The sequence below is a fragment of the Manihot esculenta genome, chromosome 10 (genome assembly GCF_001659605.2).
Source record: "Manihot esculenta cultivar AM560-2 chromosome 10, M.esculenta_v8, whole genome shotgun sequence".
NCBI classification, from domain to species: Eukaryota; Viridiplantae; Streptophyta; class Magnoliopsida; order Malpighiales; family Euphorbiaceae; genus Manihot; species Manihot esculenta.
Genome location: NC_035170.2, coordinates 8757998 through 8818945, shown reverse-complemented (window position 1 = coordinate 8818945; position 60948 = coordinate 8757998). Strand labels below are relative to the sequence as shown.

General features: G+C 35.0%; 4 protein-coding genes across 6 annotated transcripts; 1 reads left to right on the top strand and 3 right to left on the bottom strand.

Annotated features, from left to right (window-relative positions):
• Positions 1-6683: 6683 nt before the first annotated feature.
• On the bottom strand, positions 6684-19234 carry LOC110623906 (multiple myeloma tumor-associated protein 2 homolog). Its single transcript, XM_021768928.2, has 4 exons — positions 19087-19234; positions 18413-18502; positions 11138-11405; positions 6684-7098 (listed from the first exon to the last, which is right to left on the bottom strand). The coding sequence occupies exons 1-4, from the start codon at positions 19127-19129 to the stop codon at positions 6828-6830; spliced, it is 672 nt and encodes a 223-aa protein (XP_021624620.1). The 5' UTR covers positions 19130-19234; the 3' UTR covers positions 6684-6827.
• An 8215-nt stretch (positions 19235-27449) lies between these two features.
• On the top strand, positions 27450-30579 carry LOC110624133 (mitotic-spindle organizing protein 1B-like). Of its 2 annotated transcripts, none has more exons than XR_002489394.2 (2): positions 27450-27863; positions 28193-28504. XR_002489394.2 is itself a non-coding variant. In XM_043960608.1 (2 exons), exon 1 carries the CDS (start codon positions 27640-27642, stop codon positions 27856-27858), a length of 219 nt encoding a protein of 72 aa, XP_043816543.1. In that variant the 5' UTR covers positions 27450-27639; the 3' UTR covers positions 27859-27863; positions 28542-30579. The 2 variants fall into 2 exon arrangements, 1 of the variants encoding a protein (XP_043816543.1); XM_043960608.1 differs by lacking the exon at positions 28193-28504 and adding an exon at positions 28542-30579.
• A 6759-nt stretch (positions 30580-37338) lies between these two features.
• On the bottom strand, positions 37339-43555 carry LOC110624402. 2 transcript variants are annotated; one of them, XM_021769520.2, is made up of 3 exons: positions 43304-43553; positions 42620-42703; positions 37339-37525 (listed from the first exon to the last, which is right to left on the bottom strand). In XM_021769520.2, exons 1-3 carry the CDS (start codon positions 43448-43450, stop codon positions 37505-37507), a joined length of 252 nt encoding a protein of 83 aa, XP_021625212.1. In that variant the 5' UTR covers positions 43451-43553; the 3' UTR covers positions 37339-37504. The 2 variants fall into 2 exon arrangements, with proteins under 2 accessions (XP_021625212.1, XP_021625211.1); XM_021769519.2 differs by lacking the exon at positions 37339-37525 and adding an exon at positions 41644-42026 and having other exon boundaries at positions 43304-43555.
• Positions 43556-57447: 13892 nt separating this feature from the next.
• LOC122724809 lies at positions 57448-58170 on the bottom strand. Its single transcript, XM_043960664.1, has one exon. It carries the CDS (start codon positions 58168-58170, stop codon positions 57448-57450), a length of 723 nt encoding a protein of 240 aa, XP_043816599.1.
• Between the last annotated feature and the right edge of the window lie 2778 nt (positions 58171-60948).

Genomic DNA, 60948 nt, shown 5'->3' with positions numbered 1-60948 from the left:
ACTAACCTTAATACTCGTTTTAATTGAGACATTGAATGCTTTTAGCATATTTCATGCACCATGATTATGCAATAGGGTGATTGCATTAGAATTCACAAAGATGTTGCATTGCATACTTACTTGTTAATGTTGGTGAATGTTGAATGATCCAATAGTTCCAGACAGGAAGTCCAGGACCCCATTCTACGGCCTGGCAAGTATAGTAAAGTCCAGGACCTCATTCTACGGCCTGGAAGGTATAGTAAAGACCAGGTGCCCAGTCTACGCCCTGGCAAATGGTAAGTACAGGTGTTATATACACGTATACAAATACAGTACAGGAAGACCAGGACCCCAGTCTACGGCCTGGCACGGAACAGTTACTGGGACTATGTGGTGACAGATTTACCCTTGATGTGAATTGTCTGTGTTATGATGCATTCCATAAGATCATGTGTTAATGACTTGTTTTACTGTTCTACTCACTGGGCTATAGAGCTTATCCCACTCCCTTAACCCCAGTCTTGCAGGTTCAGTGTACAGTGTACAAGAGAAGTCCAGCAGAGTATAGGAAGAGAGAAGAGTTGTGTAATAGAATATTGTGGACATGTAAACTTAAAGAGATGTACCAGTTGTGTATAAAGTTAGCATTGTACTTGACTTAGTTCTTTTTGTGTTGTAAATCTTTTGTATACATGGTCTGTTTATATAACTATTTTACAGAGTATGTGAAAAATCAGGCTTAACAGGTATGAATTAACCCATCTAGAGCAAACTCTAGTCAAGGGTACAGAGTACAGAGATAGTGCATGCACAGGTTAAGTCTTGGTCCAGAGAAAAGTTTTTATTTGTACAGAAAATGTATGACCATGTATGAGATTTTCTAGGTACTCAGAGAGTATAGCAGGCTTACTACGGGTTCTGGCGGCCTTAAGCCGATCTGAATCCTAGCGCCGGTGACGGTCCATTTTGGGGTCGTTATATCAGTCTGCCCATTAGTTTGAGGATGAGCCACTGATGCAAACTTATAATGTATGCCCAGGCCCTTTGTTAACCCTTTGAAATCTCTATAGTTGAATTGGGTACCATTGTCCGATATTAGCACGTGAGGTGCTCCAAACCTATATATAATATTGTCTCACAAAATTCGATCATCTATTTGGCAGTTATATTCTTGATGGTTTCAGCTTCGAGCCATTTTGAAAAATACTCTACTATCACAACAACATACTTTCTTTGCCTAGTGTTCTGGAGAAAAGTTCTAAGGATGTTTATGCTCCGTTGTGAGAAAGGCCACAGAGTATAGATTCTGGTCTGGGGAACCACTAGAGCGTTGATAGCTCACCCAAACCTCTGACATACATCATACTTCTTCACAAAATTCTCAATATTAACCTTCAGGGTGGGCCAGTAATATCCTAGCTTGAATATTTTATTGGCCAAGTTTGTTGCCCCTTCGAGAGTGGCATAGATACCCTGATGTACCTCTTGTATAATATATGCATCTTTCTCTAGTCCCACACATTGTAACTATAAAGTTAACTTATCCCTCCTAAAAAGCACTCCATCTTCATATTGGTGCTATCTTCTTAGCTTCGCTTCTGTCTTTTAGGAGTTTCTTTTGGTTGATGTATTTGATGATCGTATTCATCCAATAGGGCTTTATTTATAGCCGCATGATTAGAGCATGTATTTTGAAACTCGGTTGTGAGATGGTTTCAATTAACACTTCTTGGGGTAGTTGTTTTAACTCTTTCATGGTTAACCTGCTCATCATGTTCACCTCTTCATTCTGTGTGCGAGGAAGAGGTCAACCCATGGTTGAATCCCTTTCTGCTTGAATTGTCTTGAATAATTGTGAACAGAGCGAGTTATCACTTCATGGTCTCATTTCGAGCTTCATAAATTTCTCTAACATGATTAACCATCAATTGTGAATTACTTAGCACCTTAAGGTTGTCTACTCTAGTCTACAATAGTAGCCTCATTCTGTTTATGAGGGCCTCATTCTGTTTATGAGGGCCTCATACTTTGCCATATTGTTAGAGATCGGAAAGTTGAATCTAAGAGCGTATAATATCACTAGACCGTCATGTCTTTTTAATATTGCCCCTGCCCCGCTTTGACTTGTGCCTACTACTCCATACATATATTAACTCCATCTATACTCGTGATCAATGTGATTTTCTTCTCCCTAGTGTTTTCTTGCCCTATCGCTTTCCTCATGTATAGCTCTTGACCTTTCTTCCTTGTTGAATGAGCACTTAGCTAATTTGCCAAGGCCTGCACTTTGATTGCTATCTAAGGTTTATATTATAAGCAATAAGATCCCATCTTGACCGATCATGCCAACAGTCGATGGACATATGAGCCTTTATAAGATCTGTCTCAAAGGCTGATCTTGAATTTTTGGACGACCAGGAGTAAGGGTAGAGCTACCTTTTCTATGTTTAGATATCTTAGCTCTGCTCCTTTCAATACTTTTCTCACATACAAGATCGATTTTTGAGTTCCTTCTTCTTCTCACATTAACACTGCACTGACCACTTGGTCAGAAACAACAAGGTAAAGGAATAGGTCCTCACCTGGTATCTTTCTGCTAAGGATCTTGGGCAAGCTGAGGTACTCCTTTAATTCTTCAAATGCCTTCAGGCATTCTTCAATCCATTCAAAATTTGGAGACTTTCTCAATTTCCTGAAGAATGCCAGAAATTTTTCGCTGACTTTGACATGAACCAGTTCAGAGTTATCACCCTTCCTGTCAACCTTTATACGTCCTAGATGCAAGCCTCTTAGGACATAGTAAGAATCGCTTGCACTTTCTATGGGTTGGATTTTATCCCTTTGCTACTCACCACATATCCTAGGAATTTTCCTCCCCTGATGAAGAAAGCACATTTAGTCGGGTTGAGTTTCATCTGGTATTGATCGAGCATGGTAAAAAATTCTACTAAGTCTCTCATATGCTCCTCGAAAGACTTGCTCTTCACTATCATGTTATCCATATACACCTTTCCTGCCTTTTTGGTCTTTGAAAATTTTATTCATCAATCTTTGATACTTTGCCCTAGCGTTTTTCAGCTTGAAAGGCATGCTTGATAATAATATGTCCCGTTTTCAATTATGAAGGAGATTTTATCTTCGTCATCTTTATCCATTTGGATTTGATGATGACCTGACAATGCATTCAAGGAAGAAAAATACTCAAACTCAATAGTGGCATTGACCAATATTAATATTTAGGAGGGGATAACAATCTTTGGGACAGACCTGGTTGAGGTCAATAAAATCAATATACATATGGTATTTATCGTTATATTTTTTTACAAGGATTGGGGTTTGTTAACCACTCGGCATATGCTATCTCCCTGACAAACATAGTCTCTACTAGTTTTTTCACCTCTAACCTCATAGCGTCCCACTTCTCAGCTCTGAACAGCCTATTCTTTTGTTCGACCGACCTAGCCTCTAGAAATACAATTTTTTATGGATCATCACTTCAGGGCTAATTTTGAGAATGTTTGTTGGCTTCCATGCGAAACTACTTAAGTGGTTGTGAATTAGTGTCATGATTGCTTTCTTCTGTTTAGAGTCCAAGTCAGCATTCATACTAAAGACCTGATTAGGATGCTCGTCGTCCAAAGGAAAATTCTCGAGCTCCCCAATGGGTTCCATTCTCTGCTTCTTACCTTCATCTCCCACTTCCATCACCTCTAGATGCACATCTTCTTTATCCTTTCCTTTCGCCACTACCGCCATATATACTACTTTAGACTCATCATGTCTACCCCTCACAGTGGCCACTCCTCCTTCGATTGCGAAATTTTGACCACTTCAAAATTGTATAGGACTGATTGTCCTAAGATGGTGTTGTACATCAAGGGTAGTTAGACTACCAAGAATTAAGCGTACGGAGTTCAATCAGTGGGTAGAGCTCCCAAGATAAGTATTAGCTTGATTTTCCTTTCAACGGGCATTGGTGCCCCTCCAATTCCCTTCACTAGTGCTTGGTCCCGGACCAGGCATTCCTCTAGTATCTTTATAGCTTAGAACACCCGATGAAAGAGAAGATTCACTTTACTTTCATCATTCACTAAATCTTCTACACCTATTTCATATGTAAATGCTCTAAGTATCATGTGTTCGACTTACTTATTTCATATGTTTCGTTCTAGATATTATATATCATATGTCATGAAACCTACCATCCTATTTTTATTAGTATCTCATACTAAACAAAGGTAAAAGTAAATTACTTCCAATATGGTATCTTGGATTGTAAATAGATGGACACAACAATTTTATTATTTATTTTCTTTAACTCTTGCACTTTTTCTATGTGAAATTTAAACTATTAAATTAAAAGAAATATTAAAATCCTATTATGTTACTGTTGTGTTACTGTTATATTAATGACAAAATACAACAATATAGTATTTTGCTTTAGGACATACAACTAATAAGATCGAGGGAAGTAGAGGATAAAAGTTATTAGTTGATAGAAAGAAGATGGGTTCGATGATCAGAGCAAGAATACCTTCCCTATGGATGGTGGTAGGAACTTTAGTTGGTATTATGATTTATCGCAAAATTCAACCCCTCTAAACTGATCGTGGTACCATAAGAGTTTTGATCTGTCGCAAGAGGACTTTAATAGGGCACAATAAAATAATTAATTATCGTTTTGGCTCTTTCTTTTTAGTTTTTGTTTACATCCTCACATGATTTAACGAAACTCACTGCCATCTTTTACTTTCAAAACACACCAACTAGAAACTTTTTAAGAAATTAAATAGTTATTTTTAAAAAAACAAATAATTACTTTTATGCTCTATAATATAACTTAACTAATTAAATTGTTATTATATTTTATAAATTTTATTAAAAATACCCTATAATTTATTTCATTTAACTATGGGAACTGTTCAATTTAGCCATTAGTTAATGCATTAAAATTTTTTAATTTCAAAATTACCCCCACTTCCTTACTCTCCTCCTTCCTCCAGGATCTCCCCATCTCTCTCTTCACCAACATATCTAATAGAGAAGACCAAAGGGATAATTACTCCAAAATCAGGTGTCGTAGTTGATTATTAGATACTGGACTCCGTCATATCTTGGCCTCGATCACAGTTTGCTTCCGCTTTGCTTTACACCTTGTTTCCAGACATAATACCTATTCAGACCCATCGTTTTGTTTTTATCGCATATGAAAATCAAACCCATGCCAGTATTTCTCTAGCTAAGTTGATGATAGGTTGATGAAGTTGGGTTCCTTAGCAACCAAAAGAGGCAAGGAAGAAGAGAATGGTACATTACATGAATTGCAATCATCACAACAGCCAACCAAATCAGAGTGCAAGATCACCATACAAGGCTTAATTGGAATGATAATGTCGCACCAACAACTCAACCTACTTCAGGGAATTGCCTGCTACCATTGTTGTTTGGATCTTTTATGTAAGCTCATCAGAGTCATCAACAACAAATGTCGTCAAATAGATGACATGTGGATTATTTCACTGCAAGGCTTAATTGGAATGATAACCTAGGAATTGGGTCTACTGGCCTGCTGCCATTACTATTTCGACCCTCTATGCAAGCTCATCAGTCATCAGTAATAAGTGTCATCAAATAGGTCAATGTGGATTATTTAGATGCGGTGATCGTCTTTTTTGAAATTACTACTCTTTGAGATATTTAATTACGGATTTATGATTAATAGATGAATTTGTTGTTTTGATCTTAATATATAATAGACATTATCTAAGTATGTTAATCTCATATATATCTTATCTATGTAGAGAACTCTATCACTAATTAGGATGATAGACAATATTATCTAACCATGTTAACTTCATCGGTAGCTTATCTATGTATAGCTCTATCTATATCTTATGATTTTCCTAGGCATTAATCGTTATCCTTGTTAGTGATATAGTTCTGTACACTTGTAACAACACACTGTATATAAATCCAATTACCATCAGTACAATTGTCAAGCTTCCCATGCAACATCCCTTTTACTGCATGTCTTTATGTATACATGTTTTTTTTTATGTTTATCCAGAATCATGTATACATGTTTTTTTTATGTTTATCCAGGGTAAGAATATAAGATTTCTTCTCCAGAAAATGTTAAAGCGGAGGTAGGACCGTGGCGAAGTCCCAAGAAAGATGATTTGCTTATTGATTGTTGGTTTGCCAATGGCACTTTACCACCACAGTATAATCCTCCACTGGGGTTGTTCACTTCACGGCTAATTGTAAGAGGCTTAAGAGAGGAAGAGTAGAGTAATTTTGGAATTAAAAAAATTTAATATATTGATTAACCGCTAAATTAAATAGTTATCTTTTATGATTAATAAAAATAAATTATACGAATATTTTATTTTAATTTATAAACTATAAAAACAATTTAATTAGTTAAATCATATCTCTATTATCCCTTTAAAAATTATAAAATTAAAAAATTAAAAAACTATAGACTAATATATTTTTAAATAAATGAACTAAGCTAATCCATTAAGCCACAAAACTAAATAGAATTTCCCTAACATCAATTTCAATTGCCCTCCAAATTGTGCATGACACAGAATTACCATTTCAATTGAGGATCCCAAAATGGCGCCCTTCTCATTCTGAGTTTTGTGACCATAAATTTTTCCTTTTTCCTGCTCCCATTAGGCAAAAGCACGAGGAACTTCTTCACAGGCCAAGCAAATATATAATCTCAAACTGTTGAACAACAATACAATTTAAGCATAAGTGTATTATTACAAATCAGAGATAGCACAGGCAACTTGTGATGTATCACGAAACAGAAGGAATCAACAACTTTCCAATGTTTATTCAGAGTCAGAGTCATGCCTCCTCCTCTTGTCTTTCTTGTGCTTTTTTCTGTCATCTGAATCATATGAACGTCGTTTCTCACGCCTTTCACGTTTCTCATGTTTCTTTTCCTCGTGCCTCCTCTTCTTTCTGCTGCTTTCATCCTCCTTTTCGCCTTCTCCAGAGTTACTGGGTAATGAATCACGCACATCCTCCTTCACTGGCTCAGGCGACGCTTCCCTGTGGTTATAAGGAAGAGTACTTGGGTCTTCCCAAGGGCGGGGTGCTCTGCAGTAACAATTCAAGCCAGAAATATTTAAAAAGAGAACCAGGCTTAAAAACATGGAAGAGAGAGAGAGAGAGGGGACAATGTAAATTAAGTTTGATATTGTAAAAGATAGCCTTAGTGATCCCACAGCCCAGCTGATATCAATGGCTAGTTATAGTCACAAGCAACAGTACTAGTTACACCTGTATTAATCAATAACGGGGCAGACAAAGCACACCAGTAAAAGCATCTCATACTGGTCCCCAGAAGTTGCAACGTAAATTCTCCAAGCCACTCGTGCATATATCATACATCGTGTATCAGTTATTTGACCACCCCTCTAGAACAAAAGCATCAACCATGTGTCAAGACAAAGCAGCAAATTCCATGAACAGTGTCTCTAAAATTATCCAAGGGCTTAAAAAAAGGGGAAAAAAAAAGTTTCTGCATGTCCCTTCCCTGCCTAAAAGAATTGTGTGTGGGATGTGCTTGATCCAAGTTGACATAAAATGCCTATTTTATCATTATCAACTATAAGTACTAAATACTAAATACGTGTCTTGTAATTATCAGTTCTGGCAAATATGCAAATATGCAAATTAACAACCAACCATGCTTCGCAAAAACAGGGCACAAATCATAGTTTTAAATAATGACCATTGCATGATAAAAGGAAAATAAGCTTAGCATTACTGTTACCCCCATTATATAATGGATTTTTATAATTGCAGCCATAAAGGCCAATAAAGCTATATAAAAGTAATGGCTGTTATTTTCTTTTCTGGGTTAGAATCTTCAGATTTTCTTTACAATATTCATGTGAAGAACACAAGAAGGAATCCCTTTTACCCTCTCTTTTTTTTTTTTTTGTGGGGGGGGGGGGGGGGTGTTTATATATTTTTTTCTCTTTTTGGGTTGGGCGGGGTGCAGTAGGCTATTTTCACTTGCACATTCAGATCGGTATCTCTCTACGCATCCTGCCATTTCCCCCTTATCTCAAATTTCTCCACATTAAGAAAAAATCCTAATTCATTTCTCTACAAACTTTTGAACAAGCATAGATCATCAAATAGTCCATGTAATTTTCAAGTGAAGCAAGCGCAAGAAGTTTTTTTTGTTTTTGTTTTTTCTAATTTTTAGCTATGTTTTAATCAATTTTAGGTGAATAAGAGAATAAGTAGAAAATATATTAAAGAAAGTCTTAAGATTTAATAATATTTGCCAAGTATAAGTTTAGGCTTTGGCAAGATAAAATTGAAGAAAAAAGATGATGTGATTTTAAATAAAATAAAACAGTTATTCAATTAATTAATTAGGTTATATAGACAAATTAACTATTGAAATTAATTTTTATAATTAAATACTACCTCCATCCCACAATATCTGTGGTTTACGGTTTATATGCCAAAACCAATAAAACTAATTAATAGCCTTCATTTCAGAAAAATTTATAATAATTTGTATAAAATATCTTTTAGATGGTCATGTTTTTTCACATATTAGCATTAAATGACTTGAAAGCTAGTAAAGGTATACATGGAAATAAAAATTAATGTTACTTTGAAACAGATAATTAGATAATTTGAGATAAAAAATTCTCTAAAATGACAATTATTGTAGGACGAAGGTAGAAGTAAGTTTAAAATCTAATTTTAAATTTATCGCTTAGTTGCTTATCCTAATTATTATAGATAAGCATTAACAAGTCAATTTAATGGGCATAGGGTATACATTAATAAAAAAAATTGATGTAATTTTAAGAATAGAATAAATTTGTTCTGCAATTTCATTAATGAGGTCATAATATTTGTGAAATAAGTAATTATAATATTAACTTTTAAATTATTTTTCATAAATTTAAGAAAAAGCATTTAATCGGTTCGGTTCTAATCGTGGCTTGCTAGGTGTAGGCATTGACGTTTGAAGATCTCGCCTGCCCTTGTCACCTTGGTCGTCCTCGTCACTTCATCTGCCCCCATCACCTTCGGTCGCCTTTAAAGAAGAGATGCGATAAGGAAAGAGAAATCTAGAAAGTAACGATCGAGAGGATGAAGAATAGAATAACACTTAATAGGAGAAAGTCTAGCAATCGAGACTCAAGATGAAGAATAATGAAGAACCCAGACGTGCCAAAGGCGAGATGATCAACAGATCAAAAGATTTGGATTTGAGTCTCTAGCAGCAAACTTTGTGAATTGTAAAGTGTGAACATAAAAAGAGAGGAGCAGGGGTTTGAATGAAGCAATGATTGCTATAGATGAATAATAAATTGCTCGGTCGATTCAGTTAATTCGGTTACTTTAAGCGAATTAACCAAACCGAACTAAACTAACCTAAAAACCAAATTTATTAAAAATTAAAAGCCAAACCAAACAGTTTAAAACCAAAAAGAAGCAATCAAACTATTTCAGTTCGATTTTCTTAAACCGAAAACTGAATACCCCTGCATAAAATTAAAAATTAAGCAAGATTACAACCTAATTTTAAAATAAATGTTTAGTTGCTTAATGCTTACCTTAGTTTTATAGCTAAGGTATTAATTCATTACAATGGTATCAACATCATCAAGCTAATGTTGAAATGATCACAACTTCCAGTCCTAGGATCAAATTTAAGATAATAAAAGACTTCCTCAACATTCATTTTGTTGAGAAATAGGTTAGCTTTTTTACTATCTACTAAATTATTTTGATTTTGAGTTGATTAATGCTAATGACATCTGATAATGATGAATTTAATGTCTTTACTTAATATATTTATGCTTTACTACATAGCACTGTTGTTAGAATCTTAGGGTTTAACTCAATTTTCCAACAGATCGATTCAGATCTATGGGGTGTATCTTAAGTGTACCTAAACCCTACAATTCTCAATTTGATTTTATATTCTAGCGATTCAAATCTATAGGGCAAATTGCAAATGTATATGAATTGTGAAAAAATAAAAAAAATTGATCGTGAAATTTGTGAAGCAATATGAATTGACCGAATTTTTACCCAATTCAATTAATTATTTATAAAGAGTTTGTTAGATCTAATATTTTCAAAATTTAAGACCTTATTCATTTTTGCTCTAAAAAGTATATATAAAACCTTTTCTTAGCTAATTTCTTTCACCAACTTTTATGTTCTCTCCCCCTCTTTTTTCTTTTTAATTAATTTACTTAACTAATTATAATTGTCAACTTATGAAAACTTATATTAATAATATCCTAACCTGCTATCTTTTTTACTATTTAATCATTTGATCAAATTTAAATGGGAGTTTTCAGTATATCTAATTATGTATAATGATAACTATTGTCTACAATTCTAATACATAATTTATAACATTAAAACTATATAACATAATAAATACATATTATTCTATATGAAGAATATTTCTAATTAAATAAATGATAACTCTACACTTATCAAAATATATCATTATGATAATTTTTTACTTATTTCTAAAACACATTATTTTTAATTGATTTTTGGAATTTTTAGTAAATCTTATGATTCGATTTGATTCTTGATTCATGAAATGAAGAATTCGATTCTCGATTCGAATCTCAATTTGACAACTATGATATTAGTTTATTAGTTAGTTTTAATTATATTTCTAAATATAAAATTAATTTCATAAACTTAGTAATTTTTCAAAAATGCAGAGTGATAAACCATTTCAGGTGTATTTCCATTTTTGATGACCATGACTGCAATCTAAAACCACAGTACAAATCCAAAAATGATAAAATGAGTATACAAAACCTTGCCAAAGATTATATTGACTTGAGGATGTACCAAATGTCCCCAAAAACATGCACTTACATACAAGTTTGACCGTGGCTTTGGCCATAAGACATTATACGGTGTTGAACATAGAAGGCTATTCATTGCTAAGCCTCCTCTTTTTTTTTCTTTTGCCAAGAAAAGAGAACAGAAAAGGGGTTCAAGTGCAACCTTATTGTATCAATGATACAGCCCATAGTATATCATGCAAGTCGGTCAGTATTTAACTCATGCTTTTACGAAAATGAATAGTTCACCATGGGATGTAAAGAAGAAAAAAAAATACCTTGAGAAACCAAGACCATCAACACGTGCAGCTTCTGCATGCCCTGCTCCCAAATCTTCTGCTGTAGAGCCTCGCTTCACGAGTTCAGAGAACTCGTGTTTATCAAGCCGATTCCCTTGAGATCGGCTAGCACGCTTTGGAGCTAAACCAAGTGCCTCTCTCATGGCCTGCTCCTCCTCTTCCTTAATTCTTTTTATTTCATCTTGTAAGGCATCTTTACCTGAACTCTCAGAATTTTTGCCCCTGGCATACCAGTGCAGATCTTTCCCTGCAAATAATTGTTAAGTTTTTATTACAAGAAAAAGAAAAAGAAGGGAAGGGTAACAATAGAAGAGAAGGAAAATAACCTAAAAGGGCTACATCTTTATTCAATTTCCATCCCCTTACATGGTACATAGTGCATATTTACAATGAGAAATTACCAAAATGTAGATCCTTAAATTTAGGAAGATATATCCCTTAAATTAAGGAGATAATCCCTAAATTAAGGTGCAATTTTCTTCTTAATTTAAGGAAAATCTCATCAATTCTGACATTTTCCTTGATGAGATTCTTATTGAATCCAAAGACTAACCCCTTAAGTAACAAACAAGTAAAACCAGCAGAATAAAAGTGACCCAAAAATTATCCTTCGAGCATTGCAACAGGTTTAGCAACAAAGAAGGATTACCAACATCTTCAAGAGGCAGCAACAAACTTGGCCAGGCTCCCTTGTCTCATCGAAAGCTGAGTTAAAAGAACAGGTTTTTAGAATTAAGATTTAGGGAGAAGGAGAGTTTAGGGACTAAAACCCATAAGAAGGAGAATTGGTTTTGAGACTCAAACCCATAGCTTTAGCTTTAGAAAGAGAAAAAAAAATAGAGTGAGAACTTCAACCCTTGCTCCAACAAAGGATAAGAAATTAAGAAGAGAGTAGCTACTTCAACCCTTGGCTCTCAAATCATGGAGGAGAGAAGAATAGTTAGAAGAATCCTAGAATTTTTTAAGGGAGATAAGCAAGAGTAACCCCCATAATTTTCTCTAGGTTCTAATACCATATTAAGTTTTTTAGAAGGGAAGGAAAACAATAGAAGAGAAGGAAAATAACTAAAAGGGCTACATCTTTACTAATAAAGGAGAAAGATGAGACACTATTATTCCATGTCTATCTCATGTTCTTCTAGCAGTGTAAGAATTACTCTGAGACTCCAAAACCTAGTGAATTTAAGGCACAAAGTTACACAAAAATGGCTATGAAACTAATTTTCCAAAAGGCAGAAATCAAAAATTATTTCAGGTCAAGCAATAAGCTATTAGGCCCAAAAAACCAGAGAAATTAGTGTATACCAATTGATTAACATTTCTCAATGTTTCTAGGAGAGATCAAAGAATCATGTATGGTGTAGTCTAGAATACGAAAGAAGGTTCCAGAAGAGAATCAGTTAATTAACCAGACAAGCAACAACCTTTCGGAGAGTTTCTTGGCAAAGCACATGGCAGAGAGCAGCAAGAAAGGTTTGTGGTGGGAGGGAGCAAATGTTTTTCTTTTCCATCTAGTTTGTTAGCCTGGAGGCAGAAGGGGATTCCTGCTCGGGAGATTCTATCCTGGTACTTTAATTTGTTTTCAATTTTTTTTGTATTCAGTACAGGTTTCTAGGGTTCATCAATCAATATATCACAATTCTTTTACATCAAAACTTCCATTTTCATTTCTATAATTCATAATTACAGATTTATGATTGCTTTATCAAAAAGTCTTTGATGGATCCACTAACCATAAACCTCAAAGAAATGTATCAAAAAATAGAAAGAAGAATGACAATAATAATATTTTAAAACAAATTCACTTTCCGAATATTTTTTCAGAATATATTACAAAAATTACAGCCACCAAGAAAGTGGGACTGGTTTTTTCATTGTCAATTACAAGGTTTGTACAATAATTAAGAAATAGTTCTTAATTACAAATTACTTTGAGTTGGCCACATGAATCCTTTTTCATCATTTGGTTCTGTTATGCATAGGACAAATTAAAAAAAGAAAAAAAATTTACTATTTAGTTCATGTGATGTAGTAAAACTAACTAATTAGTCTATTTATTTTCCAAAAAAACTTAATTAGTCCTTGTATTTTCAAATTGTTAACTATTTAATCCTTATCTCTTCAAACCGTTAGCCATGAATAATGTGAAATGACTAAAATGTCATTTGGTCTAATTAGCATGTGCAATTGCAAAACATAATTATTCAATCTCTTCAGTTTCAAAACCATAACTGTTTAGCCCCTACAATTTCAAAATCACAACTATTTAGTCCCTACAATTTCAAATTCACAATTATTTAGCCCTTGCATTTATGGAAGGGACTAAATAGTTAATGATGTGAAAAGACAGGCAATAACTAATGTGTTTTTGAAAATAAAGGAACCAAGTGTTAAGTAATTTGTTTCACTAACTATAGGAACTAAATAATAATTTCGAAAAATTACTATTTAGTCCATGTATTATGGGAAAACTCACAAATTGGTCTTTCAATTTTGAAATATACATTAAAATGTTCCCGACGTTTTAAAAAATCTACTAATTAGTTTCTCCATTAACTTTAGTAATTAAATATTGTAAAAAAGTCTAAAACACCCTCAATACAGAAAGACTGATTAGTAGACTTCTTATAAAACTGGGGGATTAGCTAATAAATTTTTTCCAAACTATAGGGACTAAATAGTAAAAAATTTAACAACTAAAACTAACGGAAGGATTAACTAGTAGATTTTTTGAAACATTAGGGATGTTATAATGTACTTTTCAAAACCGAGGAACCAACTAGTGAGTTTTCTCATGACATATGAACTAAATAGTAAATTTCCTAATAATTTTTCCAAACAAAAAAATCATGACGGAGGTTTCAAGACAGCATTTAGTGTGCATGTGTGTGTGTGTGTGTGTGAGAGAGAGAGAGAGAGAGAGAGAGAGAGAGAGAGAGAGAGAGAGAAAATTTCATTTCCCTCAACTTTTCCTTGATTTCAAATGATGTCCAAATTTGTTAATAAGAAGTTGCATAACATGCATCCTTGGTATGTTGAGATTCAAGAAAAGATGATAAGGGCAGTTAGAGATTGCACACAATTGTGGCTATGTTCTATTTCTCAGCTCATGATAGTGTTGAAAAGAATTGGGTATAAAAGCTCCAAGTAGTAGCATTGAAAAAGGAGGAAAAAATGAACAAGAAGCTATCTTTGCTATAATGCAGCTTAGGGATGTCAGTCGGGCGGGTTTTCGCGGGTATCCGATCCGCCCAAACCCTATTAGGACGGATTTGGGTTTTTACAAAACGGATTTGGGCGGGTTCGGATTTGAAAAATGCTACCCGTCTCGGATTCGGGTAGGGTTCGGGAATAGGTGCTCGGATACCCGTTACCCGAACCCGATTAGCTATATTAACAAAACTAAGTGAAGTAACCCTAATCCCTAATTCCTTTTTTCATTTTACTCTGCTTTCCTCTCTTCGTCGGCGCCTCTCTCCCTCGCTTCCCTTCCCATAGTTCTCAGTCACGCCTCTCCCCCACTTCACTGACGACTGCCGGCAGCCCAGTCGGCACCGGCGACGTCTCCTTTCTCTCCCCAGTCAGCGATCTCCCCAGTCAGCGATATCTCCTTCTCTCTCTCCAGCGGCGACATCTCCGACTTCCCAGTTGGAGATAACTCTTCCCTCTCCCCGGTCGGCATCGGCGATATCTCCTTCTCTCTCTCCAGTCGGTGACATCTACTCTTTTCAATTGACGCTTCTCTCCTCCACTTCACTGATGCTAGAGACAACCCTTCCCCTCCTCAATCGGCGTCGGCGACATCTCCTGGAACTCTCTTCAGGTTTACAATTAAATTTTTTGATAATCAAGATCTTTTATGTGTATGTTCTTGAAAAATTTTTAGTTGCTATTAAAGATTTTTAGAATTTAGGAACTATTTATCTAATTATTTGGATACTGTTAAAAAATCTAATTATTTGCTATTTGATTAATGTAATACTGTTGATTTTTAGAATTTATGGAATTAATCTGATTATATGATTATAAATCATTATTTGCTGGGTTGCTGAGTTGCTGGTTCTTGTTATTGAACACACTGCTGGGTCTGCTGGGTTGTGCAACTGTTAGGTGTAGTTTATTTGGCAGTTTTTCTCATCGAATTGAATTAAAAAAATCGGGTTCGGGTATTGTGCGGGTATTGTTAAACGGGTTCGGGACGGATTCGGATAGTAAAAATAAAATATTAAACGGATTTGGGACGGGTTCGGATTTTGTAAATATAATCGGGTTCGGATTTGGATACCCTGAATTTCGCGGGTACCCTACCCGTTGCCATCCCTAATGCAGCTGTTATATGCCCCATTACTTATATCCCAAATATCTGACAGTTCCATCAAAGATGAGCACAAAATAAGAATAAGAAAAGATCTTTGCTGTAATGCAGCTGTTATACACCCTCCTATTACTGAATGTCTGACAGCTTGCCTTAATTTAACTTCCATCTCTCAAATGAGCAAACATAGTTGAAAAAATCACCAATGCAACATAACTCGAAAGAAATCTCAAGAAATGAAAAGGAAACCAGATAAATGTCGAGTCATCTGCCAAGATAATTCTGTTCAATCAGACCTCATCGCTACTTTAGATATAATGTACAATTATCAGAATACTAGGGTCACCAAATTGCCATAGGTATACAAAAAAGTGGACTTTGAACATCAAGGAGCATAGAAAAAATCTCTGCTTTACAAAGTGGCTAAATTGGACCCACAACATCTCCCTTAATGTCCAACCTGCACCCTGTTGTGTTATGGATGATGGATAGCCTAAATCCATAACCAACATATTTTATTTATCTAATAGTTTCTTTTAAAATTTTTCATTATCTTGTCTTACCATATTTTCTGTTATCTTATCCTAGATCTGATAATTATTTGTATTAGTCTTCTACTTTGATTAGAAGTAGTAGAACCACCACTATAGAAGGGGTTTTATTTTATTCAATAAAACCCTTTTTATTCTAAGAATTGTGAGATTGAGACTCTCTCGCCTTGAGGTGTTAAGAGCTCCTTCTAATGAGCTCCTTTCCTGTCAATCATCCCATGATGCGATCCGTGACCGGGACCATAATAACGTAGTATCAGAGCCTGTCGCCGTGGGTGTTTCAACAAATCTAGAAAATCAGTTGAATTTTTTCATGCAATAATTTGATGGATGACTTAGTTCGTCAGATTTCTAAACTAGTTTGAACATTCAATAAGGAATTGAATCAAAGCTAAGATAGATCGAGCTACGGCCAATCAAATTTTGGTCAACAAGCAAATAAGAAGATAGAGGTATTTGTGGTGCTCTAAAATGACAAACTCGACTTTCTAGCCAAGATAGATGCAACCAATCAAATTTTGGTCAACAAGCGAATGAGAAGATAGAGGTATTTGTGGTGCTCTAAAATGACAAACTCGACTTTCTATCGTGCGATGGCACAAATAGTATATTATCATCCTACATTCCGAGATCTACAAAAGCGGGTAGTAGATCATGTTTTAAAAGAACTTGATTTAGTTTCAAGTGAAGTTGTCTTTGATCCAGACACTCGGGTTTGGAAAGTAGTAGGTGGTGGGCAATTTGTCCTGAATGTGAAGCTACATGGAAGCCTATCATTTATTTTCATGCTACATATCCTACATTTGAGGTTGAGAACAAGCTCCAAGGAGGAGAGTGAAATTATGGATAATAGATAGCCTACATCCATAACAAACCGATTTTATTTATCTAGTAGTTTCTTTTCAGATTTTTCATTATCTTATCTTATTATTTTCTGTGATCTTATCCTAAATCTAATAGTTGCTTGTATTAGACTTCAACTTTGATTAGAAATATTAGAACCACCACTATAAAAGGAGCTTTATTTTATTCAATAAAACAAGCAGATTTATCATAAGAATTGTGAGATTGAGACTCTCTCCTTTTTGAGTCTTGAGGTGTTAAGAGCTTCCTCCAATGAGCTCATTTCCTATCAATTATCCCATGACGCGATCCGTGACTCGGGACCATAACATGTTGCTGATCAACCAATAAAAAGTTCTCTGAAACCCCAACCTAAAACTCCTATTTCAGTGCAATGTTGGTTGATGCTAAACATTTAGGACCCATCCAAATTTATCAGCAAGCAGTTTTTAATATATGACTGTACAATTTTCTGGGAACATATAGCACCTTCACAATGATCCACTTAAATGATGCACAAAAATATATTTCAAATACTCCATATGTAGAAACATGTATGTGTAACTAGAAAATTTGATAGAGAGATGTTCTAGTATGTATAACTAGAAAATTGATAGAGAGATGTTCTAGAATTTTCATTCAAAATTGTCTCAATAAAAACACATTCAATCATGAAAAAAATGGAAATATAAAATTTGGTTCATTAAAATTTGCTAAAGGGCATTAATAAAGTGCATATGATTGCGTATTGATCAGAAGTGAAAGTATCTCTTGGCTGCACAATTATCACTTCCAATGAGATTTTTCAATTGATCCATAGCTATTGGTAATAATCATCTGCCATCCACTTAAGCAGCAACATGGGCAGACCAAAAACAAATATCTCTCTGGAATTTCTGTTCAAAATTGTATCAATAAAAACACATATTTTGATGGAAAATATGGAAACATAAAATTTGGTTCATTAAAATTTGCTAAAGGACATTATTGAAGTGCATATGATTGAATAGTGATCAGAATGAAGAAGTCTTGGCTGTATAATTCTCATTTCCAGTGTGATTTTTCAGTGATCCATAGTTATTGCTAATAATCATCTGCCATCCTCTTAAGCGCAAATATGGCGAGACCAAAAATAAAGAAAGATGCCAAAGAAAGTAAAACAACCTTAAAACCTCCTTTTATACAAGAGCTATTTCCATGAAATTTTAACTGAACTGTAGTTATTTTTACTAAATGAAAGAAAAATGTAACCAGAAAATACTGGGAACAGTTCCCTACCTCTTCTTAAATTAGGAATAGTGTCAAGAATGTAGAGGAATAGTCTGAAGAATGTAGAATTAAATAAAATATGACTTGTAGAAAAAGGAAATTTATTTTAGAAAAACCAGCAACAAGGAGCAAAACACCTAAATAGTTCTTGCAATACTAGAGAAGGGTAAACACAGTATACAGCCAATTACAGAGTACATTATGTGACAGCAAAACAGAAAATTCCCATGCTGAAATAGTAAATATTGGTTGGGCATGAGCATGACAACAGCATACCTTTCTGCCATCTTCCAACAGGGGCCTTAATACTGTGACCAAGGTAATTCTCCCTATGTTTATCAACCTTAACATCATCCCAGCTAAATTCTGCACATAACAAACACATAATTGTTAGAAAGCATATATATATTCAATAAAATCTTCCCAACAAAATTCTGTAAATTGGACAGCTTAACATGGTTGATGTAACTACAAGTCAAAATTGCCCACGGCAACGCACAAAAGATAAAGTTTGACAATTAATTAACACCCATCATAAATTTAAACTGCAAAAAAAATTAATACAATTAAAAATAATACAATTAAACTACCGCTACTATTGTTTCATAAAAAGAAGAAGAAGAAGAAGAAGAAAAAGAAGAAAGCTAGCAATATCTTTTAGTAGTATTTTTGCATAATAAATAATTAAGAATGAAGCAAAGGAATCCCAACTGAATTGAATGAGGAGCTCCTAAGAGAATTATACAAATTTCAGATACTCGCTGTTCAATCAACTAATCGCATGCCAAAAGTTAACTCAGATATTAACATTTGACCTAAACATGGTTGGCTTAGCTCCTAAAGATCACAATAATCCGAAAAAACGATAATAAGATTAAATTTGGAATCACAACATTCCGAATTATTCCAATTGAATTCACAATATAAATATAGCGGGGAAGAGCGCTTACGATCTCGGCCGCCACGGACGCCACCTCTGGTCGGATGATACATCGTTGCTTGTGACCGACTCGAGGACCGAAGGAAGAAAAATAATACGACAGCGTTCTCTTTTCCGCTGAATACCTACCTAACATATATATATATTTAAGAAATTACAAAAAGTTACCTAGTCCTTACTACTTTTTCAAATTTTTTTCCGGAAGGCAATTGTACTTTTTCAATTGAATCTTATAATTTAATTTGTGATTGAAAAAACTCTTATAATTACACTCATTAATAAAATGAAAATTTTCCTTTCATATTATTAAAAAATTATTATTAATTACAATTTAATTCTTAATTCTAATCAAATTTCTAATTTAATTCTTTATTTTAAAATTTAGCATTTTTTATTAATAAAATATTTTTTTAATTACTATTCATCCTTATATTTTTATAAATTAATTTTTAAATATTATAACTATTAAAAAATTATATTTTACAAAATAATCTTCCATATTTATTAAATTTTAATATCTTTTCTTTAAAAAATAATAAAATTAAATTAAAACAAGGATTTAATTTAAATGCACTATTCATCCATATTCAAGCTTCAAGAGCCCCTCCCTAACTATTCAACTTTTTCATTCTCATTTTCTCGTAGGTTTAGAATTTTTTTTTTTTAATTTTCATTTTATTTGTTCGAATATAAGCTATTTAAAATTAATGAGTATAAATTATTAATTTGGGAATATATAAAGCTTATTTGCAAATAATTATAATATTTAGTAATTAATTTGTTAAATTTTAAATTTTCAACTAAAATTCTAAAGTTTAACTGAATGAGTTATTTTATTAATATTAAAATTGTAATACCCGGCTAGAATCCGGCATCGGGATTCCTGCCTTCCGGCGGAATCTAGGGTGTTGGATCTCTCTCTAGAAGGGGTAAAATGTGTTTTCTCAAATGTCTTTACTGATTTCCTGGTTTTAAATGGAAATGAATTGAGTTTTGAAAAGGAAAAGACCAAGGAGGCAATTGCCAGGTTCGGCCGCCGAAAGTGAAGTTCGGCCGCCGAACATGGAAAGGCTTCGGGAGCGCCTTTGGCCTCCGAAAGTCTTGTTTGAACGAGCCAAGGTTCGGCAGCCGAAAGTGAAGTTCGGCCGCCGAACATGCATGAGTTTAGGGGGCACGTTAGGCTGCCGAAGGTCTTTGACCAGGCCACCTATAAAGGGCCCTCAGATCGGAAATGGGTGAGTTTTCTCCCCATTCTCGAGCTCAGGTGAGTTTATGCCTTCCTTTGGTCGTTTTCGTGTTTTCTCTACCCATCTCCCAAGTTTTTCATGATTTCTACCCTTGTGTTTGAAGATTTAAAGCTTAAAAGGAGTTTTGGGAGCTTGGAGCCTTTGGAGCTTGGATTCTCCACACCTCCGAGTTAGGGGTCACACCACCCTCGATCTTCAAGAGGTTAGTGTAGATCCTTGCTTTTCCTTATATTTAATGAAGTTTTAAGTAAGTTTTTATAGAGTTTGATGGTTGAGTTTGGGTAGAAAGGCATGTTTAAGGTTTATGTGGGTTTTATGCCCAATGTATGTTATGTGATGTTTGTGTTGAGGAGTTTATGTTAGTTTATGCTCCTTTATGCTTGTGGGAGTGAGTATGCATGATGGGGAGAGAGTATGTAAGGATTTGGGGTGTTTTGAGTTTGGTTTTTGGCTTGGCAGAATCGGACCTGTCGTCCAGAGGGGACCAGGTTCGGCCGCCGAAAGGAGTTTCGGCCGCCGAACCTGCATGGGAGGCAGTCTTTAGGCTGCCGAATGTGCCCCCGAAGGAGGGACTTTCGTTTCTGTCCTGAGGTTTCGGCCGCCGAACCTGCCGCCGAACCTACCCGAGTTTCGTCTCTGGAAGGGACTTTCGGCCGCCGAAGGTGCCGCCGAAAGTGCCCTGTCCAGCCGTTTCTTGGGTGTTTTCTATGCATGTTTAAGTGATGTTTAGAGGGGTTTTTGGGGAGTTGTTTATGAGTTGTTAGAATGTGTTTGGCACCTCATTCGAGTCCACCTGTGTAGGATCGGACCCGAGAGGCCGAGGAGGCCATTAGTGCTAGCAGGTGCAGAGTCAGTCGGCGTCTGCCAGGAGGTGAGTAGAACTAAACTTAATCTTTTATGCACAAAATCTAATGCCTAAAGCATGTTCATGCATCATGATTATGTATAGTAGGTTGATTGCACTAGTTCACGAATATGTTGCATTGCATTATTTCATGTTGATGTTGAGGTAGGTTTGGACCAAGGCGACTCCAATAGCCCATATCTGTCATTGAGTCTTGGGTAAGTCCTTTGAGAGCCGGACAAGTACATATAGGAAAGTCACTGTGAGCTCTCTGTGGACTAGGTACCCCGTCATGTATGTGTAAGTCCTGTGTGAGCTCCTTTGGGGGAGCCGGGCACCGACAGAGGGATTTTTGGGGTCATGTCCGATCTTTGAGAGTAAAGATGCTAGCAATTCAAAGGAACTCTCTAAAAACACTCCGTGGGGAATAGTTATCTGCATGAGCCCCGAGACGGACAAAGTGATGTGAATTACTTGTGTTATGACGCATTCATGAAAGCATGTAATTAATGAACTGTTTTCTATGTTTCTACTCACTGGGCTTTTTAGCTCACCCCTTTCCCCTAACCCCAGTGTTGCAGGTTTAAGTCAGAGTCCAGAGGCTGCAGGGTAAAGTCAAGGTTCAGATATGCATGTTGTAATAGCTTAGATTATGTTTATGTTTGGTAGTTTTAGAAGTGGACATGTAATATAAGTTGATGTAATGTAATTTGAGATAATGTATGAAACTGATAGTAGAGTTTATGTTTATGGATTAGAGTGTGCTTGGCCCTATAGACTGGTTAATCCCCGTTGATGCATGGTTATGTAATGTTTTTATGTTGAGTTGAGAACCAGGCTTGTGGTATGTAATGTTGACCCAGCTAGAGCATTTGATGAGGGCTCTAGCATGGGGAAGTTTATGTTCACAGTTATGTTGTAGCATACGGATCAAGCTTGGTGTATGTTCAGTTTTCATGTTTTTATGGTTAAGTTTTTAATCATGTATGGGATTTGACCAGGTAATAGTATGTATGTTTGGCTTGCTACGGGTCCCGGCGGCCTTAAGCCGATATGGATCCTAGCGCCGGTGGCGGTTCGGGCCGTTACAGAGGGGTATCGGTTTTCGGGCTGTTACAGAATGGTATCAGAGCTTTGGGCCTCGAGAGTACGGTGTGTTGCACATCGGAAAGAGGTTGGCTTAGAGGTTGTATTAGTAGGGCAAGCACATTAAGAAAGATTAAGAGTAGAATCATGTCCACTAGGATAGGATGTCGAGTCCTGTCTTGCTATGATGATGTGATATGCCATGATTTCATGCATGTGCATAAATGCTATGATGTATGACATGTTATGTATGCTATGTATGTATGATGTAGGTTCATGTGTTTCCACATGGACCGTATGATGCTGATGTTGTTTGCATGCTTGTGTGTGTGCTTCAGAGGAGTCAGGATGTGGGGTACTCGTCGATCTGTGGAATCGACAGGAGTTCCGTCAGAGAGGGAAGGTATGGACACCTTTCCCCCTACCCTGCCGAGAGCGCAGTCGTGGGGAGTCAGTAGATGGAGGACATCAAGGGACCCTAGGAGGTCTTTTGATGCAAGCAGAGAAGGTATGGATCTAAGGAGGATGTCAGCTAGTATGAGAGAGCCTGAGATGGATGTTCAGAGGAGAGATATGAGTTTGGATGTGGCTATGTTTGGAGAAGGTATGGGAGATTCCCAGGAAGATGCTCAAACCCAGGATTCCAGGATCTCGGGTTCAGGAGGGATTGATCCCTCCACTCTAAGTACAGCTGCCACGAGAGGTAAGAAATGGAAGAGAGGCCTCAGAAGGTCGAAGAAGAAGTTTTGGCAGAATTTGAAGGCCAGTCTGGGTTTTGGTGGTTCGAGTTCTGGTCGAGACACCACAGGATGTGTGAGGTGCGGAAGGCCGCACAAGGGAGTCTGCCGTTATGGGACGACAGCTTGTTATAGGTGCGGACAGGAAGGACACATAGCACGTGAGTGTCCTACTGTGCCCCGTTTAGTACAGTCTCAGCCAGTAGCTCCAGCCGTGTGTCAGATTGGTGGTCGAGGCAGAGGAAGAGGGTCAGCCTTTTCTTCTGAGGGTTCCCATGGAGAAGGTCCGTCAGCTTCAGCTCGGATCTTCACCCAAGCTCAGCAAGAGGCAGACACATCAAACATGGTGGCGTCAGGTACGCTCACTTTTGAATGTTCTGATGTGTATGTTTTGTGAACCCTAGTGTTTTTCTCTTTCTTTAGTTGCTCTAGGAGCCGCCGAGAGGTTGAGTTGATAGCTTCTGGGTTAGAGTGTTCTCTTTGGACAGTAGACTCTCGTGTGATTCATCTGTGGCAGAGTCAGTCTGCCGGTCCAGTTCTATGACAGTTGAGGGTAGATGCCTTCCACCCGACATTGAGGTCCTAGACTTGACTGTCTGGACGTCAGTTTAGGGTTGGACTGGTTTTTCTACTCGCGGTGCTATCTTGGTCTGCAGAGACAAGGTAGTCAGGCTCATAGGACAGGATGGGCTAAGGGTTTTCTTCTGAAGGAACACGGTAGGGATGCCTAGAGGTTTGATGTCAGCCTGTAAGGTTCGTAGGGTGCATAGGAGGGGTTATCAGAGGGTTCTAGTTCTTGCTGGAGAGTTAGTAGTTGGGTCGGGGAACCAGCCTCAGTGCCAGCTGTTAGAGCGAATTCTTAGATGTCTTCCCAGGCGAGTTGTCAGGTTTACCATCTGTCAGGGAGTTAGAGTTTGGTATAGGAGTGGTGTCTGGACACAGAACCATTTCTTTCCCTCCCTATAGGATGGTGCCTGCATAGAGAGAGGTAGCAGTAGAGTAGAGGTGAGATTTGGTAGACAAGGGGTTTTGTCCGACCTAGTACCTCATTCTGGATTGCTCCAGTATGGTTGTGGGAAACGAAGGATGAATCCTTGAGACTTTGTAACGACTGTAAGCTGTTAAACAAGGTCACTACCAAGGGCAGGTGTTCCCATGTAGGATGGATGATCTATTGGGACAGCTAGTAGGAGCGGTTTGTTTTCCCAGATAGATCGGAAATTCGGGTACTACCTGTGAGAGTTAGAGTTAGTTTTGGGGTTAGTAAAGATGAGAAGAGAAGAGTAAGAGCAGAGAAGGAGGAAGATAGAGAAGGATCAGAGTAGCGCAGCAGAAGCTCGTGGAGTTTAGGAACCTGGGAGTTCTTACTCCAGCGTTTGGTGTCTCTCTTTGGAGAGAAGCTTTAGGATTTGCTTGCTTGTTTATTGATGCTATGTTTCAGATGCCTGTTTGTTTGTTTTAACATTCGGGGACGAATGTTTTTGTAAGGGGGGTAGAATGTAATACCCGGCTAGAATCCGGCATCGGGATTCCTGCCTTCCGGCGGAATCTAGGGTGTTGGATCTCTCTCTAGAAGGGGTAAAATGTGTTTTCTCAAATGTCTTTACTGATTTCCTGGTTTTAAATGGAAATGAATTGAGTTTTGAAAAGGAAAAGACCAAGGAGGCAATTGCCAGGTTCGGCCGCCGAAAGTGAAGTTCGGCCGCCGAACATGGAAAGGCTTCGGGAGCGCCTTTGGCCTCCGAAAGTCTTGTTTGAACGAGCCAAGGTTCGGCCGCCGAAAGTGAAGTTCGGCCGCCGAACATGCATGAGTTTAGGGGGCACGTTAGGCTGCCGAAGGTCTTTGACCAGGCCACCTATAAAGGGCCCTCAGATCGGAAATGGGTGAGTTTTCTCCCCATTCTCGAGCTCAGGTGAGTTTATGCCTTCCTTTGGTCGTTTTCGTGTTTTCTCTACCCATCTCCCAAGTTTTTCATGATTTCTACCCTTGTGTTTGAAGATTTAAAGCTTAAAAGGAGTTTTGGGAGCTTGGAGCCTTTGGAGCTTGGATTCTCCACACCTCCGAGTTAGGGGTCACACCACCCTCGATCTTCAAGAGGTTAGTGTAGATCCTTGCTTTTCCTTATGTTTAATGAAGTTTTAAGTAAGTTTTTATAGAGTTTGATGGTTGAGTTTGGGTAGAAAGGCATGTTTAAGGTTTATGTGGGTTTTATGCCCAATGTATGTTATGTGATGTTTGTGTTGAGGAGTTTATGTTAGTTTATGCTCCTTTATGCTTGTGGGAGTGAGTATGCATGATGGGGAGAGAGTATGTAAGGATTTGGGGTGTTTTGAGTTTGGTTTTTGGCTTGGCAGAATCGGACCTGTCGTCCAGAGGGGACCAGGTTCGGCCGCCGAAAGGAGTTTCGGCCGCCGAACCTGCATGGGAGGCAGTCTTTAGGCTGCCGAATGTGCCCCCGAAGGAGGGACTTTCGTTTCTGTCCTGAGGTTTCGGCCGCCGAACCTGCCGCCGAACCTACCCGAGTTTCGTCTCTGGAAGGGACTTTCGGCCGCCGAAGGTGCCGCCGAAAGTGCCCTGTCCAGCCGTTTCTTGGGTGTTTTCTATGCATGTTTAAGTGATGTTTAGAGGGGTTTTTGGGGAGTTGTTTATGAGTTGTTAGAATGTGTTTGGCACCTCATTCGAGTCCACCTGTGTAGGATCGGACCCGAGAGGCCGAGGAGGCCATTAGTGCTAGCAGGTGCAGAGTCAGTCGGCGTCTGCCAGGAGGTGAGTAGAACTAAACTTAATCTTTTATGCACAAAATCTAATGCCTAAAGCATGTTCATGCATCATGATTATGTATAGTAGGTTGATTGCACTAGTTCACGAATATGTTGCATTGCATTATTTCATGTTGATGTTGAGGTAGGTTTGGACCAAGGCGACTCCAATAGCCCATATCTGTCATTGAGTCTTGGGTAAGTCCTTTGAGAGCCGGACAAGTACATATAGGAAAGTCACTGTGAGCTCTCTGTGGACTAGGTACCCCGTCATGTATGTGTAAGTCCTGTGTGAGCTCCTTTGGGGGAGCCGGGCACCGACAGAGGGATTTTTGGGGTCATGTCCGATCCTTGAGAGTAAAGATGCTAGCAATTCAAAGGAACTCTCTAAAAACACTCCGTGGGGAATAGTTATCTGCATGAGCCCCGAGACGGACAAAGTGATGTGAATTACTTGTGTTATGACGCATTCATGAAAGCATGTAATTAATGAACTGTTTTCTATGTTTCTACTCACTGGGCTTTTTAGCTCACCCCTTTCCCCTAACCCCAGTGTTGCAGGTTTAAGTCAGAGTCCAGAGGCTGCAGGGTAAAGTCAAGGTTCAGATATGCATGTTGTAATAGCTTAGATTATGTTTATGTTTGGTAGTTTTAGAAGTGGACATGTAATATAAGTTGATGTAATGTAATTTGAGATAATGTATGAAACTGATAGTAGAGTTTATGTTTATGGATTAGAGTGTGCTTGGCCCTATAGACTGGTTAATCCCCGTTGATGCATGGTTATGTAATGTTTTTATGTTGAGTTGAGAACCAGGCTTGTGGTATGTAATGTTGACCCAGCTAGAGCATTTGATGAGGGCTCTAGCATGGGGAAGTTTATGTTCACAGTTATGTTGTAGCATACGGATCAAGCTTGGTGTATGTTCAGTTTTCATGTTTTTATGGTTAAGTTTTTAATCATGTATGGGATTTGACCAGGTAATAGTATGTATGTTTGGCTTGCTACGGGTCCCGGCGGCCTTAAGCCGATCTGGATCCTAGCGCCGGTGGCGGTTCGGGCCGTTACAGAGGGGTATCGGTTTCCGGGCTGTTACAAAAATTTTAACAATTAAATTCAAAAGATATATAGACCGAACTGGAATTTTTATTAATTTTTAAGAATTAAATTAGGGTAATTTTTATTTATAGTTAATAAACTTAAATCACTATTTTATTACAAGCATTAAATTTTAATTTATTTTAAAAAAATTATCAATTTATTTAAAATAGTCATTTAAATAAATTTTTAATAAATTTTTCAATAAAATACCCATATAATATAATATACAAAATTATCACATTATTTAACACGTCACTATATGTCATTTTGCTATGTTAATAAACTTTATAATATAATTAATTATAATTTAAAAAGTTAGAATTTAATTGATAAATTTTTAAAATTTATAATATAATTATAAATTATTTTAAAGGTTACAGTTTTTTATTATTTTTTAAAATTAAAATTAATAATATTAAAAAATAATTATAATATTATTATAATTTTTTTAATTTTATCAATAAGTTAATATATCAAGTTTATTTTAATTTAATTCTGAATTAACTCATTTTTTAAATTATTTTTTTAAAAGCCACGTTAATTATTATTATTGTAGTTAAAAAAACATACTTAACAAGTTAAAAAAAATATATACTATTTTATCCCGTTTAGTAGGCCTAGCCGTTCTCACAAGGATTGAGCTTCGAATTTTCTCCCTCACATCGAAGCTTAAAATCATTCTTTTGTCAATTTACACTTGGAAAGATCTGACCTAAATTAATTTGATTCTGTGGAGTACTCGAGTTGAGCAAAAAGCTTATTCTGTTCAGATTGGAAAGATTTTGGCATGGATCCAGAAGCTGCAAAGACCGCGCGAGAATCGCTGGAATTAGCTTTTCAAATGTCAAACGTTTTGGACACTGGGCTCGATCGACACATGCTTTCAGTACTCATTGCCTTGTGTGATTTGGGTTTAAATCCCGAGGCTTTGGCTGCTGTTGTAAAAGAACTCGGAAGAGAAGACTCTTGCCCACCACCAACCCCTACTGCTCCATCTGCTCCTTAAAACAGGTTTCTGCTACTCAGCATCTGCTTTTTCTCTTCTTTTTTTGTCCGTGGCTGTGTATGATGAGAATTCGTGATTGGTTCTTGGTGTTTTGAAGATGTTGCTGGAATTGTACTGTAGATTTGCAATTATAGTTAATGTAAAATTGTTGGGTTTTAATGTATTGTAATAGAAAACCAAAGCTAGTGTAAAGATGATGTTTCTACTCCAGGTTGAATCCGTTAGCGACTAGTTTTAACTTCCTATCATCCTATCATTGTCCTGTTAGTTTATAATCAATTGCCATGAAAGTCACAGTTGTCGTTCTTTGTTTTTTTTTTTTTTTTTTTTTCAGGAAATGATTTCTCTCCGGTGATATTGTTCTTGTTTTGAGGAAGTGAAAATTTTCTCTGAAAATCATCCTTGCTGTTACCTTTTTCTCAATGAACTCTCTATCCCTGGCATATCTGGTGTTCTTTTTGGTTCACTGTTATCTTTTTCTATTAGTTGTAACAAAACAAAAATCTGCCTTATTTATATGCTTGAGCTTGGTGAATTAGGGGTTACAAGTAGAACTAGCACTTTATGCATTTGAATGTTACTGAAACATCTATTGGAATTTTGGATTTCATAAGCTGAAAAATCAATCAATTGTCACTTATTTGAAGTTTGAACTGCTCTCATGCTATGGCATTTCTTGTCAGTGAAAGGATTTAATACTTGTGAAGACTTAGAAAACAAAGACAAGTTTCTGTTGATAAGGAAAGTTAATTTGGATCTGTTTGTACTGCATTGAGACTTGAAGCTATCCATGACATAAACTAGTTCATCTCTAGCAAACTCCATCTGAAGCTAATTTGTCCTTGACATAATTATAAAAGAAGTTCCTCGCCACATTTGAATTAGTCATAATATTTGATGTTTGTATACTACAATCAAAAGCGTAGCTTTTATCTGCATCAAAAAGTTCTTTGCCTCTCAGAGTCAGCGATTCTTTTCTTTCCAACCTCTTCATTCTTCTCCTTTGTGTGGATTGCCAATTGACATAGCCTAAGCCAACTCTTGCTATCCTGTTGACTTGCTCTCATTCTTGCATCTGGAGCTCTCTCTTGCTCTCATCTCTGTTTTCATCTTTTCTCTTTCGCTCTCACCTCTGCTTGCTCCCTTCTCTGTTTTCATTCTCGTTCACACTTGTTCTCCCCTGTCGTTGGCTCTCGGCGAACACAGAAGAAGAACACTAACAGTCACTAGCTCCAACGAACACAGAAAAACCGAAACTGTTGCTGGCTCTCGTCGGTTGGCGAACACAGAAAAACGACTATGGTCTATGTTTTATTGTCTCCAAGGTAGTCATTGCTTGGGATTGCATTTCCATTTCTTAAGAGTTTCATATACTCAAAGAAATAAAGTTATTGAGTTGTAATTTGTGGATGTGATGCTAGATTTATAATTTGTGGATTTGTAATTATATTCTTGAGTTGTGATTTAAGATTTTGTAATTTGTAGATGTGGATGTGAATGCTAGATTTGTAATTTGTGGATTTATAATTAAATTCTTGAGTTGTGATTTGAGATTTTATAATTTCTTGAAGAAATTTTTTGAGAGTTACTCTATGGATGGTCTGAATTTGTAATTTCTGAGATTTTATTAATTTTTTGTTTAATATGCATGTAGTGGAAACAATTCATTGAATCCGGATTCTTCCTTTCTCTAAATGAAAGGGAAGAAACCGAATGGCTGAACTAAATCGAACTGAAAAAATTGGTTTGATTCAATTAAGTTCTTTCATTAAATCGGTTCAATTTGATTTTTATAATTTTAATAAATAGGTTTTTAGTTTAATCGGTAAACCAAATCAACCCAATACTCACCTTTAGTTTCCACCTAAGGAATAAGTGGTATTCTATTGTTATCAATATTGAGAATTAGGAATCTCTTTCCTAAAAGATATAATTTGGCAAAAAGTTTAAATTTGCTTTTGAACTATACAACAGGAGCAAAAAATGCTAAAAATCATCTTCTAGTGTGTTCTCCTCAGTCAATTTGACCTTATTTGGCCTTTTTAAAATAATTTAGGAATAAATTTAGACCGACTTATGGTTCGGGGATAAATTTGATTTTTTAGCCGATATTATACCTTGTTCTTGATGATCCTAATGGTATAGTTTTAGATAAATTCTGATGGAAAATTTTAGATGACGTGGTTTATTCAAGAGAGAAGGTAGTACCCTATGGTAATTTAGTATCTGCTGACAATATTGATCTTAATCGAGTATTTATGACTTCTCTCATTTCAAAAGTTATCTTCCAGCAGTTAGACATTTTCTTTCCCTTTAAAAATCAGTAACTAGCACAAGAGATCAGATTACGTGATACTCTGTGTTATGTCCACTCTATAACCTGGAGATCAATGATTGATCCGTCTTAGGCTTCATGTTTTGCTTCTGAAGTTGTCATTAAAATTTAACTGAATCTACTTCTATTGTCCCCGGAATTTGGAAATATGGATAGTTGTGTCGGCTGTCGAAGGCCCAACTTTACTAATCCATCGTCTAGTGTCCTAGTTCCAAATGGCCTCCTTCAAATTTTAAATAGATATAGTAGAATTTTATTTCATTTTATTTTTATTTCTTTTGTTCACAGGCTCCTTCAGTACCTTTAGTTTGTGACTTATTTATTGTGATTTAAGTTGTTTTTGGTATTTATTTTTGTCTTAGATGTCTGTAACTATAAGTTATTATTTACTTAATTTTCCATTTATTAATATCTAATTTTTCATGTTTCTTTAATTTGGATAAAGATGATTGACATTTTTATTTTTAAACTGATCTTATTATATAGTTTAATTCTTTTGGTATGTGAATTTTATTTAAAAATTTGGTATAGTCTCTTATATAATTAAGTTTATATATTTGTATATTTATGTTCATTAAACTGGTAATCTTATACTATGATTTTTTGTGTTAAATATTTTGGGTTAGAGTTTATAATAGGAATGAATATTGTGTTAATATATGTAGGAGTGAGCAGTATTTGGTTTAAATCGAAAAAACCGATCGAATCGAATCGATTTAAAAATTTAGTTCGATTTTTTTATATATTTCGGTTCGGTTCGATTTTTAATTTTAGAAATTTTGATTATTTCAGTTCGGTTCGGTTTTGATCAGAAAAAATCAAAATAATCGAACTGAATCGATTAGTGATAATAATATGTTTTTTCAATAATATGGAGAAATTAAATCATAGATTAAAATATTTTAATTAAATTTGTAAATATTAAAAATAAAGTGTAAAAAATAAAAAAATATTAAAAATCGAAATTGATCAAACTGAATCGAATCGATCAGATCGGTTCGGTTCGATTCGATTTCTGATTAAAATCGGTTCGGTTCGGTTTTTATAAACACTAAAATTTCAGTTTTCAGTTTATTCGGTTCGGTTCGATTTTAAACCGAACCGACTGAATGCTCACCCCTAAATATATGGTCTAATAGCATTAAAAATTTTGATCTTTATATATTTTTATGGTTTAATCTTAGACTTTAAATTTTAGTACCATATTCTAAAAATTTAAATTTAAAAAAAAAATTATTCAATTGAAAAAAAAAATTTAAATATAATTGTATATGTGGCACTTCATGTATCATTTTTTAATATTTTCTCAGCTAGCGGCATGTCCTTATTGAGACAGCTATTCTGTTATGTTCATCTTGCAAAAAGTGCTAATATGTTTTTTTCAAATCTTACTCTATTCAAACTGCTGTTTGGTTAACGTGATTATACAAACTTATCTTCCCTTTTATTCTTTTTTGTCCATCAAACATTTAAAATTATTAAAAAAATATCACATGTATCAAACCACACTTTCTCAAATTATCTTTTTTAAATTGGATAATTTTTTTTCAAAATTTTAATTTTTAATTTGTGGTATCAAAATTAAAAGACCTTATTTGGTTTGGGTAACCCAACTGACAAATTTCAAAATTTTATTTATTTGATTAGCCATTTTTTCTTTTCTTCACACGAAATCTGAGTCCTTTCATTTTTTATACATAAGTAATTTACTTTTCTTAATTTAATTAAATAACTTTGTGAAAAGTAAATTTCTTAAAATGTAACTTATTTGAATTAAACAACGCAAAAAATTAAAATTAAAACTTGAAAAAAACCTAAAGATTAAGAATTTTTATTTCTATCGGCCCTTAATATAAGAAAGAAAGGTCAAATATATATATTTTTACACTTATGAGTTTTACTTAAAAAAACCTTTCTCATTCTGAATTTAATTTGAAAAACGTTGCACATCTCAACTATCCAAAAAATATAATTAAAATGGGCTTATAATTTTAGTACAAAATAGTATGAATTACATATATCCATAACACTTAAATTATTTTTTAATTTTATCATTATCTGTAAATAATTTAATAATAATTATGGTATAAATTTTAAATAATAATAATTATGCTCAATATATAAATTTTAAAATTAAAATTAAAATTTATTCTATATTTTCTACGCTAAAAAATCTCTCCTTTTTTGCTTAAGAATGCTACGGCCTAATTGCAATAGTAATAATTCAAATGATACAAATCATTTTGATATCTTTCTTTTTCCTCTCACGTACTCTATATGTATAGGATATTTTCATATTTTCCGAGTATTTTTGCTATTTTTTATTGAATTTTGATTTTTTATACTAGAATTATCAATAATCAAATAAAAATTTTCGATAGACCTAGTCTGTGTTTTTGGTTATTTATTTATATTTTTATTTGATTTTATATTATTAACTCATATTTAAGCATTATAACAGGTAGTAAAGGCGGCTAAAGTTTCCCTTCAATAGTTTGGGGGTGACCCAGCTTCTCTTTCAGAGAATTGATTTACATCATTTTTTTTTTTATTCATTTTCCTTAAATTTCATAGTTAAATAAGTTACTTCATTGTTATAATTTTCTTAATTTTTCTTAATTTTTACTTTATTTAATTTATTTTTTTGTTATATTTTTTTATGCCATATTTAATTTATTTTTTTTCTTTGCATATTTTTCTTCCTTATTTAGTTTATTGCTTACTATGTATGTTTGTGAATATCTTTACATATATTAAAATAAATTTCTTATCTAAATTAAAAAATAAAAAATATTTCTTACATTTTTTAATTTATTTCTTTCTTAAATAAAAATATTTCTTTCCATAATTAATTTATTACTTTTATATTTAATTTATTCATTTCATTTTTGAATGATTTTTTTCCTTTTATTTTTTTGTTTGAATTTATTTTTCTTATATTTTTTATTATTTATTTTCTATGTTAACTTTTTCAAATATAATAAATTGAGTTGTGATAAATAAACTTAAATACAAGAAGAGAATCATGTTACAGATAATACAAGTTTTGGCCGAAACCTCCCTCTTCATCTAGTGTGTAATTCCTTTCTTTATTAGACTTACGTAGCATAGAGTGTGAAAGCCCATTTAGACATGGCCATTCATTGAAATGTCTTAAAAGTATTTTGTAAAAAATAATAAGCTTAAGGTCTTGTAATAACTTAGCTTGATTAGTGAATTTTTAATTAGTTTTTTTTTTTTTTTGTGTGTTTCTAAATGAATTTTTTTTCTATTCTCTCCTTTTTTATGGACTTTTGGGATTGATTTTATTTTCTTTCCTCTTGTTTTTAATTTAGCACTTGATTATTATTTGATAATTTAAAAGCAACTTTAATATGATAGAAATATGGTTATGTATGTTTAAAGAGATTTATATTTTGGCATAGTAATGACTAAATAGTAATGACCTTAGGACAAATTAATCACAAAATTGGATTTGAGATACATGTCCAAAAACCTAATGAACCCTTTTACTATATGTGCCAAAAACTTAGAAAATCATGCCTTTTTAGGCTCTCTAATTTAATGCAAATTGGTCAATGGCATGAAAAGAGTATAGGAACATGTTTAATTAGACCAACTTGATAACTCCTTCATATTAAGTTAAAGTAGAAATTTGACACGTTTAGACTCATAGACGCGTATGAAATGGGTATTTTTACGTGATCGGTGCGTGTGTAACAAGTACATTGCATATTGCCTTAAATAGATTTGCTCAATAAATACTTCCAAGATATAAAAATCAATGTAAGTGGCTGGTACTGGTTCTTAAGTCTAGACAAGAGTATCTAACACTTTTCCTTTCTCATACTCACTATCTTGAACCTAGATCATTAGGTTATGGATTAAGAAGGATAGTGGATCCCTATTAAAGATAAGTCGCTCAACCATATCATTCTATTTGTCCTTCCTTTTATCAGAATAGGACTCCTTTTATTAGGGTAGTGACTCATTTTCTTCGCTTGTCACCGCCAGTTAAAATATCTAAATCTCATAGTAGTGTACTTATAGGAAGACACACTACAAGAAAAATATTCACTATGAGAGAATATTTTATCATTAAATGTTAAAAATTGATGGTTAAAAATCATTAATGGCCATTTTATTCAGTCATTAAGTGGTAATTAAAAGTTCTATCGTTAGAAATTTTTAACAAGAATATTATATATTAGTAGTTAATACTAATTACGACAACACAATAATTAATCGTTAAAATTATAATAATAACAATAAATTTATCTTTCATTAATGATAATTAATATGATCATAAAAAAATTTACTAACGAAGATGAAAATTATTGTTAAAATTTAAATAAAAAATTATTATTTTTCTATATAATAATTTTATAATATTTATAATAATTGAACATATGATCTATAAGTTATATTGCTTGTTAATTTATAGTAACAGATGGTAATACCTCATTCCTTTTCTTTTTTATGTGAAATTTGGAGAAAAAAATATGCTTACATTTTAACGACCAACACTCTTATTTTTAACGAGAATATTTCACTAACACTTGTTAAAATTTCACATAATAATGACTAATTATATTGTTGGTTATTATATATATATATCATTAACGAGAAAAAAATTAAATTAGTCGATATTTTTTTATTATTAAAAGCTAAATTTCTTATAGTGATAAGACTTTAATTAGTTATGGAAAATTCGTACGACCACAACTACTCATACACAATGGAATAACAACTTCTAATATCTCCTTTACCCATAGAACCATCAACAAAGGAAGGTTCTCTCTCAAGAAAGAAGAAGAGAAGAAGAAGATGAAGATAAAAAAGAGGAGAGAAAATGGAGTTTTAATCTCCCACTTTGCATGTGGGTAAATTAGGGCTTAAAGAATTGCGTCTCTAATGCTCTATAATTATTTTTAGCTCCTAGATTAGTCCCTAAGCTTTCAAAATTATACAAAAGGCCCTATCTCCTTTGTGTTGGCTGAATATACTAACAAGTATGTCCCGTTCGGTCCTTGCTCCTTCAAAGCCTTTTGCCTATTAAACCTTCGACCCAAATAGACTTTAGGCTTTATGGGAAAAGCTTTGCAGTATACAAGAAGTCTTCGATCACGCCATGATTGAATAGCTCCTATCTCTCCTTTTTTGTGTGAGCATGCTAGAGTAACTTGGTTTTCTATTCCTTGCTTCTATAAGCCCAATTCAATGGGCTTTCCATCCTTTGTAGTATGGTGAAATTATTTAGTTAAGAAATTTAAACAGAATTTATTTCATAAGGAGTGGTTGTTGTTGCTTATACTTGCTGGTATATTGGAAAAGTTTAAAATATTGTCGTGTTTTATCATGGCCATCAGATTCTACCAAGTAAGTTAAAAATTCAAACAGGCCTACAATCAAATGGTTTGGTCCTTGTACCTTCAAAATAATTATAGAGAGGATGAATGGAAATTTAAAATCAACTTGTAATAAAAAAATTTAGCCACAAAATTTAATAACAAACGAGACTAAAATAATGTCCAAAAGTTGCTCTATCACACTTGTATTATTCCATCAATATGATTAAAAATGAATATTATAAAGTAATAAAACCCATATTAGAACCCCACAAAATAAAATTTTATAAGTAGTTAAAAAATAAAACAAAAATGAACATCTTTAGAAAGAATAGAAGATAAACATAAAATCAACAAAAACAATTCTAATTATAGAGAAAATATCAACTTATTCGATTTATGTACATAATATAGGTGAATTTATAAGAAAAAATTATTGCAATCCTAATTAAAGTAGAAAAAAATTATTGAAATAGAAAATCCTATTTAAATTGAAAAAAAAAACTAATTCTAATAAACGATACTAATCTTAGTTGAAATAAAAAACTATAATAGATAATTCTAGTTGAACAGAGAAATTCTACTTCAATTATAAAATCCTATATGAATTAGAAAAATCAATAAATATGAAGCGACCCAAAATACATTAATTGTGCCTAAATAAATCATAAATAAATTTTAAATAAATTTTGAAATTCAAAATAATTCAAAACCTAAAATTACTACAATAGAAAATACGGAACAGCTTAAGAAAATATGACCTCATGTCGTTAGCTGCCATAAGTGATTTTAATATATCTTGTTAAAGCACAGTGCAAATATCTTTCTATGATTGCTCTCATACTTTTAAAAGACAATTCTCATTTGGAACACTTTAAATCAATGATAACTTAATTTCTCAAAATTTGAAAGTAAATGATCTTGAACAATGTTAAATCTCCTGTGCACTTCAGATTATGGAAAAATAATACTCGTGTACACGCATCAATCGGGTTCCCTCAAACAGGTTATCAACAAAAAGAGGTGGCTTCCTCCTCCCAAAGCTAGTATAAACTAAATAGTGATGCGGCCTTAAAAGAACATCACCAGCTTTGCTCAATGGCACTTAGGGATCATGTGGGACAGATTACAGATGGAATCGCTCAGAATGGATCCTGCTCCTTCCCTTTAGCTGGGGAAAATAGAGCTGAGACGGCAGCTGATATGCTTGCAAAAGCCATATAGTATCAATCTATCATCTTTAAGTCTAATTCTGAGATTCTCGTCAAAGCCATTAATGCAACTTTCCATCCGTGCTTTAAACCACAGGAGATTTCTCGGAGCATTAAGCTTTTATTTTAGAATCGCTTCACAGAATTTAAATTTGTTCATTGTTTAGCAAAGCTAGCTTTTGCCTATTGTATTCCTTGTAATTGATTGACTTCGGTGCCTGCAAGTCTTTAGGCTATTTGTATGTCGGAGGCTTCTTGATTAATACAATTGCAGTTAAAAAAAAGAAAAAAGAAAGAAAAACTGGCTGACTAAAATAATTTAACATCAATTACTCTAACTTTAGTAACTGGAACTTCCAGCACAGTTCAACAACTTGCAACAAATGCGTGTGTATATGTATTTCAATTTTTGAGTTTTCATTTTTTATTCAAGCAGCAAGAGTATGCAGGTTACACATAAATAGTTTTATCTAGTTTTCATATTAAATAAATTTGTTTATGATACTTGGTTTGCAAAAGAGAGAAATTGTAGAAGTTCAAATTCAGATAAGGAAAAGAATAAAAAATTTTCATGTTTTCTAGAAGATGAACAACCACATAAAACAACTACGTTGCAATTTGGAGTTTACAAAAGTTCAAGAGACAAGTTCATCACTCCATACAAAGATCATATCTCACAATGTCACATCTTTATTTCTGATGATTATTTCACAACAGTTGACCTCATCAATTGTAAATGATGAGTCAAACCCTTACAGGCTCCCATCAGTTTTCTGCAGAATATAATAAATATGCAAAACTGATATTGATATCTTCAAAGGCAGAATGAAAGATACAATGGTAAAAAGTTCCATCAATTGTAAAGATACAACGGTTAAAAGTCATCCTTGCCCTTTTATCTTTTCTTTTTCTTTTGTAAACGCTTTCATCCTTCCACAATTTTTTGATAAATTACACTTTAATCCCTATCTTTTAGCATATTTTTAAAATCAAACACTTAAATCCCCTATAACTAATTTATCCAAATTAGAGACCGCACTATTCATTTTTATGAAAATATCTTTATTATCCATTTTAAATGGATAAACTACACTTAAATCCTTAAATTTTTACATAATTAATGAATCAATTCATATATTTATAAAATGTATACTTAAATTCCTCTATAATAAATTCATTCTCATTTATTATGATTTAAACATTTTGATCCTTCATTTTTTCTAAAGAACAATTAAATCCTCATTAATTTTTATCTATAATATCTCATTTAACTAATTTTTAATACTTTTTGTTCATCAATTTTCATTCATTAAAATACTTCAATACATATAATTTCAAAATTTTCAGAAAATATTTACAATTTTAGCTATTTTTAAATGGTATCAATTAACTTTTTGTTAAATTATAAACTTTTATAAAGAGTATTTTAAAAAAAAAATACACTTTTAAAAATTTAACCATCTACTAGTTTTGAGCTATTATCTATAATGAATGGAAGAATTGTAATTTTAGGCGGATTAAATATAGAGTGATTAAAGAATTCAGTTTTGAAAATGCATATTAATGCTAAAATTTAGGAATCAAAATGTAATTTACATTAAAATTCTTCATCTATATTAAAAACGTTTTAAATGTTCATGAGACTATTTTAAGTATTTGAACCGTTATTCTCCCTTTAATCGGTTGGCTAACGAAATTATGAATTAAAAACCTTAATTATATAAAAATTTAAGTGCTCAATTGTAGAAATATAGAAATCCATTAATTACGTTGTTAACACTAAAATATAATTTACTTTTTTAAATTTCTTTTATATGAACAGTAACTTGCCCCACCATCTGCACATAATCACAAGCCTTTATATGTTTTTTTCATTTTAATTTTAATTACCTTAAAATATTTAATATTATTTAAAATAATAAAATAATTCTATTTAAAATAAAGGGTAACTCACTCTTCGTAGAGTTAAAATAATTTATTCTATAATGGTTCTTTATTGTTTTTTAATGTTTTTGCTTTTAAAATTTTATTTTTTTAAAAAAAAAAATTTACACTATATATTGTTGAATTTTTGGGCAAAACAATGTTGGGAGTTCCTTTCAAATATTTATTTGCTACTAACAATATATCAAATTAAAGTTTTTAAAATAGTAAAATATGTTAAAAAATTTAGTAATTCTAAAAATTTATCCCATTTTTAATTATTTCAAATATTAAATAAGCTATCACTATATATTATATTTTAAAAACATTTTCACATATATATATACACACACTTAAACCAAATTAATATTATAAAGTAAAAAAAAAAACATATATATGAACAAAACACTAGTGAATTAAGATGGAATTTTGTTATTCAAAAATGGTCTCTTATTATCTACTTTAGCTTATATTAATTTTAAAATTATAACAGCTTATTTTAAACTACATATGGATAAAATAATTAGATAATTTTTTAAATAAATTATAAATAATTTTTTTTGTAAATATGTAGATAATAATAATAATAATAATAATTTTTAATAAAAAATATTTTTTCGCGCAATAGCATCTTAACTTGTAATAATCTGAAATGGAAAATTAAGATAAAACGAACAACAGAAATGATTTTTGCCTGGTTGCTCTAAAATTTTTCGCCCCAGCAGTGGGCTCAACCAATTTGGAAATTTTAACTTTTCAGATTTAAAAAAGAAAAAAAATAGCAATTTAGATTTGAATTAAAACTATTTATCAAATATAAATTTAACCGTGATAGACGCCCATTGTGTTTTTTTTTTTTTTTAAACAAAAAATAAACAAAGCCTACTCAGTTTGTTTAGTTGATGCGTATCACGTACGGAGTATTCATTTTAAATCGAAAAAATTAATTAAAATTGAATTAATTTAAAATTTTTATTCAATTTTTTATTCATTTCGATTCGATTTTTAATTTCAAAAATTTCATTAATTCAATTTGATTTTAATAAAAAAAAATTAAAAAAATTAAACTGATTAATAATAATAATATATTATTTTCAATAATATAGTAAAATTACACTATATTAAAATTAAAATATTTTAATTAAATTTTAAAATACTAGTAAAAAATAAAAAAAATATTAAAAATCTAAACCGATCAAATCAATTCGATTTGATTTTTAATCAAAATCGATTCAATTTAATTTTTATAAATACCAAAATTTTAATTTTTAATTTATTTAATTTGATTCCACTTTAAACCGAACAAACTTCACCATAGAGCAGGCGGCTTTCAAAATTTTAAAAAAAATTCTTATTTTATATTTAATATAAAAATATTTATAGTAATTTATTTTATTATATATATTATAAAATATATTTAGTTATATTATTAATTAATAAAAAAAATCTATTATCTTCTTTTTAAATATAAATAAAATATATTTAGTTAGTTTTGTTATTTTTTTTACTATACCTTTTAATTTTTATAATATAATAGTAAATATATTTTATATAACAATTAATGTTGTTAATATAAAAATTTTTAATTTTATATTATATATATTGTAATAAAAATAAATTTTATTATATATATTATAAAATATATATTAATTATATTATTAATATTCAAATAAAAAAATATTACTGATATTATTTAATTCTAAAATAATATTATAATACAAATAGACGTCTACAGTTATAAAAAATAATTCAATAAAATATAAATTTAATTCTTATAATTTTAAATATTTATATTTATTTATTTTCTTTTTTATAAATTATAAACAACCCAATAATTCGTATATATCTAATAATAGAGTAATATTATTTTATAACTCTAAATCTGCCGCTCTCATGCAGGACAATAGATGTTTAAAGTTACAAGAATTAAATTTACATATTAATTTCAAAACAAAAATTTTATAAAAAAAATTATTCAAAAAACTTATAACAGATACAATTTAATTTTTTATAAAAAAATTAATTGGTTAAAAATAATAAAATATATTATTATAATATATTATAAAAAATAAAAAATATATTTATTATTACAAAAAATATTATAAATAATATTATTAAATTAATATAACATAACATAAATAATACTATTAAATTAATATAATATAATTATATTATTATAATATAATAATAATTAAAAAAGTTTAAAAAAAAGTATTTTAATTTTTATTAAAATTAAAGCAAGCTGCAACGGGCTTTTACCTGTTACAGGCTTTAAAAATGCTCAATCCATGGCAAAAAAAAGGCTTTGTTTTTAAAAGGAAAAAACACACACAATAGGGCGCCTATCAAATGTGGCGTTCAAACACCTCTTTGGCAAATGTTTTGCCCCACCCCTGATTTTCAAATAATTTTTTTTAACACTAAAAACATAAAAAGCACCAACCAACTTTGAGCAACCAACATGATACGATTAAACATTATTTAGGCGCACAGTCTAAATATATGTGAGTCGGAATGAAAAAAAAAAAAGATGTTTAACTAAACAGAAAAATCCTCCACTCTCATTCAGTATCTCCGAGTTTAATATCAAATTTTAAACTAAAGAAATTTAAGTGAAATAAGATTATCTATACCATCTGTTAGTATTAGACACTCAAACATGTATTTAAGGCATTCAAGTACAGAATCAGATTGGATTGAAATTTTGTGGTAATAAGGAAAATTGATTTTGGATCATAATGACACCCAATTCATACCATCTCATCGCATGCAATTAAAGAATGACACTATGAACCCCATGTTAAGCAGTGAACGAGTGACAAGGGCACAAAATAGTGTAATAGATCAAAATAATTTAAAATCAACAGTTGAACTTCTACACACACAAGCTGCAATTCTTTTTTCACCTGAAATAGATAACTTACAATTTTTTTTTCAAGACATGTCTAGAAACTACTGTAGCCAGATAAAATGGTATAGATTTATGTCCTTAAGTTAAAAGAATTTTCATAATCAATAATGTTGTCAAATAAAAAAGAGTCGTTTATGAGCTTATCGAGATCGATGTTTGATTGCTTATCCTCCTAGGCTAAGACTACTAAAAGAGACCAAGGGTAACCAAGTCAGTCTAGAATGAAGATTGCAATACCTTAGAGCGACATTAGTAACCAAGTCTTTTTGCCATATTATCCTCAACACTTTACAGATTTTGTCATACGACCAGTGAAAAAGCACAAAGCCAAATTGTCACTTCATTAACCCACTGCCAACCAGGATTAACACATGCTCCTTCCTTTCATTCAAGTTTTTCGACTCTTTTTAAATCTTTCCATCAAATTGTTGACTAAAAAGCTGCAGAATTTGTGTAACATCAAGAAGTATTATGCGGACATTTACTCTAATTTTAATTTAACACTTCTATGGAAAGAAAAACTTAAAAAATCAGACCAAATCACAGATTTATTTATATGAATTCACATACTTGGACTTGGACTAAGACAACCTGGACGCTGACATGTTTTTGCCTGTGTTGTTGGAAGACAAATTGCGTTCTAAGTTGAATATGCGCTCATCAATAACTAGGACTCGGTAAGGTAAATAAGTTTAATTTCTGAGCCTAAAATAGTAATTTAGCTTGTCATACTCATCAATTATTTCTGAATTTGATGCTTACAAATTAAACCATTAAAACATGTAGGTTGACCCTTCGTTATTTTAAATTTTTAATCCATCTAAAACCAATGAAAACTCTGATCTTAGGGTACTTCATTTTGTTTTCCTTTTCCATTTCAAAAGCAATTAAAACACCTCATTTGAATAGATTATGTACAGTAACTAAATCAATCAACCAACATGCTAGAATTCACGGAAAAACCGTTTGATTTAATAAAACCACACACCTTTTGAATTCTTGAATACAAAATAAAGGGAAAATCCACCCATACCTTGTCAGAACTCTGTTTCTCTTTCTCCGCCTTTTCTTTCTCAGCCTTCTGCTTGAGCTTCGCCAGCCTTTCCCTCTCCATTTTCTTAGAACACATGTTAAACAATTGTCAAATAAAACTAAAGAAAAAAATATATGGAATTGGGAATATCAAACACAAAAACAGACTCGCACAAATGAATGTGGAATTAAAGTCCGCCAGGTTCATCCATGTCTCATATTAGAGGAGATGGAGGAAATCAAACGTAAATATCATCTTCATATGACACAAAGAAATCATACTTATATGATTCTAAAATTACTTTGTGCAACAAGTAGTCACACTAATAAGCTCCATATTTCATTTTCCTTTCCGTTCCTTCATTTTCCTGGCAACCAAAAGGAGTTCTATAGGTTTTTTTCTTTCTAAACAAAATCATCAATTGTTATTAATAAATAAAAGCCGTTAGATCGACTGGGCACCAAGGAACCACCTGAACTCAGTTAATCCAACGGTTCACCGGATCATTCATTACAACAACATATCTCACATAAAAGAAGTAACGCAGTTACCTTATCAACACAGCAAATGATAACATGCCTTTACTATAATATATCTAGCTTATAATACTTTATTTCTCTTCTATTTCCCTAGACCAAACAGGCACTCAATCAAAACTAAGAGGAGAAGCAAAGAAAAAGTAACCTGGATATAGACGTTCTCAGCGGCGCGTTCCTCCTCGCTCAGGATACGGCCCCTGTCATCGCTGAAGCAGCGAGTTGCTCTCCAAGTTGACTCGATCGAGCGAGAGCGAGTAATACAGAGTCTGCTCACTGCGAATCTGGTTGCCATTTCACGAGTTTTAGCGACGAGGATGTGTGTATTTTAATAAGGGTCTTTACGATGCTTTAGGCATTTTTTGGGCTTCTAGAGGCTGGTAGAGTGGAGAGAGCAGTGTTACCTTTTGTTATAATATCCCTCAAGTATTAATTTTTTATTGAGTTGTGATCAATTTTTCAAATCTGGCCCGATAATTGAGTATTATTAAATAAATATTATAATATTAATTATAATATCTTATTAAAATTAATAACTTATATATTTTATAAATAATTACTGAAATAAGTTTAGCTAAATTTTAAAATCTTAAAAATAATTTAAATTATTAAATAATAATATTTAACAGAGAAATACTTAAAATTAAAATTTTATAATAAAAAATAGAAAATAAATATTAATATATTAAAGTTTATGTTAGAATATGTATTTTTATTTCATAGAAATAAAACACACAAATACAGTGACAAGTGGCCTCTCTATGTTTACTCAAGCTTCACCGTCTAGTCTTTTTCCAAAAATAAATAAATAAAGCTTCACCTTCTAGTTATTTAGTTGGAAGAAAACCACGAGGATTTTGATGCTCCTGTTATGGATTCTTTAATAGGGATAAGTCAATTAAATTCTCATACTTTTATGTAATTCTTAAATAAGTATAATTTAATTTTTTATTAATTAAATTCTTATATTTTTATTAAAAAATAAATAAGTTTGATCTTAATAAAATATTTTTACTAATAAAATATTATTTTTTATAATAAAATTTTATTTTTATAATTTTAAAAATTATTTTTTATTTTTATATTAATTAAAATATTAAAATTATTTATATTTTAAATTTAAAAAATATTTTATTATTAAAAAATATTATTAATACTATATAAAAATCGGCTAAAGTAAGTCAAAAACTGGCACCACAGAACAGGTTTACGTGGCAATAATTTAATAAGTGGATAACGCGACTCCATCCGAGAAAAAAAAGATTCGGATACTCTAGCACTCGGTGCATCATCAATACTCACCTTCTCCTAAATAGGGCGAGTCTCAATATAAAAGTTATCGTTATCAGACACAACGTAGCGTGTCCCCATTATACCTTTAATTGTGAGATCATCTATCTATTAGCTGATGATATCTCTTATCAAATAGCCGATCACATCATTTCTGGATTATCAGAAAATATTATATTTTCCTCTATCCTCTTATCCTTTTACAGTATAAAAGGAGAAGGATCAGAGACAAAAGTACGCTATTCTCTTACACTAAAATTCTAAGCAATTTATTGCATTCACCCTCTGCAGTGTACTGACTTGAGCATCGGAGTGGTTGCCATAGCACCCACCACCACCTCACATTCTCTTTTGTGCAGGTCTAGCCAATTACAGCACAACTCTATTTTCCGACTACATCATTTGGTTTCATTGCTGGAAAATCCATTGAATTCTCTTTATTCATTTGGATTAAAAAAGTTCTCTTGTTCCTTTTCTCTCTGAAAAAGGAATCTCTCCTTTCTATCTCTTGAAATGGATGGAATCGTACATGTCATTACGGAGGGACCGATAAGAGAAAAGGAAAAAATAAGCGTGCAGCAAAAGACGTCCTGTCAATTGAACAAGAAACATGGGTCAATCAAGAGGTAGGGTTCGGCCCTGCAGACAAGGAAAATGGATTCTTTCAAATGCTAGTCGTCAAGATCCTCCTGAACTGGTACAAAATAAGGCGAATATTGGTGGATATAGATAATTCTGTTAACTTTCTCATCTTTAATATTTTTAATAAGTTAAGCTTGGATAAAAATAGTCTTTTCAGAGTTTCCTATCCGTTAGTAGAATTAGGAGATAATACCATGGCAGTGCTGGGCATCATCAACCTCCCCTAGTATTGGATAACGAAAAATATAGGTGAGAGTTGTATGCAAAGTTTGCAGTGGTAGATATCACATTTGCGTACAATGCAATACTCGACTGCCCAATCTTAAACTACCACGATATTGTTATTAATATGGGTAGTATGTATTTTAAGCTACTAGCTCTAGGAAGAATAGTTGTGGTGTGAGGCAATCCTAAGTTGACCAAAGAAGGTTATGGACACCTAACAAAAAGTCTCGGAAAAGCAATAATGCACATCGAATTGCTGGAGAAACTAGAATTTCACTTAAAACCAGAGCCAACAAATCCGGTAGAGGAGATCCAGCTAGGAAAGGAACAAAAAGTATGGATCGGTACTGCATTAATTGGTAAATAAAGACTTGTTTAATAGAGTTGCTAAAGAGCCAAGTAACCACTTTTGCTTAGTCTCCAAAAGATGTAACAGGTGTGGACCTATCTCTCATCACTCATAAATTATCTATTGACAAAATCATCAAATCAGTCCAACAAAAGAAAAAAAGTTTACACCAGAAAGGTAGCAAGTGATCAAAGAAAAGATTGATAAGCTTTTGAGTGCAGGGTTGATAAAGGAAGTCCAGTATCCCACATGGCTTGCTAATGTGGTCCTGGTAAAGAAAGCTAACAGAAAATAGAGAATGTGCGTGGATTTTATTGACCTGAATAAAGCATGTCTAAAAGATCATTACCCGTGGCCATCCATCGACAGGTTAGTAGACTTGACCTCGGGTCATGCAGTGATTTCCTTCCTTGATGCTATTTTAGATTACCACCAAATCATAATGGATACCGAAGATGCAGAGAAAATTGCATTCATAACAGACGAAAGAGTTTACTGCTACAAGATAATGCCTTTTGGATTAAAAAACAGAGGGGCAACTTACCAAAGGTTAGTGTCAGGAATCTTTAAAGACATGGTAAGGTCAACAATTGAAGTGTATGTGGATGACATGGTCGTAAAGAGCTGATCCTTGGAAGACCATCCAGAAGATATTCGAAAAGTCTTTGATGTACTAGACAAGGCGGGTATGAAGCTAAACCCTGAGAAGTGTACCTTCGGGGTAAATGCTAGAAAGTTTTTAGGATATATAATCTCAGAAAGAGGCATAGAGGCAGACCCTGAGAAGATCAGTGCCATTCAAAACATTAAAGCATCCAAAATCATTAATGAAGTATAGAGGTTCAATGAGCGAGTCACTACTATGGGTCGTTTCATATCATGCTCAGCTAGAAGGTGTATCCCGTTCTTCAAAGACTTAAAAGGCAAAGGTAAGTTTGAATAGAGGGAAGAGTATGTAGAGACATTTAAAAGTCTAAAAACCTTTTCATCATCTCCTTAATTGCTAAGCCCGCTTGTTGAAGGCAAAGTTTTATTTCTATACTTGTTTGTGATACAGAAAATAGTTTCCTTGATACTCATTCGTGAAAACAATGTGGAGCAAAGCACAGTATAGTATGCCAGTCAAGTTTTAAAGGGGGCGAATCTGAATTATCCTCCTCTCGAAAAGTGGGAGTTTGCAGTACTAATGTCAGCCACAAAGCTATGACCATGCTTCGAGTCACACATCATAGAAGTCAAAATAGACTATCCTCTGCGAAATGTTCTACATAGGCTGGAGTTATCAGGGCGATTATCCATCTGGGCAGTAATATTGTCGACCTATGATATCAAGTATATTCTGAGAAAGGCTATGAAAGCCCAGGGGCTAATCGATTTTATTGCAAACGAGAAAAGATCGCAATCAGCATGGCGATTTACAAAAATACTGCGTGCTTTTAATGTGGGGAATCTAGTCCTTAAAAGAACAGATGTAAAAAGTGGCAGTGCTGAGTCTTATAAGTTGCGAGAGAACTGAAAATGACCATTTAGGGGGCTCGAAGGTTATTCGCCCAAGGTCATATAATCTAGCCAAGCTAGATGGTCAAGTCATTCCTCATTCATGGAGTATCTGTACTCTGAGAAAATTTTATCAATAATAAGTTAACGAGGTATTTGTTCACATGTTGTGTTCTTCAGTGATAAGGAATGATGGATTGCCTTCCTAAAAAAATTTAAGGAGACAAGAAGGGTCATAAGGCGGGTTCTGCTAGGACAGGTCAGAAGGAGAATTCCGCTAGACCATAATCTAGGTGTTGGTCCTACTAAACAAGGTTACAAGGCGGATTCCGCCAGATTAGATCATAAGAAGGGTTCCATCAGACCACAATTTGAGCATTGGTGTAATGACCCGGAAACCGGTACCCCTCTGTAACGGTCCGAACCATCACTGGCACTAGGATTCAGATCGGCTTAAGGCCGCCAGAACCCGTAGCAAGCCTACTATACTCTCTGTGTACCTGTAAATCTCATACATGATCATACATTTTCTGTGAAAATAAAAACTCTTTTCTGAACCAGTTTAGAGTTTATAGTGAGTAGATGCGATCCAGCTGACCTTATGGTTCTAGAGTTGACTGTTTGATGTCATTCTAGGGCGGATTGGCTAGCTACTCATAGTACTACATGTGTCCGCAGAGACAAGGTAAGAGAGGTTAGAGTGCAAGATGGATCAGAGGCAGTCCTTTGAGAGGACAGAGTATAGGTGCCTAGAGGTTTGATGTCAGCCCATCAGGTTCATAGTATGCTCAGGAAAGGTTGTCAGAGGGTTCTAGCTCTTGTGAGCAAGTGTAGTAGTCAGGTCAGGGAATCAGCCTCAGTGCCCGCAGCTAGTGAGTTCTAGATGTTTTTCCCAGACGAGCTATCAGGTTTACCATCTGTTCGGGAGGTAGAGATTGGAATAGGAATGGGGTCTGGACGCGGAACCATTTCTTTCCTTCTACCCTAACAGGATGGCACCTGCAGAAAGAGAAAGAGAATAGTCAGAATAGTATAGAGAAACTTGGTAGATAAAGGTTTTGTCCGACTTAGTACCTCACTCTGGAGTACTCCAGTGTTGTTGTGAGAAACAAAAGATGAAATCTTGAGACTTTGTAACGACTGTGAGCAGTTGAACAAGGTCACTACCAAGGGCAGGTGTTCCCATGCAGGATTGATGATCTATGGGAACAGCTAATAAGAGCTGATTGTTTTCCACGATAGATCTGAGATTCGGAAACTATATGTTGAGAGTTAGAGAAAAAACCAGTTTAGTAGAGATAAAGAGAAAAAGATAAAGATCAGAGTGCGCAGCAGAAGCGTAGAGTAGTTCAGAAAACAGAGAAGCATGCCCATTATCTACTGAAAATGTTATAGACACTAAATGTTGTTGACTCTAAAAGAACATGGCATAGAGGCCAAGTTCTGCAGGATGAGGTTGATTAAAGGGCATGTCTGTTTGACTCATGATGTGTCAAAATAAGTTTTTTTGAGGTAAATAGGAAGTTGAAACTATAAAGAGTTCATCTAGAATTTCCTTAGAGTTGTTGCTCTTCGGCAGCCGAATCTCCACTTTCGGCAGCCGAACCCTTTCAGGGGCAAGGTTCGGGGGCTAAAACACACTCCAGAGACGAAAGTCTCTAACCTTCGGCGGCACCTTCGGCGGCCGAATCCCCCTTCTAGAGCCGAACCTCAAAACTCTCGGGGGTGAGCTGTGGCAGCCGAAGTCATCTCCTCATGGGTTCGGCAGCCGAATGTACAAACCAGGCTTAACAGGTATGAGTTAACCCATCTAGAGCAAGCTCTAGTCAGGGGTACAGAGTACAGAGTATAGAGTACAGAGTACAGAGATAGTGCATGCACAGGTTAAGCCTTGGTTCAGAAAAGAGTTTTTATTTTCACAGAAAATGTATGATCATGTATGAGATTTACAGGTACACAGAGAGTATAGTAGACTTGCTACGGGTTCTGGCGGCCTTAAGCCGATCTGAATCCTAGTGCCAGTGATGGTTCAGACCGTTACAGAGGGGTACCGGTTTCCGGGTCATTACAGATTGGTATCAGAGCATAGGGCCTCTAGAGTACGATGTGTTGGGCAAAGCTGCTCAAAGATTAGAGTTGTTTCACATCGGAAAGAGGTTGTGTTAGAAGGGCAAGCACAATAAGAGAAATCATGTCCACTAGGATAAGATATAAGTTTTGCATGATGATGTGTAATACCATGCCATGATTTATGCATGTGCAATCTTGCTATGTGATATATGTGTTGTAGGTTCATGCGAACCGCATGATTGCTAATGCTTGTGTGTTTATGTGTTGTTTTCCAGAGAGTTAGGATGCGAGGAGCTCGTCGATCTGTACGATTGACAGGAACTCCACCAGAGTGTGAGAGCATGGATGCTCAATCCCCTGTTTTGTCAAGGGAACTTTCATGTGGATCGAGCAGAGAAGATACATCAAGGGACCCTAGAAGGTCTTTTGATGAGAGTAGAAGAGGAGTAGTTCAGGGCGGTTTGTCAGTGGATATGAGGGAACTAGAAGAGGATGAACAGAGGAGAGATGATAGTTTGGGCATGAGTATGTCAGGCAAGGATATGGGAGAAGGTCAAGGAGGAACTCAGGCCTCGGGTTTTATTCCACCCCAGTATCCACCCTACCCACAAGGGTCAGGGTATTCGATGGGAGGTACCTCAGATTTCTTTAGTTATCACCCATATCCCACCTTTATGCCCTATCCTCCCTTTTACCCGCCATATCCACAGTATCCTATGTTTCCACCCTCACCCTATTTTCCAGGTCCAGCGAATCCTAGCCCAGGGAATGCTGCACTTCCTCCCCCACCAGTAGAACCGGCAGTTCAGGAGGTTCAAATATCCAAACCTAGCTCATCGGTGGAGGGTAAGGTAAAGATGATAGATTACCTGAAGTTAGATGGCCCCAGGTTTGAAACAGGTGATGACCCTTTTGAGTATCTCAAAACGGTAAAGATGATAACATATGAGTTTGGAGTAAGTGATAGTAGAGCCATTCAGATGGCAGGATTCACATTGAAATGCAGGAAAGCAAGAGAATGGTTCAAACATTATGTGGATCCAAGGCTGGAGAGCTTATCTTGGGATCAGTTTGCCAATGAATTTGCAGGATGGGCTTTTCCAGAAAGTTCAAAGGAATTGAAAATGATCGAGTTTGAGCAGCTAAGACAGACCGAAGAGATGAGTGTAGATGAGTACACAGATAAGTTCCTTGAGCTGCTCCAGTATGTAGGGCAAGCATATGATACAGATCAGAAGAAAGTTAGGAGATATACCATGAGATTGCATCCTAGGTATTCTTCCCTGATCTTAGCTGCAGAGAGAGAGAGTTTCCACTCTATAGTGGATGCGGCTAGAAAGATGGAGGCTAGTGCCATCATTGAAGGATCAGTTAAACAACAGGTGGCACAGTCCTCGGGTTCTAAAACCGTTGATCCATCCTCTTTGGATGAGATTGCCGTAAAGAGTAAAAAGGGGGGCAAAGGCCTCAGAAGATTGAAAAAGAGTAAGTTCTGGAACAGGTTAGAGTCTGGTTTGGGAATAGGTATTGGCTCGAGCTCAGGCACAGAGGTTGCTGAGTGTGTGAGGTGCGATAGGCCGCACAAGGGAGTCTGTTGGTTTGGGACTTCCGCATGTTACAGATGCGGTCAGGAGGGACACATAGCTAGGGAGTGTCCTAAGGCAGCTTTTATGGCACCATCCCATCAGACAGCTCCAGGTAGTATGGCACAGCCATCAGCTCCAGCCATGGTTCGAGAAAGAGGATCAGTTCCTTATTTCTCAGGTTTCCGTGGAGAAGGTCCGTCAGCTCCGGCTCGGATCTTCACCCAGGCTCAACAGGAGGCAGACGCGTCAAACACAGTGGTGCCAGGTATGCTCACTTTTGAGTGTTCTGATGTGTATGTTTTTGTCTTGTGGGTCGTAGTAGAATGTCAGTTGATGTGAGAATGGTAAAGTATAATAGAGTTAAATGTTCAGAGCAGAAGTTAAAAGATAGAGATTCAGAAACGAGTTAGTAGCCAGAGGTTAGTGAGCCAGGAAAGAACTCGAGAGTGTTGCTATGAGATGCTATGGCCATGGATTTGATAAATCCAGGTATACGGAGAGTGATCTCTCATCTCCGAGAGCAGCCCTCAAGTATAGTAAATAATTCAGAAAGTAGAGTAAGAAGCAGAAGAGTAAGAGAAGAGAAAAAGAAAGTAAGATAGAGCAGATAAGTAAATGAGGTAAATCAGAGAAAGAGAAAGAGAAGAGTTAGTAAATCAGAACAGAGTAGAAAAAGAAAAAAATAAGAGTAAGCATAAGTTCAAGAAGAGGTTATAGTTTGGTCTGGGATGAGATGGTGGTTGAGGCAGAGGCAAGGGTTAGCCTTTTCTTTAGTAGGATTCCCGAGGGAAGTTCCGTTAGCCTTAGCTCGGATCTTCACCCTGACTCAGCAGGAGGCTAACACATCAAACACGGTGATGTCAGATACGTTCACTTGAGAGTGTTTGGATGTGTATGCTATTTGTTTTGAACCCTAGTGTTTCTCTTTCCTTGTTGCTTAGTGAGCCGTTGTTAGAGTGGGTTTGATGACTTCTGGGCTTAGAGTGTTTTCTCTGGGTTAGTGGACCCGAGTATGATCCATCTGAGGCAGAGTCAGTCAGTCAGATCAACACAGATCATGTAACTGAAAGATTTACAACACAAAATAACTAAATCAAGCACAACTAGTACATCTCTTTAATATTACATGTCCACTCTATACTATTACAAGCTCTTTACTCTTTCTGTACTTTGCTGATCTGTCCCTGTACAACCTGTATACTGAACCTGCAAGACTGGGGTTAAGGGAGTGGGATGAGCTCTATAGCCCAGTGAGTAGGAACAATAAAACAATTATAAAAACATATGCTCTCATGAAATGCATCACATCACAATCTGATCACAACAAGGATGAATTTGTCACCATTAGCCCTTTACACATAAATCGCATCTCATAACAAGCTAATAATGCTCTATGCCAGGGGCGATTAGGCCTCACCTGGACTTCACATGACTCTATGCCAGGGGCGATTAGGCCTCACCTGGTCTTCTCTTACTCTATGCCAGGGGCGATTAGGCCTCACCTGGTCTTTCCATCTCATATCATGCTATACATGTCATATTATGCCATATCATCTCATACCATACTGAGGGCTAATGGATCATTCAACATTCATCCATCTCATTACTTAACCATAGAATGTAATGCACCATATTCGTAAATTCTAATGCAAACAACCTAGTACATAACATAGTCTTCATGATGCATGAACTATGCTAAAAGCATTCCATTTCTTTATTAAAAGAATTAAGCTTAGTTCCACTCACCTCTAGCCAATGCTGGCTATTTCTGGGCCAACTCTATCTCTGGGCCTCCTCGGTTCCTCGGTCCAAACCTACACAGGTGGACTCAATTGAGGTACCAAACACACTCTAAACAACTCATAAACAACTCTTAAACAACTCCCCAAAACCCCTCTAAAACACCTCAACACATGCATGCAAAACAAGCAAAAGAAGGCTGGACAGAAAACTTTCGGCGGCAGGTTCGGCGACCGAATGTCCTCTCCAGAGCCGAACCTCATGCACCTTCGGCGGCCGAATCTCCACTTTCGGCAGCCGAACCCTTTCGGGGGCAAGGTTCGGGGGCTGAAACACACTCCAAAGACGAAAGTCTCTAACCTTCGGCAGCACCTTCGGCGGCCGAATCCCCCTTCCAGAGCCGAACCTCAAAACTCTCGGGGGTGAGCTGTGGTAGCTGAAGTCATCTCCTCATGGGTTCGGCGGTCGAATGTACCTTCGGCTGCCGAACCTGAGTTTATCCAGAACTCGGCTTCAAGCATCAACAAGCCTCCCAACTCTCTCATACCCCCTAAATCATGCATTCAACCTCTCAAACCATGCATATACCCAAGGACATGCTCAAAGGGGTCCAAAACTAACTTAAACCCCAACAAAAACATCACACAACACACATAAACATGCTTGCACCCATAAACCATCAAAAACACACTTTTAAACCTAATCATGCAACTCTACCCAAACCCTCCATAAAACCGCCATAAATCATCAAAAGAAGTTCAGGATCTTCACTTACCTCTTGAAATCAAGAAGATAAACGATCCTAACTTGAAAATATGGAGCTTCTTTCCTTTAACCTCTTCAAACCCCAAAACTTCTCTTTTTTAGCGTAAAACCTTCAAAACAACATGAAAACCAATCAAACCTTTGCAAGATTTGATAAAACCATGAAAAAATACCCATGGAGGATCTGCTCTTACCTCTGGAAGTGAAAGGACAATCTACACTTATCCATTTCACCGATTGGAGGCGTTTATATAGGTGGCAAACCGACTCAGCTTCGGCAGTCGAATCGCATGCAAAACCATGCAACGTTCGGCGGCCGAACGTGGAGTTTCGGAAGCCGAATCTAAGGCACTTTCGGCAGCCGAACTTCACTTCGGCGGCCGAACCTGGCCAAATCCTCCTTGGTCTTTTCTCTTCAAAACTCAATCCTATTCCACTCTAAACCTTTAAAACACTTACAACCAGTTTAGAAAACCTTTCTCTTACCCGTCTAGAAGCCTCTAACATCCTCGAATTCCACCGGACGGTAAGAATTCCGATACCTGATCTAGCCGGGTATTACAATTGGTCCCACTAAATAAGACGACAAGGTGGGTTCCGCCAGGCCAGGTCACAAGGCGGGTTCTGCCACACCACAATCTAGACGTTGATCCCACTAAACAAAGCCATAAGGCAGGTTCCACCAGACTACAATTTGAGTGTTAGTTCCACTAATCAAGTCAAATATGCCAGAAAGCCACGAGGCAATATACTAATCCCCAAAAGATGAAGGTGTCAATCATAGATTAATGTCGATAAGACGAGTCTTATGACCAGATATCAAGATGAGTAACCGAGTAAAAGTCCCTTATTGTGAAATTTTCTCCAGGCGTTTTATGATGGAAAGGCAGGAGTCCGTCAGGCCATAGGTCCAAGTATTAATCTTGTTTTGAAAAAATTCTCCAAATTATTTTATATCTGTTAAGTCAGGCACTAATGTAACGACCCGAAAATCGGACCGCTATCGGCGCTAGGATCCAGATCGACTTAAGGTCGCCGGAACCCGTAACAAGCCTACTATACATCCTGTACTCCTGATAAAATCCCATACATGATCATACATTTACATAAAAACTTAAACTTTTCATATACCAAGCTTGACCTGAACATACACCATATCTGTAAACATAAAACTCCATACTAGAGCCCTCATCAAATGCTCTAGTGGGTCAACATATCATACATCAAGCTTGGTTCAACATATATCATCATTTAAAACATTTCATAAAGATCATGTACAAAAAAGGGATTTCCACTACTATTAGGGCCAAGCATAATGCTAATCCTCATTACATTACATCATTTTACATATCATGTCCACTACAAGACTATTACATACACATAACCATTACCCGTGCTGACTTAAGTCAATCTGGATCCTAGCGTCGGTAGCGGTCCGATTTTCGGGTCATTACAACTAAGCCCTGCAAAGTAAATGTACTTTAGCTCCCTTCTTTGGGCAAAATATGGTGGTCACTAAATTTATAATTTGGAGGTAGCCCCTTGGCCAATTGTTTAAATCATTGGTAGTAACAAAGGGAACAAAGAAACACATAAGAATATATATACAAAATATGTATTACAAAAGATTATAAGGGGATAAGGTGGACTTCAATAAGTTTCTATTACATCATAAATTTTTAAAAATCTAGCAAAGACCCGGTTGGTAGGGTTATCCTAAGCTTCTCAATCTCATCCTTGGGGAAGATATCGTCTGAAAAACCGCATGAGGGGAACCGTCTCTCCAACTGTTTTTCTGGCCTGACCCTCATAATCAATCTTGCACAATCTAACCATAAGTTGTCACTACAAAACAGGTCTATGTGGCAAAGATTTGATAAGTAAGTAAAACAGCCCAATCTGAGGAAAGGAAGACCTAGACACTCTAACACCTGGTACATCATCAAGACTCGCTCTCCCTTAGATAGAGCGAGTCTCAACACAAAAGTTATCGTTATTAGGCACAGCCTAGCATGTCCCCATTCCATCTATAATCGCGAGATCACCTATCTATCAACTGTCGATATCACTTATTAAACAGTCAGCTACATCATCGCTGAGTTATAAAAAAATATTATATTTACCTCCTTCATCTTATAGTATAAAAGGAGAAGAATCATAAAAGTAAATGTATGTTATTCTCTTACACTAAAGTTCTAAGCAATTCATTATATTTATCCTCTCCAGTATATTGACTTGAGCGTCGGAGTGGTTGCCGTGGGCACCCACCACCACCTCACTTTCTCTTTCTTGCAGGTCTAGTCAAATCACAGTACAACTCTATTTTTCGTCTACATCAATTGTTATATTAAGTCAAGACTTACTTGGTCCTTAGTAAAAGTATATGGACTTAATTTGACAAAAAATTAAATTAGATTTATTTGAGCATTGAGCAAAAAATAAAGAAAAATTTAAAGAGTTTTAAGTAAGAGTAAATCATAACCTTTTGGATCAAAAATAGTAGTCATTTATTCTTTTTACAATAGACAAATTGGAAAAGAGAAAGAGTCTTCTTCCTCTTTCCCTTCGATGGCCGAAAACGCTCCATCTTCTCCTTTGTTTTATTTTCATCTTCTTTCTTCGAAATTCTACCTCCAAAATACGAAACTATGTTTATTCATTTTCTTTGATATCTTTATGATGTAACTGATTTTAAATTATCTTCCTTATGTTTGAACTAAAGAATAAAAGAAATTAGACGTCGGAGTATTAAAAAAATAAAGGAAAAAGTAAAGAGAAAGATAGGACAATTGAAGTTTTTGAATTATTTTTGGGGATTTTGAGTTAAGCACTGAGCTTTGCCATTGAGTTTATTTATTATGTAAAAAATTGCGGCTTTCTTTACTAATTATGTGTAATTTATTAAATTGAGTTTAGGGTTATTTGAATTAATAAATGATGAATAAATGCTTGGTTAGGTGAAATAAATTTGGGTAGAAAACCTAAGAATAGCAAAAAATTTTAAGAAAAATTATTATTTAGTTTATATAATAATTTACTAGTTGATTTTTTGATTTTGAAAAATATATTAAAACGTCTCTAATATTTTAAAAATTCTACTAATTAATTCATCCGTTAATTTTAGATATTAAGTATTTTCAAAAGTCTAAAATATCTCTTATACGAAAAGACTAATTAATAAATTTTTTAAAAATTTAAAAAACTAATTAATAAAATTTTTAAAATTATATGGATTAAATAGTAAAATATTTAACAGCTAAAATTAATAAAAAAATTAATTAATATATTTTTTAAAATGTCAAAAAGAATTTTAAAATATTTTTTCAAATTGAAGGATGAACTTATAAATTCATATTATAAAAACTAAGTTGTAATTATTTCAAAATTTTATAATGGGAAATGAAGTGATGTCTTGTTTTCCTAATTATATAACTCGTTTGAGGTTGCTATTTTTCTCGATGATTATAGAGACGGGAATTAAAAAGGAAAAGGATATGGAAATAATTTCATTGGATAGCAAAAATCAGTAAGGAGTGAAAGAGCGTATTTCATATGCTTATTTATAATAAAATGTCTTCCATTGTGATGAATCTTATCAATTGTATTTGAGTGATGAGATAAAGAAGAGTTGTTGGATAATTTCTAGTCAATGACCGAAATTTATGCATGTTTTTTTTTTTTGAAAATGAAAGAAATATTATTAACTCAAAGCGATTAAGGAAACTATATGAGGAGGAGGGACATGAACCCAAACTCCTTGACCTGACTCAGAATGAGCCGATGTTGCTAGAACATGAGCGACATCATTCGCAGACCTGTGAATAAAAGCACATCTTGCTTCCTCATAACTGGATAGAAGCAATTTACAATCTTGAACCAAAAGACCAAAAGGTGATAAATCATCTAATGAAGCATTGTTAATGGACACAATAAGAACCTGAGCATCCGATTCGAAAAGAACTCGATCTCATCCGCACTCTTTAATCCAGCTCAATGCCTCTCGAAAAGCCACTGCCTCAGCACACTTAACCTCCATCTGACTGCAAAAACAGCCTGCTTTAGCCGCTATAAATCTACCATTAGCATCTCGGACTACACAGCCAAAGCCTAGCGAACTTCATTGCGAGTTTAAAGAGGCGTCAATATTAACCTTAACCAACCCTGCGGTGGAGGAGACCAAACAGTCAAAGCCGATACAACATTGGTGCAGCTGGTAGAATCAGAACAGGCCCCCCTCCATTGCTGCAAAAAATTCAGTGCCATGAAGAACACACCACTCGTAGTTCGACCCTGAGCTTTCCAAACAATATTATTTCTGTTATGCCACAAAGCCCAACATATCATTAGAATAAGGGAAGCATTCTCCGCAGAAGCAGTAAGGAAGGCTAAAGAGAACCACTCCCTAAGAGAGGCAGCAGAGAAAGCAGGCCAACCCAAAGGCGAACTCAACCAGCAACTGCGGGCAAAAGGACACTGAACAAGAATATGTAGGATAGTCTCAGGAGCCTCATGACACAACGGACACATCGAATCAACCGGAACTCTCCTGGACTGAAGCAAAGAGAGGCAAGGAACTACATTAACTAAAGCACGCCAGCAGAAATTAAGCACTTTAGGAGGCACCTTCGTCTTCCAAAAATGACTCCATATCTCACTACCTTCCCTATGTCGAAATCCAGCAACCAGAAATCTGTAAGCACTCTTAACAGAATAGTGACCATTGGACGCAAACTTCCAGCACCACGCATCTGGATGCGAAGAAAGACTTAGAGGGATGTTCAAAATACAACTCCTGTCTCTATCATTGAACAACTGAGCTATTAAACTCTCATTCCATCTATAGCCGATCATAAGATCCGCAATAACAGAAAGAGTACAGTTCAGAGGAGGGGGTGTAGAAACCAATAAGTCGGGCGCCTCTTTCAACCAAGGGTGAGTCCAAATAGAAACTGACCTGCCATTCCCAATTCTCCAATAAGCACCAGCTTTAACCAAACTCTGAGTCGCCCATATACTACGCCACAAAAAGCTAGGATTGTGGCCCAAAGATGCTTCCAAAAAAGATGTTGTTGGAAAATAACGAGCCTTAAGAACGCGGGCCACTAAAGAATGAGGCCTGTTAATAATGTTCCAACCCTGCTTACCAAGCATGGCTAAGTTAAAATCATGGAGCGATTTAAAACCTAACCCGCCGTCAAGTCTGTGCTTCGCCATTTTATGCCAACCCAGCCAGTGAATACCGCGATTTTGATCAGCACCCTTACTCCACCAATACCGAGTCATCATACGCTGCAAATCAGCACATAAAGTCCGAGGCAGTAAAAACAAACTCATAACATAGTTTGGCAAAGCTTGGAGGACTGTTTTCAAGAGGACCTCCTTACCTGCTTGGGACAACGCACGATGCTTCCATGAATTCAGCCGCTTCCACAAACGATCCTTAACAAAACTGAACACTTCCCTCTTGTTACTACCAACATGAGAAGGGAGTCCCAAATAATTACCCAAATTCGGTTTCTCCTCAATCTGGAGCACTGAACAGATAGAAACCCGAAGAGCCACAGGAGTATACTTGCTGAAAGAAAGAGATGATTTTTGAAAGTTAACCAATTGTCCAGATGCGTTCTCATAGATACGAAGAATACGCTTGAGCTCCAACGCCTCTTGAACATTTGCTCTGAAGAAAATCAAGCTGTCATCCGCGAAAAAAAGGTGGGAGATCTGCGGGCCACCCCGTGATATCCTGAACCCATGAAGACTGCCACGGTTTATACTGTCTTGTAAAAGGCAGGATAGCCCCTCAGCACAAAGAATGAATAAATAAGGCGACAAGGGATCTCCTTGCCTCAGTCCCCTCGTTGGTAAGATAGGGTCGATTTCCCTGCCATCATGCAGAATCCAATAACAAACAGTAGAGATACAAGAAAACACCAAAGTAACCCATCATTGTGCAAACCCCATGCGGATGAGCATGTCACGAATGAAATCCCACTCTAGTCTATCATAGGCTTTGCTGATGTCCATTTTAAGGGCCCCAGATAACTCTTTCTTTCGATGAAACATATTAAATCCATGCATAGCCTCAAAAGCTAAGATTATATTGTCCTGAATGCTACGCCCAGAAATAAAAGCGCTCTGGCTTTCGGAGACAATAGACGGCAAGATGTACTTAAGCCGGTTAACTATCATCTTAGTCATGGTCTTATAAACCACGTTACAGAGGGCAATAGGACGCAAATCACTCATTCGCTCAGGGACACACTTCTTAGGTATCAAAACTAAAGCAGTCTCATTCAACTTCGGCGGGAGAGACCCTGAATGCAAGCAATCAAGACAAAAACGAGACACATCCTCACCAATAATATCCCAATAATGCTGGAAAAAACCAGGATTGAAACCATCTAACCCAGGAGATTTATCCATTTTCATAGAAAAAGCTACAGATTTTACCTCGTCACAACTGTAAGGAGCTAAAAGAGATGCATTCTGATCATGTGACACTAATAATGGAACACACTGCAAAACTGGTTCAGAATTACAATCATGAGAAGTAAAGAGAGACATAAAATATCCAGACATCACCTCCTCCAGACCCGAATTCTTATCATGCCATACGTTCGAATCATCCAGCAATTTAACAATTGTATTTTTCCTTTTCCGAGCAGAAGCAGCATTGTGGAAAAACCGAGTATTAGCATCACCCTCTTTAAGCCAAAATTGCTTGGCACGTTGCTTCCAGAAGATCTCACGGAGATTTAAAAGATGAAAGAAACGGGATTTGGCTCGTAAAAACTCATCCATATGCACCTGTAGCTGAGAGCCGCGTAAACGGGCCATAATAGCAAGACTCTCGTCCATCTCAGCTTTATGCAGAAGTCTAAGATTCATGCCCCACGATTTCAAAGCAGTACGACAGGCCACAAGCTTACCCTCAACATCCATATCTGGAGAAAGTTGCCAAATATCCGAAATTAAGGTCCGACACCCTGCCTCACGGAGCCACGTATTCTCAAACCGGAAACGATGAGTATGGCGTTGATCCACAAAGCATCTGACAGCAAGAAGAATAGGCAGATGGTCCGAAGTAGAGAAACCCAACACTTCAGCAGTAGAATTAGAAAACCTGGTACGCCACTGAGCATTAGTAAAAACACGGTCCAACCTAGATTCCACCCAGCCATCACTATTTCTTCCATGCTCCCATGTAAAAGGATATCCCGTCATGGGGAATTCAATAAGACCAGAATCACAAAGCGCATCCCGAAAGCCATTAATCAAACGTGAAGGTTGAGGACGACCACCTCGCTTCTCAGAAGGTGATAGAATATCATTGAAATCGCCTAAACACACCCAGGGTGCTTCATGTTGAGATGCCAGCATACGCAACCGTTGCCAAGATAAATGACGAAAATTCCGATCAGCCTCGCCATAATAGCCTGTCAAGCGCCAATTACCAACCCCTTCAATAAAAACTTCAGTGTCAATATGGTGTTGCGATGAGCTAAGAAGAGTAATAGAAGAAACCGATCTCCACAGTAAAGCCAGACCCCACTACGACCCAAGCAATCCACACTGAAGAAACCATCATAAGCCAACAAATCTTTTATTTCATTCACCCGAGCAGAACAA

Excerpts from the sequence above, each read along its gene's own strand:
- LOC110623906 (XM_021768928.2), bottom strand. The coding sequence starts at position 19,129 with ATGTATCATCCGACCAGAGGTGGCGTCCGTGGCGGCCGAGATC. Across the intron at positions 18,503-19,086 it reads CGTCCGTGGCGGCCGAGATC|AATTTAGCTGGGATGATGTT; the intron begins GTAAGCGCTCTT and ends TGTTATGTGCAG. Across the intron at positions 7,099-11,137 it reads GATGGTCTTGGTTTCTCAAG|AGCACCCCGCCCTTGGGAAG; the intron begins GTATTTTTTTTT and ends TTGTTACTGCAG.
- LOC110624133 (XM_043960608.1), top strand. The coding sequence starts at position 27,640 with ATGGATCCAGAAGCTGCAAAGACCGCGCGAGAATCGCTGGAATTAGCT.
- LOC110624402 (XM_021769519.2), bottom strand. The coding sequence starts at position 43,450 with ATGGCAACCAGATTCGCAGTGAGCAGACTCTGTATTACTCGCTCTCGC. Across the intron at positions 42,704-43,303 it reads CTGAGAACGTCTATATCCAG|AAAATGGAGAGGGAAAGGCT; the intron begins GTTACTTTTTCT and ends ATGTGTTCTAAG. Across the intron at positions 42,027-42,619 it reads AGAAACAGAGTTCTGACAAG|CTTTTTAGTCAACAATTTGA; the intron begins GTATGGGTGGAT and ends CAAATTCTGCAG.
- LOC122724809 (XM_043960664.1), bottom strand. The coding sequence starts at position 58,170 with ATGATCGGCTATAGATGGAATGAGAGTTTAATAGCTCAGTTGTTCAAT.